The 72089-nt window shown below is 47.3% G+C and overlaps 1 protein-coding gene across 1 annotated transcript; it reads right to left on the minus strand.

Annotated features, from left to right (window-relative positions):
* Positions 1-13361: 13361 nt before the first annotated feature.
* On the minus strand, positions 13362-58298 carry LOC111866573 (probable G-protein coupled receptor B0563.6). Its single transcript, XM_033752323.1, has 5 exons — positions 58279-58298; positions 57187-58119; positions 16661-16810; positions 15898-16154; positions 13362-15020 (listed from the first exon to the last, which is right to left on the minus strand). The coding sequence occupies exons 2-5, from the start codon at positions 57425-57427 to the stop codon at positions 14382-14384; spliced, it is 1287 nt and encodes a 428-aa protein (XP_033608214.1). The 5' UTR covers positions 57428-58119; positions 58279-58298; the 3' UTR covers positions 13362-14381.
* Positions 58299-72089: the final 13791 nt, after the last annotated feature.

Consider the following 72089-nt stretch of genomic DNA (forward strand, 5'->3'; position numbering starts at 1 on the left):
GATAGAATATCATGAAAATCTGTATGAACATTACGCCACTAGAGGTTTCCACAGTACAATCTGTGATAACATGGCGGATGTGCGAATATTTAGGCTGGAAGGGACATTAGATTTACTGAAATTATTTTTTGGTAATAGACCTTCCATCAATATGGTACTTTTGTTACGGTAACTTTCCCATTTAATGTAAACTAACAACATGGCGTACATGCGAATCTTATTTAACTCTAAGTTTCATGGCTATAACCAATAAATCACTTGAGCGAGGTTCGTGAAACTTGGTGCGGAAACAGATCGTAAACACATCTACTTATTATGTATGATCAATTCCTCGTAACGCAATAATTACTAACATGGCTAAGGTGGGAAACTTTGAGGTTATATCGGCTAACGTTAACGTAGGCTCTTTAAGCGCGAGAACAGTAACAAGAGACCTCTAGGGCTAGGAGTGAGTGCAGCGGATAAGCAGGCTGTCAGTTCGGTCGGGCCTCCTCAGAGCCAAAGTTATGTTACGACCGACGGTCAGTCGGCCAGTCCGCCTTGGTATCAAGCACCCATCTGGGGCCCAAGACCAGGTGTTTATTACTGTCAGACAGTTGTGGGTTTGTTGTTATGGGGCGTACTCTTTGACGAGAGGACGAGTCTGTCGTTCACAATTGCTGCTGGGCCTCGACAGCGCAGTTATTATCGAGTCCAAATCTCACAGGGCTCATGGCCATATTTTACTCTCTCAGATTCGAGACTCCCCAATTCTGGAGGGTCAGGTTCCCGTATTTATGTCCCCAAGGAAAGGATGACCCAGTTATACCCCTAGACACTGGGTTCGGACCTCTTTAATTAAGAGCCACATCATTAAATCAGTGAAGCGGACCTGACAGAAAACACAAAAATGCTGCGAAATTATCCGTACTCTTACCAATATGTACGGTAACCACGGCAGTTAAAGAGATGTGCAAGTGTTGCGGTAGGGGCTTCGGGTGATTCCAATCCTCATTCCCAATATACAGTTTTAATTAGCTGTATAATCTTTAATATTATCATGTATGAGGGGTTAGCGTGACTAATAACAATGGGTTCTGGATTTGATGATTGGGTTCATTGGCATGTCTTTACAATTACAGTTGATTATAACAGCTCACACATTGAACTCCTCCTGAACGACGTCTCTCTCACGAATTTCTATGAAGAATGTCTCACCAATCACTGACATCTCCGTATGCACGAATCACTGCCTTTTATTTCCGTCACGCGGCCGGGATCGAAATCACCGCGCCGGACACTTCCAGTGCCTCTGTTAACATTCGTTGGCGCGGAAACAAGTTTTCACCTATGTAAGATTTTAGGTTTTCACGGCGGTGACTATGAAGAATGCCGTGTTCTGGGATGTGGCGCCGTGTAGATCATGTGTGAACCGACGTTTCGGAGGAACGTTTCTGCGAAAGTTCCGTTCGCAAAAGATCTACACGGCTCCACATCCGAGAAGACGGTAGTCTTCAAGTTTTTACCTAGCCCTTGCCTAGTGCTTGACCATATTCTGTGACAATACCTTAATTGGTTCTCTTTGATGTATCGCTCCTCCTTTAGAGTTTAAGCTACTGTATACTGTGATACTGAGCCCGGACGGAGAACGGCTACTCCTGCTTGCTTTAAATAAAAGTTCACGAAAGTCGATGCGTTTCTCACGGTTAGATTTCACGAACGCGGAGCATAATTCATAAGCAGCTATGGAGATGAATGTGTCCCGGAGTCACGTTGAGGGGTCGCGAGGTGCTGACACCAAAACTTCGTAAAGAACGCCCTGTAGCAATAAATCATCATCCCTCTGCACCTGTGCCGCGGGGCGCAGGGAGGATTCATAAATCACTTTGGAGCCGGCCCATAATCTGACAACGCAGGAGCGCTTGTACCGGAAGTAGGCTGCCAATGGCTTCCTGTTCCTCTCTGTCTGCTGTTTCACGTTCCTTCTCCTGGCACCGCGGGGCAGGTCCCACAGTGCATATTGTACTCCGCTGCATCAGTCACTGAAGTCTTGTGGTGTCGGGACAGGTCCCCGGGGGGAAAAGCAAGGAGACGCTCATGTCCCGTCAGAATGCTCTAAGTTGTCCCTGTGCTTAACTCTTTAAGCACTATGCCAGGAAGGGGAATGGGGGAGTGGATGTATAGACCCACGTTTTATTGACCTCGGCAGAGTCGTCAGCTTCACGCCCCGACCGCTTTGCCCCCCATACCCATTGCATAGGAGGCTGGGTGGGCCCCAGAACCGGTCTGGACGCTGTGGAGAGGAGAAAATTCTTGCCCCTGTCGGAACTAGAAATCAGACCCCTCGGCCGTCCAGCACGTAACCAGTCACTATACCAACTGAGCTATCCCGGCTCAGTCTCTCACTCACACTCTCTCTCTCTCCATATATATTTGTATATATTACAAATATAATGTATCGTCATGTAGGTTTCCAAGTAGTTACGAACTGGAATAGAAGATGGCACCTCTAGACAGCAGTGGCAGTATACTGCCTGTTGTCAGTCCGTCTGTAGAAATGTAGCCCTCTTCCCAGAAATTTCGAAATTCACAGCGACCATATTTAACAAAATTGTGATTTTAAAGTGACCCTCAAGGGCTATAGTGGACATCAAGATCACTGTTCTGGGATGTGATGCCGTGGGGTCTGGTACAAACATACCGACACATTTGCTGTCCTCTATCGTTACACGGATTTGCTGTGGCATGTCCAACTTTCGTCTTCACGGACAGTCAGTTTGATCACAATCACCGCATATATAATTATCGCCTTTAAATTAACGGATATTAGATTTTACTTTAACGAATTACTTCGAAGGATCGCGCTAGCATTGCTGATAAGAAGATAAGTACGTACAATATGACAATATTCATTGAGTGTGCGCCGTAACCGTCCCTTTCAAGGAAACAGCTAACTGGAAACTATGCAGTCCAAAACTGCCAAACTTTATCCTCTGTCCAATTCTGGGCATCGATTTTCAATATCCTGCAAGATTTATGCTTTCGGACATTTGTCATCTCAGTACAGTGTGGTGGGAAGGAAGTGGGTACAGACTCGCTTCAAGATTACTTGCCATTAAGAAGCGTCGCCAGCCAGCCGTCTTCGCTGTTTGCTACTGATTTCTTCAATCCTCAGTTTGTATGCTGTTTTCAGAGCGACGAAGTCTGAACTTATTCTGTTTGTGACACGGCTTCCTAACCCTTTAAAATTCTGTGGTAACTGTATGTACCACATGTCTTAACCTTCTAGATTTCTCCATTCTGCCCACACAGTGTATTTATGTGTTCCGTATGGTTCTCACAATAAACAGCGATTATTTCCCTAAACAGCATTAACCGGTTGGGCGTTGCTATGGAGACGGAGTGTGTTCCCTGTGAGGTACGGACTGAATTCTTAAATAATATGAAGATTAATTTCAGGTTTTAAATCCACGTAAATCCAAACGCAGGTGGTACTGGACAAGGAGGAAGCAGTAGAGGCTTAAACTTGGCGGCGGTCAGGCCTGCGACCGTTCAGCCGAGTAACCGCAGTTTCAGAGCAGTTGCATGAGTTAAGGCATAACCTGCCGTGCAAACCTGCATTGACAGGAAACCTCTGCATACCTTGTACAAATGTGACTTAGTACAGTGCAGTGACAGAGCCCACAGTGACCTGGATGCCGTGACAGCGCGGATAGACCCGTGCTGAAACTGCGGTGCAACGAACGTAGCGCCTACACAGAGAGGCCGACCCCTGTACAGTACAGTGCAGTGCAGTGACAGAGCCCACAGAGACCTGGACGCCGTGACAGCGCGGATAGACTCGTGCTGAAACTGCGGTGCAACAAACCTAGCGCCTACACAGAGAGGCCGACCCCTCCTTCGTCGATGAGGAGGCCCCAATTCGAAACATGAACATGTCTAGGAGAGGATAAAAATCTTGCTCATGGATCTCGAGGAGACTGAAGCGATCAGTAATTTAACCGACCGATCATGTTTCAAATGGTTACATTTGATTTTATGCATTTCACTGCTCAAAATATTCAACGGTGTAATATAATTGTGTTTTCTTGTAGTTGTCTTTCTCTGGGTCACTATTCGGACGGATAAACAAGGTGACGACAAAACGTATCTTGTCTACTGAACTACTTAACCATCAATTGCCTCCAGATGTTAATAAGGACAGGATCTGAGAGTAGTTACCTGGGGCGGTGCCGAAGTTGGCTCTGCACCCAAACCCACGAAAGCAGTCACCTGGGGCGGTGCCAAAGTTGGCTCTGCACCCAGACCCACGAAAGCAGTCCCCTGGGGCGGTGCCGAAGTTGGCTCTGCACCCAAACCCACGAAAGCAGTCCCCTGGGGCGGTGCCGAAGTTGGCTCTGCACCCAAACCTACGAAATCGGCGTCACAAATATGGCCCGTAGAGAAGGCAACCGAGCCCCAGGGTACGTAGCAGTCGAGGCGTGTATCTCCCCATCGTTACTGCAAGTTTTAGGTCCAGCGTGCGACTCATCAGCACGCAAACATTCTGGGGAGCGCTTCCGCAGAACTGCAGTCTCGGTGACCCATTTTAATCTGTGTGATTAAATTTCATTCTCATTATCACGTGACAAAGCTCTCGTTCGACGTGTTAGTGCACCAGGTCGCATTCATTTTCCTGGAAAACACCGGGACATTTTGTCGCAAAACAAATACCGCCACACTAACCTACATTCGGCTAACAATGCATGTACCTGCCGCTGGTGACACGATTTTCATAGTTCACTCAATATAATTGACATTTCGATTCCTGGGGGGGCGGGGAGACGGCTGAATTTTCTCTTCTCCACCAACTGGGGCCCACCAATTTCTTATCTATTCTACACCAACTCTGGGGTTCACCCATTTCTTATCTATTCTACACCAACTTTGGGGTCCACCCATTTCTTATATATTCTACACCAACTTTGGGGTCCACCCATTTCTTATCTATTCTACACCAACTGGGGCCCAACAATTTCTGATCTATTCTACACCAACTCTGGGGTCCACCCATTTCTTATCTATTCTACACCAACTCTGGGGTCCACCCATTTCTTATATCTTCTACACCAACTTTGGGGTCCACACATTTCTTATCTATTCTACACCAATTCTACGGCCCACCCATTTCTTATCTATTCTACACCAACTCTGGGGTCCACCCATTTCTTATCTATTATACACCAATTCTACGGCCCACCAATTTCTTATCTATTCTGCACCAACCCTGTGGTCCACCCATTTCTTATCTATTCTACACCAATTCTACGGCCCACCAATTTCTTATCTATTATACACCAATTCTACGGCCCACCAATTTCTTATCTATTCTGCACCAACCCTGGGGTCCACCAATTTCTTATCTATTGTACACCAATTCTACGGCCCACCAATTTCTTATCTATTCTACAGCAACTCTGGGGCCCACCCATTTCCGATCCATTCTAGACCAACCCTTGGCCCACACATTTCTTATCTATTCTAGACCAACCCTGGGCCCAGCCATTTCTTATCCAATGGGTACCGGGGCTTTTCCCCAATTGTGACGTGGCTAAGGCGTGAAGCTGACCACTCACTTCCATCTGGAGTACAACTCCACTCACAGATTTTCGCGGTATGCTTTTTCTTTAAGCACATGGAGAAGTTAACCTATGCCGTCATTAACGAAACTGTTTCAACTGCAAGGATACATTGAGACGCATCGGGTGACAAAGAGGCGATCGTGGCCTATTTGAAGGCCTTATCCTTGCAGAAACACTCTACTCCAATGAGAGTAGCAGAGGCGGGAACAGCAAACAGGCGCTGTAGCATGAAGAAGTCCTACCGACCGCGGCCATGCCCAACAAAGGGCTGTAAAGCCACTGATGAATGAATGGAAATCCATACAGGAAGTATGTTTAAAATAGAATTTAGTAAATTTCTACTAATAATGTAAGGTTCTGTGTCACTGGAGGACATAAACACAGAGACCTGGTTCTCCGGGCTGGGGGTTAGACGCAGGGCTGACGATCTCGCTCTGCAATTAAAGCGTTGTTCCTGATGCAATCTGGCACAATCTTCTGAGGGAGGCCATGGAACATGACATGGTGCATGCAGCATACAGCACGGGGAATCCCGAACTGGCGATAGGAGCCGGCGCGCGTTTCTTGTGAACAGGAAAACATCGATAGAATTGCAGTGCAAGGGGCACGAACCTCTGAGATGTATTGGGGGGAGAGGGGCGCTGTGGAATTCCTACATCTCGTGAAGCTACGCAGCACAGGGTGTTACCAAACCTCCTACACATGTCTGAATGCAGTGTCGCATTGAGGCAGTGTTGAGCCCTAGGGAGATCTGCTTGCTAAAACTCTCTTCTGAGTGCTTCGATATGAGAGGCAAGCCGTGAAAATATGTAAGATATTGGAGGTACAGCTCCACGTATTCTTAGCCTTGATTATTAGATAGAGGCGAATGGTGGGCTTCAGGCCCCGACCGCTTTATCCCCTGCGTAAAGCCTCCATGGTGGGAATCACAGTCCGTATGGACGCTGTGAAGGAAACAAAAATCCCTTTACTTTCAGGGAATCAAACCCGGTATCAGAACAGGGAAGAAGAAATTAAGAAAGAATAGGTGGAAAGGGAGAATACGAAGGAAGAATAGGAGGAAAGGGAGAATATGAAGAAAGAATAGGAGGAAAGGGAGAATACGAAGGAAGTAGGAGGAAAGGGAGAATATGAAGAAAGAATAGGAGGAAAAGGAGAATAAGAAGAAAGAATAGGAGGAAAGGGAGAATATGAAGAAAGAATATGAGGAAAGGGAGAATATGAAGAAAGAATAGGAGGAAAAGGAGAATACGAAGAAAGAATAGGAGGAAAGGGAGAATATGAAGAAATAATAGGAGGAAAGGGAGAATACGAAGAACAAGAAGAGAAGCAAGAGAGTTTCTGACACTTTCAGTAGCCGCACTATACAGGGGTGACTGGATGAATGGTACGTGAACTGGAAAGGACTTGGAAGGAAGTGGTTGTGGATAAACGGTCTTTCGACCGAGATTCCAACCAAGAACCTCCGGGTTACAAGTCTACGTGTTTACCGCTACAGGAAAAAATTCCGTAGAAGGGTAAAGGACCGGGAACACAGGAAGTAAGAACGAAAGTTGAAAAGAGAAATTAGAAACACAGAAGAGGGGTAAAAGAGAAACGGGGTAGAATGGAGTGGCAGGAGACATAACAAAATCTCTGTGACTTCGTGCAGTCCCTACATCTGAAGGACTGGCTCTCAAAAGGACAAACAGCAAACTTCGTGGCCTGCAATCCGCAAGTGAACTATACCGACCGAGCGACCGCCGCTTGTCGGCGAAGTTAGTGCCAACTTTTGCGGACAGAGGGTGTCACGCGGTCAGCGCAACGGATCCCCAAGGCCATTAATCTCGATTTTCTAGACCGGCTCAAAACGACATGATCCTGAAATAATGAAACATATCCTTTCGGCTGATGATGCAACAGTTCGGACGCGCCTCTCGACGCAGTCAATGCAGAGACCGTACGGCATTCGCTGCCAGGCGACTTGTGAAATGGAAAGTATTTCTTGAGTGGATGAGCAACTGCTAGGTTTCTGGAGGCCTCATTTCCACGGACTTCGTTAGTCGATCCTATCTGCTATATCTCGTTTAATTTCTGTTTCTGGAGATTGCCACTTCAATTCCCATCGTACGAACTTGTACATACATGTAAAACATCTGTCGCTGATTTTAATGAAAAGCGAAAAGTTTTCACGCGCTTAAATGTAATTACTTTTCCTGTCGCCCTACATATTCAGCGCTCAGTAACACGGATATGTTCGAAATGAGATGTAACCACATACTCAGAAATACAAGAACTTTTTGCAACTGCACGCAATACTTCAGATATCGATGTCGTGGCTCGTGGTGAAGGAAATACGAGAACAGTTTACTAGCATAAATTATCTGTCATTTGCAAGCAGATGTAATTAATTTCCGTACCGCCGTGCACACGCACAAGGATAACAGGAAATTGTACAGGGACCACACTCACTCACTCATGGAGCTGAGCCCTTCTTGAGAAGCCGCCAATTGCGCAGCTGCTCAAGAATTTCCCAGCAATTTATGAAACCCGAAGCTTCATTACCGTGTTCACAAGAGCCCTCCACTGGTCCTTATCCTGAGCTAGATCAATCCATTCCATCCCATCCTATCTCTTTAAGATCCATTTTAATATTGTCCACCCATCTAAGTCTTGGTTCTCCTAGTGGTCTCTTTCCTTCTGGTTTTCCCACCAATATCCTACATGCATTCCTCTTCTCCCCCATTCGTGCTACATGCCCTGTCCATCTCATCCTCCTTGACTTGATCATTCTAATTATACTTGGAGAAGAGTGCAAGTTATTAAGCTCCTCGTTATGCAGTTTTCTCCATTCTCCTTTCACCTCTGTTGGACCACAACTAAGAAAAAACGAAAGGCTTTTGTTTGAACGGCAACGAAGCTGTGTACCATGAATCTCTTTATAAACCTGTGATTGTAATGGCAAATATCAATGCATCTACCTACAGCTGTCAACTAAACTAATGGCAAGACTTGAAAGAAACACTAGAAGACCAAAAATAGATGGAAAAGAGAACAAACACACCGTGTTATTAGATTTGATGTTCTGACAGCGGTGAATATGAAGAGTGCTTTCTTTTGGGATGTGATGCCGTGAATTCTGGTAGAAGTTCACCGATGTTATCGGAGGACACTGACTGATATAAAACTGCCTCTACATAACGCAAGACCTGAGCTTGATACGTCCTTCATGCTGGTTTCTGGCTTGGCTTATTCGTCGACCCGGAAGATGGAGTCGACATGTTCATCCGAAACGTCGGTTAACTTTCAACTCAACATGGCGTTATATCCAAGAAGATATTACTTTTCGCTGTGAAGAACTTGAGTGTTACCTACAAGAAACGAATGTCTAGACCAGATGAGCAACTACAAACGTTTCAAAGAATATCATACGATCACCTAAACAACAGACTCATCTAAGTGGAACCAAATTGTGCTTATAGCTGTGGTCCCTCTTCTTGTGTACTTCCTGGCATCAGCCATTTTCGCCCGTCATTTGAATTGTTTGTAAAGACTGCCACTAGAGTCGCGCCTATCGAGTTGATTGTGACTTGCAACACAAACAGAGAACAGGAAGGAGGTTGTCTGATGAAATGTGACTCAAAATCGTTAGCATTGTGTTCTTTTTATTATGTTATTTGAAAATATTGTCAAAAAAATTCAATCAGCAATTGACCAAAATTAATTTAAAATCTTCTGTCCCCATTTTCAGAGTAAAATTTTTCTAGTCTCCCCCCCCCTCAAACATCGGATAAATTACGTGAGATATTCATAACTTTATTTTTGCGTATTATAATAAACCACGAATACATAAACATTTCAGTATTTTGCATTATGTTTAAGTGGCGGCTCGTCGGTTGAGAACAATGTGACCAAGTATTAGGTTACGTGCCGCCACTGACTACTTGCTGCATGCCCTATTAAAAACGTATCGATGCGAGTTTCCATTTCTTCCTGCAGTAATGTATCACTTCCCAGGGACCAGGCAACTTGCACTTCTGGGATCCTGAATTTAATTTAAGTTCAGAAATGTAAGTACACCTAATCTCACTGTTATTAGTTTCGATAAATCGAAACGCTCTCCGTCTTACCGAACTAACAATGCAATCGATTGTAAAGATCAAACCAAACACAATCTAGATGATTATGCAGCGCCATTAATCATCGCGATGCTTCCGAAATCAGGGATAGGAAGCTGTTATAAACAGGGTGTGCAAAAACACAAGATATGAAATGTCAACATGGAGTGGTAACTTACGATTTCAAATACACATCAAAATACAAAAAATAGGGGCTTATATGTCTATTTAACCGAAAAAAAACATATCAACATCAATTCAAAATTAGCATATTTGTATAACCCCAAAACATAGATAAACTTGGGAAAACCCAGAAGTCGAAACTTCTGAAACATTGAACTGGCTTCTAGCACCAACCGTCGCTTGAAGGAAGCTACATATTAAGTATATACATGGTGTACATGTACATACATTATATACCTGTGCATTAGCGAGAGATGGTATAAGAAATACATACATCGCTTTTGCCCCCCCCCCCAGAAGAAAAACTCGATGGAAGTGACAACTGGTGGCGGCAAGGCATAGTTAGCGGTCAGTGCTACATAAGAGAATTCATCTGGCTTAAGATCAGGCGAAATGGTAACCTGTTTGCCAAATAGCATTTCTACAAATATGGAAAATGTCTCGACAACACAAGAAACTGACAGCTTCCCAGAAACGCCCTGTACATGTAATTACTTTTAAATTATGCAGCTGTATACAAACTTTTGAGGCATTCGATACGTTAAGAATCTTCGCGTTCAAATTAACATTCCAAGCACTGAGCAATTAGGGAACTGGATTCTTATCCACCCGGTTGGAACTGCTCAGAAAACCAGCCTGGAATACTGCAAATGCTCGGACAGTATTTCAATTCAGGCCACAGCCGCTTCCAGGCACATCCTCTTCAGTTCAATATTCTCTAACCATGTACTTACGTCTTGTTTTATTCTCGCGTTAACGAACTGTCGTGGCCAACTCTGAGACACTATCCCGGCATTTGCATGGAGGGACTGAAGAAAACCAGTATAAACCTCTGTCAGGGCAGTCGACTTCCCGATATTCGAACCAGAGACCTCCCAAATACAAATGTAATTTGCTTGGTTGGTCACCCATTCATTTGACGATATTTAATCTAACACCCTGAAAGCATCGTTAAACAAACATCGCATAAATAAACAGACAAAACATATATGCTCTGTACATGACTTTGCCCAGTTAAACCACTCGAATCTTGTACGATATTTAAATCAACTTTATACAAAAAAATACATTAAACTGTGAGACATCGTCACAACTGTTTCTTCCTTATAATTATGGCTTTACAAACTGCAAATTTCTGAGGTGGATTGTTTCAATTTCGGCTCCGTTCCACAGGAATTGAATAAAAACTAAACTCCGTAGCTTGAGTCCGCAAGCGAACTATACCGACCGAGTTACCGCCGCTTGTTGGCGAAGTTAGTTCCAACTTTAGCGGTTAGAGGGTGTCGCGTGGTCAGCGCAACGAATCCCGACGGCCATTAATTTCGGTCTTCTAGACCGGAGCCGCTATTTCGTTGAAATTGCCCTCATGAGGCTGAGTGAACCCCGTTCCAGGAGATGAATATAAATATTTCTATTTTTTTTTCAGCTGCTGTTTGTATATTACGATTGTAAAGTTAATTACGCAAGAGAAAGAAATTAAATTTGTGTGTGTACCTTTTATGACTTTCCATTTAGTAAATAACGTTTGAAACCCACGCTACATTAATGTACTGCCCACCACTGCCATAACAAAACGGGAATTCTGCGTGTAGAGCGTGTGGAGGGAGAACAGGGGAGTTACTGCACCTAGGATCCGACTTTACGCGAATAGGCAATGCTGCTAAACTCTGTCGTCAATAATCGATTAGCTAATGACGTATGTGTATACATATGCGTATCTGAAGGTGTCGCCACCACGCGGTAGTTCCACGAAGTACCTATTCTCTGTATTAAAGAAAAAAAGACGGTGAATCCGCGGCGGCACAACAATTTTAGCGATTTAGCCCGCATATTTTTTTCCTTGGCACTACAGCCCCAGTGAGCCTAGGCCTACCTCCATGAACTTCTCCGTTCACTTCGGTTTTTGTAGATCTTACACATTCGGTAGGACTCCTTGGGCGGGTGATCAGCTCGTCGCAAACACAGAAAAACGCAAAAACACAAACTAAACATCCATGCCCTGAGTGGGATTCGAACCACGATCCCGGTTTCCAAGCGAGCGAAGACAGTACATGCCTTAGACCGCTGGGCTACCGTGACCGGCAGCCCGCCTATTTACATTAGCAAATACTAAACTTGATGATCTGTTACAGATAACTGTGGTGACGACAGCACTGCGCATGGGCAAATTACTCTAATTACACACCTCGAAAACATTTAAGACTTACGGGGGAAGAATGTACTGGGCATATAAAATGCGTGTTTTGTTTTACCCTAGGACTTCTATTCTGGGGGGGGGGATTTCGTTCCGATTGCGTCTTCAAATGTTAAATATACTTCATGTTGCTGAGCGAGTTGGCTCGTGCGGGGAAGTATTTATCGACCCGTTGCCTAGCAATGGCTATACACGTTACAATATTGTGTATTACGACACAGTGCAGTCTTGTAACTGGCTACCGGTGTTTCGGAGGAACATCTTCAGCGTGCCTGGAGGACAGTCTGTTCATCCGAAACTTTGTTAGACACAGGACTGCACGGCACCATAACTCACAAGAACACAATCTCAATTCTGCCCATTCGTACGTCACGTGATAGAGTGTGACTAGTGACGGGTTTCTGATTGATTATTGGATTTACTGGACTCTTTGGATACAGCGCGTGACTACATTTTAATTTCACTACAGGCACGCGCACACACGCACACACTGCTGCCCATAGTTACTTCACTGCCGTTGCTTGGTACCGGCTTCCAACACTGGACGTTCCACTTCGTGTGGGTTCCCGAAATATCCCCGGTCTCAGCTACCAGCTTCTAATATCAACAGCTCACAATGGCTGACCCTCAGCGTTTCTCTGGCTAACTCAACTCGACTCAACTTAACTGACTTGGGAAGAGAGGGAAGAAGAAGGAAAGTAACATTAACTCACTAAAGATCATAAAAGTAATTGCAATGGTTCTTAAATAAATTCACGAGGCAGTTACAAGTATATTCTGTGTCAAAAACATCTGTGAGGTTGCTTGTCTGCATCACAACACACAGACAAGCAACATCAACTACCGACAGACAACACACGTCAACAACATCCCGAAGCAAAAAGATTGGGCCAAGCGGGAAAGAATTCTAGGGATTTTAAGAATTCTTACTTCAAATAACGAAACATAATTTTACAGAATTAACGACGAATCAAATAAGGAAGCTACTGTGGTGTGTGAAAAACTTTTAGTGAACCGACATTCTGGGTAATTTTAACTATTTGTAATTATTTTAATTAACTGGAACGTGGCTATCTTGGACAAAGTGAAGTTTTGTGTGTTGGTGATTTCTTTTTCTACTATAAATGCCTCTGATGATGGCTCCGTGGTGAGCCGAAACATGTAAGGCAGGTGCTGACGAGGTGGAAAACTTAAAAAAGTGTCACATTTGACGGAAGGAACTTGATTGTTAATTGGTTAGTGTGACGGACCAGAATGAAAGACCTTAAACTTATATTACTAATTAATTAATTTATTTAGCTTTGTTTTTAACTTATAGGTAGATTATAAAGTTAGCATTAAAATCTATCTCATGCCAAGAATTTTGACAGCGTGGTATAGGATACAAATGTGACGCCGTGTAGTCCGGCGAAAGTTCATCGCCACAGGAAACTTGGTGATTACTTCTTGCTCTTGCTTAGCATATCTCTGACTCTGAAGACTGGTGCGCACTTTCCGAAACGTCGGCTAACTTCTACCAGACTACACGGCGTTATGTACCTGAAGACAGCACTCTACATTATTACTGAGTTTCTCGACTTTTCCCATTGTATAATATTAAAACAGAACACAGCGTTTCGGATATTGAATCTGCTTCCGTCCTCTGGTAAAAAGGTGTGTATTATTCAGTTATGTCCATCAGAAATAGTTCCCGAAACGTCGTCTAATGTTCGGATGAACGAACGAATGAGCAAAATCCAGGAACCCAACCATCCACACTCGCAGAGCTCTGCATGAAAATTACTTGAAGTTAGGTAGCTAATTCAGTACAGTGACTAGAAACAGGGTTCGATTCCCAGCAGAGTCACGGAGTTGGTCTCCTGTTCAGACCGTCCACACTGGCTGCGGGGCCCACCCATCGTTAATATACAATTGGAAATTGGGGGGGGGGACCTTCCTGGAGGGTAAAGCGGCCGGTTTTCGAGGCTGACCACTGACTCACCTTAATCTAGTGCTGGGGTTAAGAATGCATGGAACTATACCTCCACTCTGCCACAAGTCTTCATGACCCAGTGCTCAATTAAGCATATGCTAAGTTGTTTCGAAAAGAAAGACGATGCACTGTGACACAAGTTTCCTTCAGAACCGGCATATTGAGTAAGCGTCAGGATATAGCGAGGCAGTGGTTGCCGCTGCATCGCGAGAAAGAAGAAGGGCATATAACTCCCAAACACCGCACATGGGCCAATGGACCCTCTGCCAGAATAGCCGGGCCTGGCAACACGGACGGGGGGGGGGGTTCCCCGCGTTATGACGGGTAGGTTCCCGTTATACACTGGCAGTGCCACCGTCTCCGTACCCCTGAAGGGGCCGGCAACCCCTCAACCCCTTCAATAATTTTTGCGTTGTGTTGTTAGAACCCACGGACAGGCAAACTGTTGTTGCGGCGCTGTTGTTGTTCGTCGCCGACGTTGTGGTTGTTGTGGGCGGAGCGCTGGACTTGGTTCCGGTCACGTGCTTCTTGACCACGGCATTATGGGCGTCTGGGAATGCTGTCGGCGCACTTCCTTTCCAAGGCCATCTGAATGTCCTCAGGAGCGTGTTCCTAAAGTCTTCAGAAAACAAACAGTAAATGTAGAAGGTCATGGAGTAGTTGGTGACCTCCAGGAGGTTCGCCACGGCCCGGAACACCTGGTAGGAGTAGAGGCTCAGGTTCGTCTCGGAGAGCGTCACGTTCAGGATGACCATCGGGGAGACGCACACCAGGAAGAGGATCGACGTGCTGCCCAGCAGCAGGATAAGGCGCCGCTCCTCTGCGAATTTCCGGGGATCCTCGTCTGAAGAGGTCCTGCACAGGGTCATCCTGCGCCTTCGCTCGCAGGACCGGCGGTACACGATCATTATCCTCATGTTAAGGGCTGCTAGCAGGACGGTGGGCCCCACCTTGAAAACGACCTCCAGCACCACCTGTGGGGCAAACGAGACTGCTTTCAGCGTCGTGCTTATGCTCCATCTGCCACAGGAACAAGCGTGCGTCATCCTCATCATTGGAAAGTTACTGGTTCCGACATAGCGCAGTAGAGTGCGGTGAAAGTCAACAGAAGGTTAGGAGAAACACGTCGCCTCCTTCTTCGGGGCCGAAGAATAAGCCAAGCAAAAACCGTGCGTGAAAGCAAGTGGCAGGCAATGTTCCTCCGTAACGTTGGTTGACTTTCAACGGGCTACACGGTGTTAATTCCAGAAGACAGAGGTCTTCAAGACCCCAAATCCTACTTACTACGTTCTATTTTAACGTACTTCCGGTGGAAGGAAATCTGAACAGACCTACAAGGGATATTTCATCCGTAAGGTTGCCTACACAACGTATGACGTACCCTGGTTTGTGGAGCAGATGTACTTTACCTGTAAGTTACGGCATTTAAAATATTTCCTGTCAGTACATTGACTACGGTGCGGGCTGAAGACCGAGGAATCGAGGTTCGATTGTCGGGGAGGATACGGAATATCTGGACACGTTGGGGCACCATGAACAGGGCAGGCAGGGCAGCTGAACTGTACCACACATGATGTCCTCTCGGGCCATCTGCCGAGTCAACGCTGAACTAAAAACCAACGTTTCAGCGATCTCCTCTGCCTCCATCATCAAGGTGGAAATGGTGAACTGCAGCGACACGAAGAGGCACCGATTTGACAAACTGGTGTAAGTATCGGTGACGTAAGATCATTCACCACGCCGACCCTGATGATGGAGCCAAAGAAGATCTCTGAAACGTCGGTTTTTAGTTCTGTGCTGACTCGGCCGATCGCCCGAGAAGATTCTATAGCACGTTTATGCGCCACGCACCTTGTAGACAGAGTAGAACACTGAATTGAGGAACCGCTTGTTGTCCTCCCTCTGGTAGAACAGGGGCCCATCGGGGGAGGCGAAACACGGCCTCAGTTCATTGCGGAACACGTTGGGGAGGTACAGTAGGAACGTGAGTGGGGGAATGAGCGACACGATAAGGCGCGGGGGCCCCATCAGGGGCTGGCTGCTTCCGGGGTGGCACACGGATACATAGCGCTCCACAGTGAGCGCCAGCAGCATCATAACGCCGACGCCTGCAAAATAAAAGGGGGCACTGAATTTGAGATCAGTTTAAACTGCGTCTAAAACATCTTCGAGGGCGCGTCATCTCGCAACAGTGACGCAGATAGTTACGTCACCGGATTCCGTTCACAATTCCCATGCCCGAGATCTGGTTCAAGACAAAGGACTTTTCTTTCGTAAGGTTGGTTACTCAAGGTATGACGCAACCACAGAGATGTTTCAGACAGACGTTAGTCAAAACCCTCCATACTGAGGTGCTAAATCGAGTGCAGCAAATTATCACGAAGTGAACAATGTTTACTTACTTATTTACATGCTACATAATGTCCAATGAGATTTTCAATAAATAAATTACTGGACGTGACGTGAAAAGAAACTGCCATGACCTAATAAAGATACTGTCCAGGAAGCTGTCAAGGAGTGACTAAGGAAAACATAAGAAACCTCAGTCGGGATGGACGAGACAATACGTCCACATTTCTCCGAAACGTCAGTATGTATCTGCTGAAGACGTTACCCAAGCAGGCGTTTCCCAGAAAGAGCTCCATGTGTTCATGGTACAGAGCCTGGGGCAGGTTGCTCCACCGGCCCGAGTCTTTGTATATCCTGAGCCTCAGGCTGAAGGGAATGGCGAACAAGATGGCGAGCAGCGCAGCCGCAGAGTAGCCTGCAACAGACAGGAATGAAGGCTATTGGTCGGTACGTGGCCATTTATACACACGAATTGAAAATACAAGCAATTACATCACAGCTACTCTCCATAATTCACAAATCACCACAGCACCCGCTAATCCTTTTCCAGTCTGCTGTGTCTTCACTAGCCGTTCCCTGGCAAGGGCTTCTAACAGTAGAGATTCTTCAGCTTTACACGCTTAAGTCCTCTCTTCACAGAATCTCGTACAGAACTAAGCTCTAACCTTTTCCCTTGCTTATAACATCTCAGCATTCCTCTGTCGCAGGCGTATTCGTTACCGCGGGAACGTGTTTACCAAAGCTGTTGCCGAGAAAAGGCCCTGGTATATTCGCCCATCTCGCGGACGTTGCAACGGCTCTACACGCTACAATGTGTTATAAAGGGTTCTTGAGGGCTTTTCAGTATTTCATCTGCTGCTCAGCAACGTCCCCGTCATCAAAACATAATAAGAATGGATCTACAAGGCTCACCATGTCTGTCCGCATGTAACAAGAACAGCTGAAACTATTTTTGTGATTTTTAAATTTTATATTCGGGGATTTTACTAAAATGCATCGACATGTTAAGCGGTAAATGTTGGGGAGGTTTCTCAAATCAGGCCTCGACCACTTCACTTCAGTTTCATCTCATTGTTCCCAGGCATCCTACCGCACGGCGCCACAAACGAGCGAGACGACAGTCAGCTTGTTACTTCATGCTAACGTGGCAAACTGTGGGCTTTTATTTGCAAAGTTAAGCGACTTTGCGGTTGTTTTGTGTTTCGGGAAGAACAAAGCTTGACGTGTTCTCATCGCCCTGGGAGGCCTTTGTTTTGGTTTCATATGTTCGACGCGCGGGGCAGCACTAGAGCCCGCCCGGCCTGTCGCTTCCTGTCACGTGACTCATACCGAGCCCAGCGTAAGCATCAAAGCTACGCTTTCCTGTCTTGAAGGGGTGGCTAGTTTCGAGCCCTTCTGCGTATTCTGCAGGCAATGACCCGGCGAACTGGCGGACGCCGTGGCTCTTCTGACTTGAACTGAGGAGATGCCCGGTTCGAATCTCGGTAGGGAAAACCTACTATCCTGACTCACGCTCTTCGTGGCTTTCCCTAGTCCCTAGTCTTACCCTTCATCAGGAGCCTGGATAGCTCAGTCGGTACGGCCGAGGGGTCGGAGTTCGGGTCCCGGTAGAGACAAGCTCTTTCTCTGCCACACAGCGTCCAGACCGGCTCTGGGGTTCACCCAGCCTCCTGTCCAGTGGGTACCGGGAGGGAGATTAAGAGGCCGAGGGGTGAAGCTGACCACTCAACTTGAAATAGCGCCGAGGTTAAGAATACGGGGGTCCGAACATCCACTCCCCTATACGCCTTCATGGCGTAGTGCTTAATTAGTTAAGCGCAAAGCAACATTACTTTTTTTACCTATACGTTACCACATCTCAAAAGCTGATCCTCTTTATAAGACAAATGGCTTGTCTCCTGAGCTGCCCACGCAGTTCTGTCTTGATGAGGAGATACATTTCTACAAGCCCGTTCTTTCTGCAGACATGCAGGACCTTCATGCGGAGAAAAGTAGTCGAAAAAATGTGGATTATTCGCTGAAAGCACAGACTCCATGTCATGGAATGGACGCCGGAAAATGCTACGGGTTTGCCTGCGTCACATATGAAGGCTATCGAATGAGGAGCCATTTGAAACGGTTTCCGGAAAAAAAAAAGACGTTTCACCGCTTGATAGATACTACTTGCTAGAGTAAGCCATTTGATTCCTGGACCGAGAGAACTTCTGAGAAAGAAACCATTCATTTATTTTTTGGCGATGTCATCTTAGGGGCAGTGATGAGCACTTCAGCAGTCCGCTACATTTTCACGGGCTCTTCGCCGAATGTCCACAAAGTGAATTTCTGCCTTCTGCGATATAATGCCGTGTATTCTGGTGAAATTCGTCAGACGTTTCGGAGAAACACCGCTTCCATCTTCAGGGCCGAAGTTTAAGCCATGAAATAAACCATCATGAAGGGGGCACAAAGATTTCCTTGCTGCCTTTTTCATGCAAATATTTATCTCCGAAACGTCACTCGACTTTCACCGGACTACATGACAATATCTCCCAGAAGACATAACACTTCACAGACACCGCTGTGGTAACCTCAAATTCAGAAATATTGAGGTCGAGTCTGAATGTCTGAGCGTCCACAATCCCCAGTAAAGTCGACCCGCAGAGTTACTTTTGGTTCAGAATCGGTGAAATACAAAGCCCACTTTACAGGGAACGAGCTGGTTGGAGAGGCAAGGCGGGAGGTGTCCGGTCGAATACCGGCGTGGAACCTGGCTATCATCACAAAAGTTTTATGTGGTTTCGTTCAGTAACTTCCGAGTCAAATGACAGAGCAGTAGCTTAAATCAGGCCACGACAGTTTCTGTTACAAATATTTATACACCACTCGTCCTACCATTCGACGTTGCAAGTCGGACCACATAACAGCGCTCTTAAATGCGCCAAAAACCAAACGAAATACACAGGCAGCATCCTTTAATAAACAGATCAATAATAAGAAAGTACACAGGACGTACCAACAAAAAAAAAGTGACGGACATAAAATTCTTGCCTCGAGAGGGAATCGAACCCATGGTTCTAGTGCTCCAGATCCATATTATCATATAATTAGCAGCCGAGATCTTGTGCAGACATGCAGGGCCCTGTGTGGGCAGGGGCCCCCTCCAGTCACACCCACGACACTTCACATTGTGACGCAACAAAGGGAGGCACCGGCCATCCTGTTCTCCGGACCTCATTGTTTAATTTCGGCGTCTTCGGGGCGCGTCTGCAGTTGCGGATGCATGAACCGGCCTGCAGATGCAAAGCGCGGCTGAAAATATGTTAAAATGACTAGTGGCGAGCAAGCGACAAGGGGTAGTCCTCGTACAATGCTGTCATTAGATCAGACCACATTGCAGTAACAATAGGATTCAAAATCTTTAGATGGATAGCAACAATATATGGGTAATAATGAAACTGAAAGGATTTATCTTTGTGTTTCTCGTTTACTCACCGACAGTCTCTCCCTAATTTAAAGCTATCATTCACAGACGGCAGTATTGTTTTCAGTGACGTGACACCGTGCAGTCCCATACAAGTCCACCCTCGTTTCGTTCTGCCTCTGTGTCCAAGGCTGGCTGCCTTTTTCTCGCTGAATTGTTCCTTGCCTTACGAAGGCAGTACGCTCCTCCGAAACGTCCGTGTGTCTGACCACATATAGTATCCTACTTTTCGTGGCCAACTCTGTGAGAACATTTCCCAACTTGTGCACAAGAATTGCCGGTTACCCTTGCAGCACTGGACCAACCCTCAGAGGAAGGACACCAATTACGTCATCGCGTATCGTGTCTTCCTGCCGCGTGACTAAATGGAAGCCGACAGCTCGCCCTTCTGTACACGAAGAGACACACTTGCGGAAGTCAAGGGGACTGTCTATGTGCTCATTCACCGAGCCGTCCCTCCAATGGGTCGCATGTCCGTGCTAATTTGTTAACGTTCGCTTCGTATTCGGTGGTTCCGGGTTAGAACGCTCCGCAGTGACCACCCCCCCTAGGGATACGTCTAAATCCGTGGGGTGTGGGTCACAATGAGTCCACTGGTGGGCCCAATGTACCAGCCCCGGATGGTAGATGAGTGCGTAGCGGTTGGTGGAATGAAAATTGGCAGGGAAAACAGATGTACTCGGAGAAAACCTGCTCTAGTGCCAATTTGTCTACCACAAATCCCAAATGACCTGACTTGGATTCTGAGCCACCGCAGTTGGAAAGCAGTGCTACGGCACGTTCTAGAGCGTTAGTTAGAATAGGTCACGGCCGGTTTCTCCCACGTCCTCTCCAATCCATCATACACACAGCCATCGCAGTGTTCCACGGAGTCGAAATTCTCTCCTGGGAAAGAAATTCACCGACGTTTCGGAGGAACGCACTGCCTCCGTCTTGAAGTCTGAAGATTAAGCAGGGCAAGTAGTAGTCTGCGAGCAGGTAAAAAGACAAAGAAGAGCAAAGTTGTCCCTGCGCACCGCGCCATGAAGACGTATGGGGGTAGCCTTACAGCACCACCATTCTTGACCTCGTCTGTAGATGAAGGTGAGAGGTCAGTTTGAAGCTCCGCCCAATTCACACCAGGTATGGGCGGGCCCCAGAGTCGGTGTGAAAACAGTGGAGAACAGAAAATATCTCTTGACCTTCCCGGGAATCGAACCAAAGCCGTCCAGCTCGTAGGCCGATATATCGACTGAGCTACCCCGGATCCTTGGGGGCAAGAACAAAGCCAGGCAGGCTTCATGAGATCCAACCGAAATATTTTTCCTGATAAGTTCCAAAGGGTTGAAGCGATGGTACTACTGGGCTCGCAGATGTAAAGTTTCGGAGGCTACATCTGCTTCTGTTCTCAGGCAAAGATTTCGTTAGAACGTGCCTGTTCCAACCAGTGGACATCATATGAAAAGTAAATTTAACAAGATCTGCTATTATCCACAAACTTTGAACCCCGACTTTAAAATGCGTTAAATTCGCTCTGAGTTCAGGATGTCGCGGAACACACAAATTACAGTCACGGTTCACAGATTGACAAACACCGTGTCCCGTTCCCATCGTCGCAAAAGCTCTTTGTATTTCCGTTACGATAAAATCTGCAAATGGATTCGTGCTCCTCAAGCAGCGTTTTCTTCTCTTCCTGAGCCATTCAGAATCATTTCAGTGTTCAGGCAGGAGCATCTATGAAGCCGTGAATAAACGAGCTACACCTACACATAAACAGAGCGAAGAATCCAAGTGGCTGTGCGGAAAAGTGAGGAACAAACGGGGGCCAGTCCATGCAAACCGATCGCAAGATCGATACAACACATCGAGGTTTCAGAGGCGCCAGACAGATAATTTGTTTTTTCTTAAAGAAAAGTTGGCAGGTGAAAGAAATCACTGCGCATGTGTGAAGGATAGATTTCAGCGGCAGACAGACACGTCTTGAAAGCAGGATCCGTAGATTAATCGAGCAGAGGATCCGGAAGTTACTGCTCTGCAAAATGGGGTAAATGTACCCAATTTAATGGCACGACCACCTCTAGATTCGCCACAAAATTCGGAACGTGTTCCAGAGCTCCACAGATGTTCTCCATCCCTCGTGACTAGGCACACATGTTCCTCCTGTTACACAGCGACACGTGCCAGTTCTGAGCCAGTAGCAACTCTCGCTTCCTATTCAAATGTTCCCTGGTTCGAATCTGAGGATTTCCGTCAGTCCTTACACGCAAATGTCAGAATAGTACCTGAAAATAAGCCACGACCACTTCCCTACACACATTTTTTAATTCATTATTGACTAATCATCCTACCACTTGACACTATGTCGTCTGAGCTACTGACAGTACGGATAAAATAGACCACAAATGCAGAAGTTCTCGGAAGAACCAACAGACTAATTTTCTTTTGTCACGACCCGGACCGTATACAGAACGAAAAAATAGGGAGGGATATACAGTCACATAGACGCACAGACTGATATACAGACAGCAAGGTGATCTCATAAGCCTCTTTTGTTTCTTCAAAGAAAGAAAAGTAGGCTAAAAACCAAGCAAGAATTTCGCGAAGATCACCGTTTTCTTTGATGTGACGCCGTGTATAGTGTTAGATATTTCCCAAGATTTCGGAGAATGAAGATGGAGACAGTGTTCCTCCGAAACGTCGGCTATCATCTACAGTGCGTCACATCCCAGCGCCGCGAGAATCTCGCGTCTCACGGGACAAAGGTCAGCTGATCCAGCACTCGGTTACGTCATGCGCAGTTAAGCAGTCAAGTGGGGTTACTGTGTAACCATGGGAACTGTCCCCAATGAACCCATCAGGCTGCGGGCTGTAGTCCCCTTGGGACTTCAAGCGGGACAGGTACCCTGACAGCCGAACACAGAACTCCTTCACCATCTGCCTGTCCGTCCCTAACAACTCGAAATCAATCACACGGATTTTCATGAAATTTGATTCTAGGGACGCTTGCTAAGATTTGTAAGCGTGTTCAAATTCTTGTTAAAATCGAGCACTTCACATGGAGACGTACACACGTGTCTGCGCGCGCATCTCGCTGAATGTCGGAGCGGAAGCATATTTCGCACAGAAGTTGCAGAGAGAAATGAAACATTTTACGTCCATTTGTTTCCTCACGGCTTATGCGTTTCGAGATGGATACACAGAACTGGTTACTGCACTGTCTCCTGTCAATCACTCAAGAATGGCTAACACAGTGTTCTCAATGAGAGCGTGAGAATCATACGAAACATATTGTCACGTGTGTCCGTGACTAATAACGAGGTTTCTGGATTGGATGAACGGGTTGCTGGGCGTTGGAACGTTTTTACCGAGCCGTTGCCTAGCAATGCTTTGAGCAAATCCGTTACGGTATTGTTACCACTGCATTTTAGAATGTCAATATGAGGGTAATTTCAGAAGTACCTTGTATGTAATCACAGAATGTTACAGATACAACGGATGTGTAGGAAAGACAAGTCACCTACTCGACATAATCACCAGCAATGTCGGTGAACGCCTCTCATCACTGAGCAGAACGTGACTTGTAGCTCTGCAACCGTCTGCCTGCATATGGCTGAATGGTACTGGACGGCACCCGATCTCACAGAAATCATCATCATCAGACCTTCAAGTGGTCTGTCTCAAAGCCGCTGTCCTTATTTCCTTATTTTTTAAAAAATAAAAGTAGGCTTATGAGATCAAGATGCTGTCTGTGCGTGGATCCCCTCCCCATCAATTTTTCAATGTCTGAAGCAATCTTTACGAAATTTAATATGTATATTATGCCACTTGATCCCGTATCAACAGCGTACTTCATAAATCCCGCCCATCGTTGCTAGGCAACAGCTCGGTAAAAATGTTACCGCGGCCACGAATACAATGCAACAAGAGAAGAATTGTTGGGAAACACCACGTCTCCATAACAACGCCCAGCCGGTAATGCTGTTTAGGGAAATAATCGCTGTTTACTGTGAGACCCACACGGAACACATAAATACACTGTGTGGGCAGAATGCAGAGTTTTAGTATCTTGAAGTCCGTACCTCACAGAAAACACACTCCGTCTCCATAACAACGCCCAACAGGTTAATGCTGTTTAGGGAAATAATCGCTGCTTACTGTGAGAAACACACGGAACACATAAATGCACTTGTGTGTGCATTCTTTATGAATGTTAAAGCAGGTGGTACATATAGTAACCATTGTGTTTTAATAAATTCAACAGACATTATGGCTACTTAGAAGGGAAATTCATTTTCGCGAACTATGGCGTCGTCATGCACGATACTTGTTATGTTTTTGGGAAGGGTAGTAGGAGGAAGAGGTTGTCCTAGCCGGCAGGAGATGGCAGCAGCGACTGCTCTATATAGGCTGCATGAAACACTACATTCTTCAGACGGCAGTGAATTAAAGACCACGAGTTCGTTGCTTTCGCCGGTTTTATTCTGTAAGGGCTGTATGTGATTTACTGTGTGACGCATAAAACGGGTTATTTAAATTGTTAAATAAAGTCTGCGCTCACAGGGGTGTACCACAGGAGTCAAATATGGGGGAGCATCACGGCAATAAAAAACAGATATGGGTAAACCTGTCCCTGTGCTTAACTAATTAAGCACTACGGCATGAAGTTGCATGGGGGGAGTGGATGTATAGATCCACGTTTTCATAACCTCGGCAGTATTTGGAGGTGAGTGGTCAGCTTCACGGAAGGTCGCGCAAGGAACCCACAGTAACAGGCCATATGGTGGGCCCAGAATATCTCGTTTTCTTTTATTGCTAGTGGAGTGGGACTAAGGCCCTTGTACTGCGGCCACTTGCAGATAATAGGTGAGGGTGATTGTGGAATGAAGATTGGCAGGGGAAATCTGTCCCAGCGCCAGTTTGTCCACCACAAATCCCACTTGACCAGACCCGGGATCGGGAAGCCGGCGACTAACCGCTTGAGCTATGGCGCGGCCTATTCATGTTTGTTACTGAAATCATCAGTCACTGACTTACAGTTTTGTGAATCTTTCTGAGGCCCGGGCACCTCTCAGCGGCGGGTATGAAGAATTGTAACGCAGTTTCGGAGGAACATGTCACCTGCGTCATCAGGGTCGAATAGCGAAACCAAACTAGAAGAACTTGCTTGTTACCCGCTTCGACATCTGAAGATGGAGGTGACATGTTCCTTAGAAAAGTCGGTTGATCTTCGACGGACTACACGTCATTATATCAAATGACACCGTGCAATCTTGTACGTGGGTACCGACGTTTCGGAGGTGTGTGTGTGTGTGTGTGTGTGGAGGGATGCGGGCGCATTCTACGACGGTGACAGCAGCTAGACTATACAATGTCAAATGGCAAGATGACAAACGAATCTGAAAGGCCTCTGAAGGCAGTGGTCGTGGCCTACTCCATGCACTATCTACATATTTGCGATATCCAGTGTCTCGACTGAGATTCGAACTGAACATCCCCAAAATATGAATCTATCGCTTTACAGCTAGGCCTACCCGTTAACTGTTTCGTAGGAAGATACTGCCTCCATCTTCGGGATACAACAGGACCAATTCCCTGGGGCAGTTGTAAAGAAGTGGGGAAACGGGTCAGAGAGGAGGGCACGGACCCACCCCCCTCAGTCCCCCCCAGTGCTTTGGGCTGGTTTACGTAAGGCCACAAAGCCTGGGAGGGAAGATGACAGAAGGAAGAGAGGGGGAAGCCTCGAGAGCTGTTATCCCCCCCAGATGCGAGACAACTTTCCGTGGCCTCACTATATCTACGCCCAGAATTATGTATGCTGACAAACGGTTTAACCCTATCAATAGGACATGTCAATTAGAAACATTATGCTGGAATTAGGGCAGCCAGACCGTATCTGTATGAAGTGCTCAGAACTGTCAGTCGGATATTACAGCATGTGTTTACATGACTTACTGCCGCAGTGACACGAAGATAAATGCGCCCGCGCTCCGTCATCAGATGTCCAATGCTGCTAGAGACATCTGTGGGCAACACCCAAGCCACTCCTACACACGCATTCAGTTGCAAGTTGCTGCAAATGCTATTCGTACAGGATGTCGTCAGCAAATCAGGTTGACACAAACTGGCAACTGCATGTACCACCTGCACAAAAACAGAAGCTTCATTCTGCCCACACGGTGTAAGCCCGTGTGGAGGCGGGGTCGTACACCTCCACTGTAGCCCTACGAGTCGCAGGAGGCGACGAAACGGAACCTAGTGCCTGGGGGTATAGCCAGGCCACCCTTTTCCTGGAGGACCTGATCCTGTAGGTTGGGGAGGGGTCTCAAATCTGAGACAGTAAAATACGGTCATGAGTCCCGCGGGACTCGGACCTGAGACTGACTGCGCTGGCGAGGAATAGCAGCAATTGTTAATGACAGACCCATCCTCTCGTCAGAGAGGATGTTACATAACGACTATAACCTCAAGTGTTCAGTTCGTAAATAAAATTAATGGTCGTGAGTCCCAAGGGATTTGCCGCCAAGACGAACTGATTGGCGGTAAACCGCCAGTCTTAAACTAAGTCACCCATTCACACGGTGTATTTGTGTTCCTTGTAGCTCTCACAAAAAGCAGCGTTAACCGGTTGGGCTTTGCAGAGGAGACGGAGTGTGTTCCCTGTGAGGTACGGACTGGATTAATGTAAGTCATTATTTTAATGGAAATGTAACATCGCGGCAAGCAGATGAGAAATTTATGTAATTACGAACTTGTAGATATTACACTCAACATATGTGTATGTATGGGGGACTCACCGAAGATCACGTGCCTCTCTCTGTGCTATTTCAAACTCGATCGACAGTATGTCTTCCTTAGTTCTACTGTATACAATAGAAACAAATATCTGTCTTATGGAACGTGATGCCGTGTAGCCTGGTATACATTCACCAAAAACGTTGCCTTTATGTTTATGAACACGCTGGTGGATACCTACGAGACTACACGGAGTCACATTCACCAAGATATGTGTCTCGATTGTATATTAATGCAAAAACGATCTATGATTGTGTTCTTAAAAATACCGCAGTGATAAACTCAGACGTCATGTTTCTGCGTGGATATACAGCATTTCCAATGTGGACGGCCGCACATAAACGCCAATACTAAGGAAATAAGTGCTCGAAAACGCTGACAGTAGCTCATATGGCATAGCTTCCAATGGAAGGCTGTCTGGTGAATAATTAATCAAAAAGGAAGTTAAAGGAAGCGGTCGTGGCCCAATTTGAGACACTATACAGGTGTTTACTTGGAGAAGCTGAGGAAAATCACGAAACTCCCGATCTCCGAACCGAGATATGAACATCGGACATTTCGAAAACGAAGCAAGAGGATCAGCCATTCGAATGGGACACCAATTTCGTAGCTAATTGTATCCAATACAGTCCGGTCAGCTTACACTGCATTAGGAGTTCGGTTTGATACAAAAAAAAACACGATACTGGAGCCATCTATGGATACGTGTCAGACCTGCGGAACACAAATGTAATTTCGTGGCTGCTGTCGGAGTGGGGCGCGGCGAAACCCGTCACGGAACTGGGTCAGTGTGTCCCACTTATGGAAATAAATTGAAATCAAACTCGTGCTGAAGTGTGAGATCTGAGGTTATCCCATTGATAACAATTAGTGTAATTGGTGAAATTGGCGCCAATCTGCGCGTTATGGAACAAGTGAAGTGCCACACGAGAGACATAAATTATAATTAATATGTGAGGATTATACCGCATATTCATGCTAATTAATATATATATACATAAATCCGAACATATATTTTAAACAAGCAAAAATAACAGTTCTTCCGCCCACCCTCGGGACATGGTCGCTGTGTGGGCCAATATCACAATAGCTGAAACTGTACCCAAATTAAATAAATTAAATTTACTCATGTAATTAAAAGCAAGATTGGGAATGATCATTTGAATCGCACCTGGGAACTCTCCTTCAACACTTGCACATCGCTTTAACAGCCGTGGCTACCGTACATATTGGTAAGCATACGGTGTGAACATAATATATTCATAATATTCTTGGTTTTAGATGACTGCCCCCAGTTCCAGGTTAGTTCTGGTTCTCTCCCCCCCACCCAGCATAACTTAATGCTTCATGGGCACTCATCAAACTGCATACAGATAGAAATCATTTATGCTTTTACTTTCTGTACTGAACGCTCCGTGTGTCCAAGCATTATTCAAATGAAATATGTTGACATGTAGACCCCCGCCAAGTAAGAGCTGTATAAACACGTGACAGTACAACAGCCTTTGCTAGGGAACAGCTCTGTGCACACGTTTCCCCTGCAACGAGAGAACACGCAACAATGAAGAGACAACACGTTCTCCGTGCGGTTCGTGCCGCGGCCTACAAAACAAAGTTCTCCGCACCGCGGGACTTGGATCCGAGAATGACGCGCTGGCGAGGACCAGCAGCAATTGCAAAAGACCCGTCATTTCGTCAGAGAGGGCACCCCATACGAACAAACCCGCAACTCTCTGACAGCAATGAAAATGTGGTCTCTGGCCCCATATGGGGGCTTTACACTGGCCGACTGGTCGTCGGTGGTAACATAATTTTGAGTTCTTGATGAATCAGTTGAGATTTGTAGTTCTGAAAAGTGAGACGCTGGTAGCTGAGGCCGGGGACAGTTCGGGAATCCAGAGGAAATGGGATGTCCGCCGTTGGAAGCCGCTACTAAGCAACGGTTAGTAAAGACTGAGAATACTTCATGTGTGCTGTAGTTACAGTGATCTTCGGGGTGTGCGACCCAGTGAGACTGTCGTAGATATTTGTAGTTAAAAGTTATATAAGAGTTCAATACATCCTATTTCCGGTCCAAACCCCGTCTATTCTCACTCAATCACGTCACAATATCCACAATCCATTGTAAGTTAGCCTGTGTATCAATATTTTGTATATGAAACAATTTATTCTGAAAAAGAAAACCGCAGCCTTCGTTCCTTTGTGATTTAAGACGCTGTCAGTGTTTGGACGTGTATGGTGACTGACGAATTGGAAGCGGTCGTCATATAATCGACACGCCCCCCCCCCTCCCCCGGCCTATTTCCGTAGCAAGTGAGGAAACTATGGAACACGTCAGTCCGAACGGTCTGAACCGAGCACCTGTACCGCTGCGCCTGTACGTCCAATTCGAGCTACACGTAAAGCAGACAATGTCTGTGCCGACATGGGCTCGTGCCTCAACCTCACTGGTTTAAATGTTGTTCAGAATTCGTTTATTACATTCCAGGGCAGTGGCTTGCGGTGGGCTGCCACAGCTAATGTCGGGCCCTGTCTCCTCACAAATGAATGAAGCCCATCTTCGGTTGCTTAGCGACCAGAGCACGTCCGTCCCCAGGGTCTCAGCTCACAGAGCGTCGCCAAAAAGAATTCCCAGTTTCCGGGAGGCCTCATCACCAAAGGCCTTTACGAAGGCAACGAACTACATGGCAGAAACGGACTTGCTATGTGACATTTCTTCGCTGTCGTTTTCTTTCGGAGGGATATGCTACCTCCGTCTTCAGGTTAGAAGAATGAATCTTCTACTCTCAACACTGAGACAACAGGTTGCTTCGAAACATTGGTAATCATGTACCAGACTACACGGATTCAAATAACATACGGCAGTAATCTTCAGACTTCCAGTCCAACATTACGGATTAACTTTATGTACTACAAGTCTTACTTAACGACTGGCACTGAGTTGTGGGATGATTAGTTAATAACAAACTGAAAGCGATCGGGGGATTAATTTCAGGGGTTTTTTGGGGGGGGGCGTCGGAAAAGCATTTGTATTTTAATTCAAGTACCAAATTGTAAATCTCTACAAATGCTCGGAAGCCGAACTTGACAAACGTTTCAGTATGGCTGGATATTCCTCTGTGCTGCACGCCGGTGTAATTTGAAAAAAAGCGAAACATAAAAACCTGACGTCATTATAACCACAGATACAGATGTGAGGCCCAGCACTCGAGCGTAATAAAGGCACAATGTCCACGCTTTGGTGCTAGGGCCCTTCAAAGGGCAGTGATTAATGCATATGCTACCAGCTTTACATTCATTTCGAACACACACACAGTGTATTTATGTGTTCCGTACGGTTCTCACAATAAAAAGCGATTATTTCCATAACAGCATTAACCGGTTGGGCGTTGTTATGGAGACGGAGTGTGTTCCCTGTGAGGTACGGACTTCAAGATACTAAAACTCTGCATTCTGCCCACACAGTGTATTTATGTGTTCCGTATGGTTCTCACAGTAAACAGCGATTATTTCCCTAAACAGTATTAACCGGTTGGGCGTTGTTATGGAGACGGAGTGTGTTCCCTGTGAGGTACGGACTTCAAGATACTAAAACTCTGCATTCTGCCCACACAGTGTATTTATGTGTTCCGTATGGTTCTCACAGTAAACAGCGATTATTTCCCTAAACAGCATTAACCGGTTGGGCGTTGTTATGGAGACGGAGTGTGTTTCGTGTGAGGTACGGACTGAATATTTGTCCATTATTTACATTAATCTGAAGCTTCAAAGAAAATTCGCATCTTCTGACCGGCAAAGTCCCAGGGTGGACATAGAACTGACGCCTGCTGTCTCCCTCACGCTTCAGAAAGTTGAACTGACACTCAAACAATGGTCACATAAAGAATCTGCAGGTTATGGCTTGTTCTTGACTGACCCCTTCTTTATTCGAAAACGCTATATCGACTGAACGTACTTAGCAGCATTAGGTTCCCGTACATGCGAATGGAGAGACAACGAACGGATAATTGACTTTGGGGGGGAAAAGTGTCGGAAAACGTCCACGTGGAAAACCAAGAAAATGGCGGCGTAATATTAGAATGGTGGAGATAAAATGGTCACCGTGTACTTATGCAACATCACACCATGAAGAAGTATTGTGAAGTGGCGGTATGGCTCCAAGCATTAACCTCAGCACTACATGAAAATGAGTGGTGAGTTTCATGCTACGGCCATTTTTCTCCGGGGAAAGAGCCTCTGGAACCCAGTGGACAGGAGGCTGGGAGGGCTTCCCAGAACCGATCTGGACGCTGTGGAGAAGAGAATCGAACCCTATGTTGGAAGGGAAGGTGGCTTCTGCACGAGCTCTGATGAGGCTCGGGTCCAATTTAATTACTGCGCCGGTGTATGGTTATCATTAGCTTCTCTCAGTTCCCCATCTCAGAACAAGACTTTCAATTTGCAGCGGCTGCTTCCAGTCGATAGGCCTCGCAACGCGCGGACGGACGCCCACTCGCACCTCCGGCGTGCCCACGCACAGACAGGCAGGTCGGCCTGTGACCGGTGCACACCTTGGGCCCGGGGCTCACTTCCCGGCGCTGTGAGCAGCCACGGGTCAGCGACAAATCTTATGAATAAAAAGAAAGTAAAGCTATCCCTGTAACAAGCCGTGGAGGCCCATAGGGTTGTGAGACGTCGAGGCTCCACATTATCTAGACAATCGGCTCAAAGATGGCGGTGAGGTTGTCAGCCTTACGCGCCGGCCGCTCTTTACTCCCAGGAAAATTATTTACTTAATTCCTGGTACTCATTTCTGTTAGAGGCTGAGTCGACCCCAGAGCCATAGTGCGGCTCGAAGGTTAGGTCAATTGAAAAATCCAATGACCTCACTGTGAATCGAACCCGCGACCTTCCGGTTTGTAGCATAGTGCCTCAACCGCGTGGCCCCTGTGTTGAGTACATAAATGATTAACTGGAACAGATCTGAAAGGAAGGTCTCGAGGTATAATTGAGGTACTTTACCATCAATGACTGGAAGAACTGCAGAAAACCACGAACCAACTATTTCAGGAGAGCAGATTTCCCGCTTGAGTTTCGAACGGAGAGCGTCACGGATACAAGTCTACAGCGTTACCGCTACAGTTCGGGCTAAGGTGATTCGTGGTTTTCCTCAGTCCTTGTATAATACCTAAACTCTGGCCAGAAGCACTTCCATGCCACGCTTTATGCTCTGAGGTAATATCCCGCAATTTGCTTGGAAGGACTGAATAGAATCGCGAAAGACCTCGACCAGGACGTGGAGCAGGAGTTTCTGATACAGCCAAACGAAGAAAGAAGGAAATTGCATTTGACAGTAACCGATAATGGACAACCTTTAATTAGGGACACGGACAAATGTACCTTATCTACGGCGTACGGCACAGGATAACCTGCCTTGTAAGAAGAACAAATGCCTACACCGGAAACTTCAGGAATGAAGCCCTGGTTCACATAAGACCAACAGCTCCTGTACACAGCAGGTAATGCTAGTGGGGTGGGACTAAGTCCCTTGTACTATTGGACCAGCCCCGGATGATTGTGATTGTGGAGAAATTGGTAGAATGAAGATTGGCAGGGGAAACCGAAGTGCTCGGAGAAAACCTGCCCCAGCGCCACTTTGTCCACCACAAATCCCACTTGACCAGACCCCGGGATCGAACCCGGGCCGCCGCGGTGGGAAGCCAGCGACTAACCGCTTGAGCTATGGCGCGGCCCTTCACAGCAGGTAACTTGGGGTGGTTGAGTTTCTGGACTCCGTACACTGTACACAACATCGAGAAGAATACGACGTTTCGGAAATTAGCCCTGTTTACGCCATCTGGTGAAAGAGTGTATAGGATAGAAAGAGCTAAGCGCAATGACTGTAACTCTTATCTGACGACAGAAAGAGATTGGGGTTCCGAAACGTCGAGTTCCTTTAGATATGCCCGACTGGAAAGCATCGCAGTCAGGACAGGTGCGCTAATGCAATTGGTTCATACCGTTACCGCATGTATTGGCGCGGGTGGCTAGCACAACGTTCACGGCTCCAGAACACGCGATTTCAAGGACACGGAAGGAAGTTTCTATCCCAGTATTTGCCTAGAGAGACTGAGTAAAATCATGAACACCTCATAAAATCTGGTCCCGAACCGAGAATTGAACTCGAAACCTCTCGATCATTAAGGAGTGCAACCACCGGACTGCGACGCACTGTCGGACCTTAGTGAAACAATGATAACGAGGATTGGATTGAGGTGGCTCATAATAGGATCCAGGTTTAGTGTGTGGCTTCAAACCTGAAAAAGGAAGTAGAGATGAGGGAAGGAGCAGTGAGTGACGCTATGTTCTAAGGGAGGCGGGTTTGAATGTTCCTAGGCAGTGGCCGATAGTCCTATATGTGTGAGAGGGTAAAGCGTTGGGAAGTGAAATCCACGTAAATAATATTTAAAAGCTGGCTTCAGATGCACACATCACATAGTGCTTCTGCAATAGAGAGACCAACCGGTTGGTTCTTCCTCTTCTTTTTGACTTCCCGTTGCAGAGCAGAGGTCGTGAACTCTGGGCAGTAGTGGGCCGCGCGCGGGACGGGCGGCTGTCAGACACAAATCAAACGAGAACAGTTGCTGTGTACACACACCGAACCGTTACGTGGGCGCGCAGTGCAGGTGACCGCAGCATTTTTGTGGTTCGTCAAACTTCGCAGACAAGCCTCGCAGAGGGAACCACATTGCCCCAAGATTTCCCTCGCTCTTGGAGTCATTTCCGCTTCCACTGCAGAGCCGTGCTCCCCTGCATTTCCGGCTGCTGGGGGGGGGGGCAGATGAATGATTAAGCAGCTAGGATTTGAAAAGAAACTTTCAATGCCTCATCGAGGCAGTATTACAGCATATCCCTGGAGAGCCTCAGGAGAACGCCGTTAAACCTCAGTAAGCATAAGCGGTATGGCCGTGCCTTAGCTCAGGCGGTTAATCGCCGGCTTCCCATCGCGGCGGCCCGGGCTCGAGCCCAGGTCAGGTCATGTGGTGGACAAAGTGGTACTGGGGCAGGTTTTCTCTGAGTACTTCGGTTTCCCCTCCCAATTCTCATTCCACAGACTGCTCCACACTCATCATTTAGCATCCGGGGCTGGTACAGTAGGCCAGCTACTGGCCGTCGTACAAAGTGGGCTCAGTCTCACCACACCCAAGGAACTAAAAAGAAAAGGATATGCGGTCTGCCTGACGAGATTCGAACTGGGTATTGGCAGCATACAAATTTGAAAGGTTAACGGTAAGCCGGGATAGCGTAGTCAGTACAGCGACTGGCTACGGGCTGGACGACCAAGGGCTCGTAATTCGAGTCCCGGTGGGGGCAAGAATTTTCTTTTCTCCACGTCGTCCAGACTGGCTCTGGGGTTCACCAAAGATCCTATCCAATGGGTACCGGGGGGTTAAGCGGCTAGGGCGTGAAGCTGACCACTCACTTCCAGCTAGTGCCGAGGTCAAGAAAATGTGGATTTATACATCCACTCCCGCATAGGCCTTCATGACGCAGTGCTTAATTAGTTGAGCACAGGGACAGCTTTACCTTTTTACCTTACCGGTAATAACCATATTTTCTCGAAATTCCTTCTATCACATGGTTTATCCAGTTTTGTTTGCGTCCATTTATTCTGTTTGTTGTGAGAACCGTAAGTAAAAACGAAATGAAGAATTTCTTTATTGTTAGAGGAGGCGGTACGTATAATTACCACTGGCGGTCGCAGCATATGTGAAGTTACGCTGCGTGGGTTGCAGGAAATGGCGACAGTCTATAGATATGAGATCCAGGAAAGGAGATATCCCGAGATTGTTATCGAAACTGACACGACTCTTCCGGAAGAGGGTGACGCTCCCCTGGAATAACGCGACCCGGCGTGTTTCCTCTCCTTTGTGTTGGCTTTGCAGGTTATCCCAAGGAACAGCAGCGCAGATCTGGGCTTACAGATGACACAAAGCTTTGACGGAAAGCTAATATGTGGGACGTATCCACTGGCATATGTAATGTGTATAAAAATCCGCCTTCTCTCTTTCCTACTGCGGACCTGACAGAGAACACCAGTATGTACGGTAGTCACAGCTGTGACAGCGATGTGCAAGTGTTGCGGTAAAGTTTCTAGGTGCGACTCGAACCCTCATTGCTGACATTACCGTCCACTTAGTAACTGCCCCTTTACAGATTTACGCACAATGAAAGCAAACCATATCCCGGGCGGAGAACGAGTACTTCTGCTTCATAATATTAAAACGAAGCCAAATTGTAGTGTTCTAGAACATCCGAAAGAGAAATTTCTTGAGCTTAAACAAATATTAACAAAAAATATTAGACATGTATAGAGACGAAGAAATAAATGTTAAAATATTAAAATGGAAAATGAGGCAGGAAGACTCCTATGTGTGGCTCGTTCAGGATGGAGTTTAATGGCGGGGTCTTGCAAACACACAAACTCCGTGGCTTCAGTCCACAAGCGAACTATTCCGACCGAGCGACCGCCGCTTGTCGACGAAGTTAGTGCCAACTTTAGCGGATAGAGGGTGTCGCGTGGTCAGCGCAACGAATCCACACGGCCGTTAATCTCGGTTTTCTAGACCGACTTACTTACTTACTTAGTCCGTTCCTCTTATACCTTGCGGTATCGAGGTTGCTTTTCATTGCCATCATCTTACGGACGGTAGGACTCCTTGAATGAGTGATCAGCCCGTCGCAAGGCCTCTACATAAACACAGGGCAACACAAACACAGAATAAACCCATACACACACCAAACATCATGTCTTGTGTGGGATCCGAACCCACGATCCCGGCTTCCGACCGAGCTAAGACAGTTCAAGCCTCAGACTGCTGGGCTACCGTGACCGGCCATACTCTTGAAACCGGGTGTGACTGGAACGAAACGTTCACGGACGCGATATGTGAAAATCTTTGTCGAATTCGTGCGGCAGACAAGCACGGACATCAGACGCGTTAACAGCGCTGCAGTTTATTTCTGTTTACTGTGCGAGAGGACAATTATGAGAAATTGCAAGGCACATTCCGGGAATAATTAGTCTGATTCGTGCCGCTTGCCTTCATTAGCAGACAAAAGCGACAGTGTACAAAATGGCGGTCCTGTGACATCATTAAAATGTTTAATTATAAATCCGGTTCAATCAGCCGGACGGACAGACTACATCGAACTACGGCCGCAGTTACACGGAAAGAAAAGTTACAACAGTCATTTGTAATAAGTGACGTAACAACATGGCGGGCAGCGGAATGTCAGATTTGGCTCCGAGATTAAGGTCGGTAGTGGTAACAAACGACAAAATGAGAGTAATGGCCGCCATACATTAAATTTATGAGACAGGCGGTCAATTACATTTCGCCGGACCGTAAAACAAATGAAGACGTATAAAAGGTGAAGTTGTCCCGTGTTTAACTAATTAAGCACTACGCCATGAAGGTGTATGGGGGAGTGGATATATACATCCACATTTTCTTGAGCTCGGAACTAGCTGGAGGTGAGTAAACATAGTGGTAGTATTAAAAACAAAATTTCGAAATGCAAAGCCAATTTGTTTCGACACGCCAGCAGACTTCCGGAAGCAGTAAGCAACTACAAGCGACAAAGCGACGGCTGGGGTTGGGGTCAGCCAACGAGTGGCCCAACTGCCCGAGGCTGGCAGCTAATTGCAACGTGGAAGCAAGGCATTTGGAATGTACGCTGACAGGCCCTAAGAATAGCGCGGACTGGATTCAACTGGCTTAGGATAGGCACCAGTGACGGGCTCTTGTGAACGCTGTAGTGAACCATCTGGCTCCATACGAATCTGGGGATTTCTTGAGTAGCTGCGAAACTGTCAGCTTCTCACTGTATTTCCGAGGCAGGTCTCCCTTGCACTGCGCCATGCATTTGCATCTCTATCGTCACTCATATTTTCTCAACAGAGACGCTGAATCGACGCTCAAGTGGTGCAGGCGCCGCGCCAGTACAGGGCGGCACAAAAGCCGACTGCCGGGCGATCCCCTATTGATCAGCACGTGGGTAAAGTGCGCCCGCCGGGCTCCGAACCCCGACCATGTACCAGCACTCTCTTACCTCGGACATCCATCCAAAGAAGCCTTCGGGTTTATGCTGTACTGGGTACAGTGGGCCACTGAACAGCCTTCGGGTTTATGCTGTACTGGGTACAGTGGGCCACTGAACAGCCTTCGGGTTTATGCTGTACTGGGTACAGTGGGCCACTGAACAGCCTTCGGGTTTATGCTGTACTGGGTACAGTGGGCCACTGAACAGCCTTCGGGTTTATGCTGTACTGGGTACAGTGGGCCACTGAACAGCCTTCGGGTTTATGCTGTACTGGGTACAGTGGGCCACTGAACAGCCTTCGGGTTTATGCTGTACTGGGTACAGTGGGCCACTGAACAGCCTTCGGGTTTATGCTGTACTGGGTACAGTGGGCCACTGAACAGCCTTCGGGTTTATGCTGTACTGGGTACAGTGGGCCACTGAACAGCCTTCGGGTTTATGCTGTACTGGGTACAGTGGGCCACTGAACAGCCTTCGGGTTTATGCTGTACTGGGTACAGTGGGCCACTGAACAGCCTTCGGGTTTATGCTGTACTGGGTACAGTGGGCCACTGAACAGCCTTCGGGTTTATGCTGTACTGGGTACAGTGGGCCACTGAACAGCCTTCGGGTTTATGCTGTACTGGGTACAGTGGGCCACTGGACGGCCTTCGCGTTTATGCTGTACTGGGTACAGTGGGCTACTGAACGGCCTTCGGGTTTATGCTGTACTGGGTACAGTGGGCCACTGAACGGCCTTCGGGTTTATGCTGTACTGGGCCATGTGAGGTTTGAGGTTTTCACGGTGGTGAGTGTGAATATTGTCTGCTGGTATGAGGTGCCCTGCAGACGTCTAAACAGAGACAAGCGTCTGGAAGAACCCGCTGTTCCCATCTTCAGGACATGAGAGCGGCGAATAGTATTTCGCGAGAAGTCAGCCATTGTACATTGTATGCCAATGCAGTTAATTCTGTTTTCCACTACAGGCTCTGCTAATTATGATATCCGTAATCCCTCGGCACGAATCAATCAGGGAAACGGATTTGAGCCTGGCCGGAAGAGACAAGCCATGTCAGGGACACAGTGAAAATAAATTTAAATGTTTGCGGCTCGATTAGATTAGTTTTCAAAACCGCTCAGCTCTTTGGAGAGGGACCGACTTAAATGCAAATAGAACTGTAATTGGTTCACTTCCCAAACGGACTAACTTAATTAAACAGCCGATCACGTGGGCCGCGCGGTCTAAGGCATGAACCGTCTTCGCCAGCTCGAGAACTGGGATCGTGGGTTCGAATCCCTCTCAAGGCATGCACGTCTGTGTGCATTTGTTCTGTGTGTAGGGAGCGGCCTTGTGACGGGCTTATCCCCCGTCCAAGGAGTCCTACCGACCGTGTACAGGATTAAGAAAATAGCGACCAAGGTCAAAAGGGCTGTAGAGCCCTCTAACTACGGGTCAATTGCTCAATTCAGATTCATACCACGCAGCTGCAGGGCCCAAATGAACCGCGCCCGAAGCTGTTCTCTATACAGGGTGTGCAAATGGTGCGTGTGAACTGACTACAGATTTGTGTGGCTTAGATTTTACGTACTAGGCCACGTTTAATACGTGATGTTTAACATCATCTTGATAAATCTGCAGCTGCCATCTTCAGGGTAAATTACTTGGGAAAAGGGGCAGCATTACGCGCTGTATCGGAGGCGAAGACGTGATTGGTTGAAGGGAGGACCGGTATGCTAACCAACAGGGAGTGACCGTGTGATGCTCTCACAGTCTGGGCTGGATGAGACGTATCAGAAAATCAGGCCACCCTGCCCCACGTCGTTAGGTCCTCTGACTCTATTGATCGTCTGACGGTTTAGGGCAATGGTCTGTGCATTATACAGAATGTTCCGCGATTTTGTCGCAACTTTATAAGGCGACGCCCGAGGTCATTCTGAGTGAAAAGCGTCGTATAATATGGACGATGTCCATCGTACATCTCCTTTGGTGGGCCCAACTGAGTTGATCCCCCCCAATTACACCGATGACGGAAGCAGATCCAGCCTGTATGTGTGGCACAGTGTTCTGCACCAGCAGAGCGCAAACACAACGCTACACTTGGCACCACTGTATGTTCTTTGTTTCCTTGGTTCCTTCCCTCTTCTTGACTTCCTTACAAGCACCACTGCACGTGACTGGCGCACATCTCAGCCGGAACATAAACATCCTGCTCTGTGCGTATGAACGGCCCGGCCCTCGCCTCGCGTGAAGATCCTACAATTCAGCAGCTTGTAGCCATCATAAGTTATCTAATTGTTCAATTTCATTTGAGATCGCGTGAATAACCTTCACTTGTACGTCACAACTGAACACGGAACCTCTGGATTGTCGTGCTTGCTCCTCATTTATCCATCTCGCGATTTAGAGCAAACCTCCCCCCCCCTTTCCCCCCACTTTTTTTGTAAAAAATAAAAGCAGTGTTACCAAGTGTCCGTGTTCCCATGGACCGAAAGGGGAGAAGCCCGCAACTCGTGCTTTCGGATGTAATGACCCAGAGGAAATATGAATACAAATTAGTTTGAAGGGTGGAAAAGAGGGGGCCGGGAACTGTGACGTAAAGAAAAACACGATTTAATTACGACTTTATGGGTACGAAGAACTTTTTTGCTGACTGGATGAGATTCGTGTCTCCAGAAACAGCTGCACATCACAGGTTGTTTGACGAGGGACGGGGTTGCGTATAATTGCCTGATGCACGCCGGCAGAGAGAAGGGAACGTAACAAGACAAATGCAGAGAAGGCGGTGGAATCAAGTGACAAATAAGACAGGGGAAGTACCGAAACAAACACAGAACTGTTTATGGTTTACATATAGACGCAGTCAACATCTCAGAATGCACAGCCTCCAACGGCTTGACAATTCACGAATAATGAATTGGAAGGGATGTGGAAGGAAGCTGTTGCGACCCAATTTCATGTGCTATACCGACATCTTCCTGGGGGAGGCTGAGGAAAATCACGAAGAAAACTCTGGAAGCGTAGCCGCTCGGGCCAACTAGCTCAGTACAGATACACATATACATAGACATATATGCCAAATTGTCCTCTCTCCGGCGTTGCCAGATGAGGGCAGTTGCGACAGTGGGAACCGTACTGTTCATTGCGAAAACATCGGTCGCATATCGTGCAGGACAATGGACTGCTTTGCCTACATGGCACCTGAGCCCATCTCAGCGGCGCACTTCGTAAATCCCTCCAAGCAATCTGTGTGTCTGCATCTATATCGTTGCTAGGCAACGGTTCGGGTAAAAACGTTACAATTAACAACAGAATAATTGTTGCAGGCGCCGTTTCCTATGCGATCCGTGTCGTATCAAACGAAACTAAAAGATTAGTTCTTCCCAGAACTTCTTGTTTTAGTTCAATTTAATTTTTTGTAATGTATTTATTTAACGATGATATATCGCCATAATTAACTTGTACTCTTCTTCAAGTATAATTAGAATGATCAAGTCAAGGAGGATGAGGTGGGCAGGTCATGTAGCACGAATGGAGGAGACGAGGAATGCGTAGAGGATATTGGTGGGAAAGCCAGAAGGAAAGAGACCACATGAAAGACCAAGGCGTAGGTGGGTGGACACTATTAGAATGGGTCTTAGAGAGACAGGATGGGATGGTATGGATTGGATAGATCTGGCTCAGGATAGGGACCAGTGGAGGGCTCTTGTGAACACGGTAATGAACCTTTGGGTTCCATGAAATGCTGGGAAATTCTTGAGTAGCTGCAGAATTGGCGGCTCCTCCAGAAGGGCTCAGCTCCATGAGTAAGTAAGTAAGTAATATCACCATAACTGGCTCACTGGTCATTTAATGAAGGGAAGTAGAGTGAGGCAGGCTACATGCGCCTGTGACGTCACAACATGCCTAGCATACCTGCAGCCGAACACACAGGTAGAGAGATGGGGTGACGAGCGGACGCTGGAATCGGGGGCTGTGTGGATGCAAAGAAAGAAAGAAAGAAAGAAAGAAAGAAAGAAGAAGGAAAAATGGGAATACGAAAAGAGAGATAAAGGAAGCAGCAAAATTAATTAAACAGGAAGCAGAGGAAAGCAAAAGGACACGTAAGAAACAGACACGTGAAGGAGGGCATCAGCGGGGGGCGGATTTGTGTAAGCCCGGATTAGGCTCACAGCCGGGACAGCGCTGTGCTAATTGGGGGCAGTTTGCTCAGCGACTCTGCACCCGGAAACCCGCTCCTTCGGCTCGTACTCGTCCGCTTCCTTCCTCAGGGTTCCATTTCCTGCCGCTCGACGCTACTGACTAACTGCATGCAGCTGAGGCCTTCTTGAGAAGCCGCCAACTCTGCAGCTACTCAGCAATTTCCCAGCATTTTATGGAAACGCAGGTTCATTACCGTGGTCACAACAGCCCTTCGTTGGTCCCTATCCTGAGCCAGATCATACCACTCCATCCTATCCCACCAAGATATATTTTAATATTACCCACCCACCTACGTCTTGATCTTCCTAGTGGTCTCTTTCCTTCTGGCTTCTCCACCACTATCATATATTCTTCTTCTCTCCATTCGTGCTACATGCCCTTCTCATCTCATCCTCCTTGACTTGGTCATTCTCATTATACTTGGAGAAGCGCACAAATTAAAAGCACAGGGAACGCGATATTAAACTGTTCAGTTCTCCACAGATGGTTCCATCCTGACACTGTCTGACTCGCCCTGTTTCATGGCGGATTTAAGTCATGTTATCTTCTGGGATGTGGCGCCGTGTAGTTTTGTACAAGTCTACTGAAACGTAGAGCCTCCATTTTCAGGACCGAATATGAGCCAACCAATAAACCAACTAGAAGCAAATATCAGGCTTCTTAGCTTATTCTACGATGCTGAAGATAAAGATGATATGTTCCTTCCGAAACGTCGGAAAACTTCTGCAGGACTAGGCCTTACATCCCAGAAGACAAGACTGTTGGCAGTTGCCGCTGAGAGGACGTCAAGCTCAACATAGCACGTTACCCTGAAGGTGAAGTCAAAATTGTCCCTATACTTACGTAAGCACCATGCCATGCAAACGTATGGGGGAGTGGAGGCATAGCTCCAAGCATTCTTAGCATCGGCACTAGGCGGAGGTGAGCGGTCAGCTTCAGGCCCCACGCAGACGAAGCCCCTGGAGGGTGAGGCTTGCCTCTGCCGGCACTCGAACGCAGATGCCCCTGTCACTACACTGACTGAGCTAAGACGACAGCAGTGTTTCGCAACTTGAGCTGCCCTATCTCGCCACAGCGGACATATCCGTGTCAGTGGGACACACACACACACACACACACACACAACTGAGGACAACATAATTAACATTCTGCTCGAGGGGGTTGGGAAGGGAGGCATGGCGACGTACAGGGCGCCCCACAAAGTAGGCACCAGTCTCCCGGAGCCCATTCTACAGACAGCACCGAGCTAAGGAGTGTGGGTGCCATTCCACGCATTGTCCTCGGCAACAGATGAATGTAAGTGGTCAGCTTCACGCTCCGGTAGCTTTATCCCCGATAGGTTAGCCCACAATTCTTGCCTGTGCCGGGAACTGAATCCCGGTTCTAAGATTATCAACCCCGCAGCTTGGTCACCGTACCAACTGAGCTATCCCGTACCCGTACAGGTAATTTGAGCCAAAACTTCTTGCAAAGAACAGATTGAACCGTACAATCTTCTGGGACATGGCCACGTGTATTAAGGTAGAAGTTTACTGATGTTTCGGATTAATGTACTGCCTTAATCTTCAGGTTAAAAGACTAAGGGAAGCAAAAAACAAGAATGAATTGCACGGCGTCACAAGCAGGAGGTGGGACTTCACAGTGATCGCTGTGAGCATCTCTGACTCAGTGGTTCGAATCATCACAGTCACCGAGCTAGGCGCTAGTGTGACGCGCCTGCGTACAACGTTTTCGTTAGAAACCCCGAAGGAAAGCATCACTAGATAGACGTAGGCGTAGATAACAGAAAAATATTAAAACTGTTCTTACAGTTATAGGATAGGAGGATGTGGACTGGATTCATCTGGCTCAAGATGGCGGGCTCTTACGAACCTTCGGATTCTACAAAATGTCAGAAATTTCTTGAGCAGCTGAGCAACTACTGGTTTGCAAGGACTAGGCTTCATTAAATTAGTCACTCGGGTCCTCTGTAGAGAGATAAGGCGGAGTTTTTGAGACTCTACAAGTACTGGGATAGTACTTGAAATAAGTCACGACCGCTTCCTTTCACGTCCACTCCACCCTTCATTAATCATCCTGTGCTTCGATGATATATAGTCAACGATACTGGCACCGTCGTGAAATAGTGAACCAGGAAATCAAAGACACACCGAAACATTTTGCGAACTTCTGAGTTGATAAAAGGAATAGTCCAGAGGAAAGTTAAGTAACGGTGACGAGCTGAGAAGAAGAGAGTTTTGCGGTGGGACACCCTGTATCTGCTGGGTGGAGACTGCCTTTCCTCACTCCGCATGATGAAGCAATGCCTGGGCTTGATGCCGCACAATGTCCACATATTCACTATCTGTCTCTCTCCACCGCCCACAGCCTCTCACGTGACTTTCACCAAATGCTCATGTCCCGTGAACTTTATGCAGCCCTCTGTACCCTCACTCGTATCCCTGCCCACGAACAAGTGTCCTTTCGAAACTGTTCCTTAGGGTAAAGCCAGGGCCGCGCCATAGCTCAAGCGGTTAGTCGCTGGCTTCCCGGGTTCGATCCCGGGATTTGTGGTGGACAAAGTGGCGCTGGGGCAGGTTTTCTCCGAGTGCTTCGGTTTCCCCTGCCAATCTTCATTCCCCCAGTTGCTCCACAATCACCCTCACCTATCATCTGGGGCTGGTACAACAGGCCAGAAGTGGCCGCAGTATAAGGGACTTAGCCCAACCCCACTAGGAATAAAAAGAAATTAGGGTAAAGCTGTCACTGTGCTGAATCACTCAAGGACCACGCCACGAAGGCGTATGGCGGAGTGGAGATATACTTCCATCATTCTTGACCTGCTACTAGATGGAGGTGAGTGGCCAGCTTTTCCCACTGGGTGGGTCCCAGAGCCGTCTGGACGCTGTGGAGCAGAGAGGAATCCCCAGCCCGTAGCTACATGGAAACACCTGGGCGCGTTACGCATGCGCGTTGAGCTGTGGCTGCGAATCGCTCTCTCTCGTTTTCATATTCGGACGAGCAGTTCTGACGGGTGCTTAAGTAGCAGATAATTAAGTGCAGGGGGAGAGAATATTTTCCAGCTGAATTTGACATTCGGATTGGGCTTTGTCACGGCCCCACGTCCCAGCTGGACCCCCACCCCCACGGCTTCGTCAGCTTTAAAATAAGCGTACAAACGCGCCTGCAATCTTGCAACGGATGACTCAGAGCCTTGCAGCTATAGGTCCGTTACAGGAGGCACAGTTCACTTCTGGGTAGATCCCGTAAAGTCTGATTTCCTGTGTCAGATATGGGGTTCTCACTGTGATGACTAAGGAGATAACTGTCTCCTGGGATATGACGCCGTGTAGTCTGCTTTTAGGAGAGAACTTACTGTCACCATCTTCAGGTTAAAGTGTCCTCCAAATTACACACCGTCGCACACTAGCAAACTGTTATACTCAGGCCACTGTGCACTGAAGCCAATTCTTCACCAATTTGTTTCTTCCGCGGACGCTCTCACTATCCAGCCTGTGAAGCTCTAGAGGGACGCGACTGTGACCCTAAGCGAAGAAATGTCTCATGAATTTGGCTGGAGACACTGGGAGGAAACCACGAGACATGTTACGACAGCGTATGCTGTGGTTTAAACGAGTGTCTCCAGAATCGAACTCTCTACCGTTACTGCTACACTGACTTCTTGGTTTTATTCAGTACCATCATCCGACGCCATATGCTCTGAGTTACTGAATGGCGCCGTTGCGAGGGACGCCACAGTGAGACGCGTTGCCCGCTCCCGGCAGCGGCACAAGTTCGCTTCTAGGAAACTCGCCCTACATACGCCCCTCTCTGCCCGCTGAATCCTATCCGCATCCTATTGTTACTGTCGCCGGTCGCGGACTCCGCAGAGGGTGACTGGAATTGTTATGCTGGTGACGTCACATCACGGAGCACTGCCAAGCACTTGTTACTTCTGCTGACGCAACCTACCGAACGCTTGCGACTAGTCAATTCAGAATCTCACATCTAAAAACTGTCTGGACCCTTGGTCACGGCCTTCCGCACTGACACCGTCCCTGAAGACTGAGACAGTATTGGTACGGCGCTGGGGGGCGTGTTCGGGTGCGTAGGGGGGATGAAGATCTGCACCGAGCACTGTCAGGATTCTGGATTTTAGGGGAGGAGGTGAGAGGGATGCAGAGTAAATGGCTGAGATTCTCCTGGAAAACCTCTCGGGAGACCTAAGTGTAGATGGGAGGACAATTGTGAGAATCTTTGGCCCGAGTTGTGGGACTGTCTTTTAAACTTAGGCAACCTTAAAGAAGAAGAGATCTCCGGTTTGGGGATTTGTGTGCCCTTCGTCTGTAGGAAACAGAATCTAGAAATTTGCTAATGACGTAACGCCTTACGTCACCATCTCACGAGGTCCCCTAGTGTTTCTCGCGCTGCAGTTACGACTGTCCTGAGATTAGCGTGTCCCCACGTGGGGGTAGCGGTCCCCCAGTCCTCCGATTTGAAGACAAGTTAGACACTTTTTATCAGAACTGGACGCTATACGGGCGGACCGGGGTGGGGGTGGGCGGGAACTGCAAAGTTGATCTGTTTTCCTGACCGCAGCTGATCCCCCCCCCCNTCGGCGCTACCTCTGCAGTTACGAACTGCCGACTATAAGATATAGTTCAACTATCCCTGGTCATTAACCGTTTGCTACGACGTCAAGAATCAGTTAAAGAGTTACAGAACCAGAACTAACTCTCACAGCTGTTTCTACGGAAGCTAATACTGTACTAGCTCAGCCATTCAAGAAATTCCCCTTCTTATGAACGTGGAAGTTCATTACCGCGTTCACAAGAGCCAGAGAGTGAACCCCATCCTCAGACAGTCCACAAACTGCCATCCAATTTCATTAAGACACATTTTAATACTAATCTCCCATCTACGCCTAGGTTTTTCGACTACTCTCTTTCCTCCAGGTGTACTGACAGATTCGCAACCCTCACATATACACGCCCCGTGCTTCTCAGTCTCCAGTCTATCGGCACTTAACTTCCTGAGAAGCCGCCAGTTGTGCAGCTACTCAAGAACTTCCCAACATTTTATGGAACCCGAAGGTTCATTACTGTGTTCACAAGAGCACTCCACTGGTACCTATCCCTAGCCACATCAATCCAGTCCATAGCACCCCACCTCTCTAAGATCCATTTTAATATTATCTACCCATCTATGTCCTGGTCTTCCTAGTAGTATCTTTCTTTCCCTCTATTGGGTCCAAATATTCTACTCGTCACCGTGTTCCCGAATTCTCTTAATACGTTCTTCCCTCCATATATAAGACTAAGTTTCCACCAATATACAACAAGAGGTAAAATTACAGTTTCCCGTATTTTAAGCTTTGCGTGTCTGGACAGGAGTGGGGAAGACAAACGGCTCTGAAATGAATGGCATTACCGGAATTTCATTTGCTCTTCATTTCTCCTTGAGCCAACGGAATGCTGGGAAAGTCGCGGCCTATCGCAGATATGCGAGATGGGAATTAATCAATCAGCAGACTGCAAGAAGTCGGGGCCGGCGGGGTCAGTTCGTACAGAGGATGGCGTATTGGGCTCACCGCAACTCGGTGAGCAGTCACTTCGAAAATACTGGGCAACAGACAGCGGCAGTTGTCAGTGCAGCTGCGATGAGGCATCAGGACTGGGTCCAGCATGAACAGCTTCTCCGGGGGCGGGGGGATCTGCCAGTCAAAAGATGGGAATTTGTGTCGCAGTGGAAGCCCCCCCCCCACCCGTATCACGTCACGCATGTGGAAACTGTGTCTTCTTTCAATCCTGTTTATTTATTTATCTTTTCTCTTACACCTTCCCCATGTTCATTTCTTCTTTATGTCCTCTCTATGCCTTACATCCTCACTTCATTGCGGTTTCTTACGCACTTCAGTAGGGTGCACCCAGTTTTGGCTCAGAAATCCGCGAGTAACGCGTTAGCAGTTGCAGTTGCTGTTCTCACATACGTGTACATTGCAACCAGGCTCCAGCGACTGCTTTTACTGTCTGGAATTGTTTATTGTTCATAAAACGTGTGAGCAGAATGCAGAGACGTTACCCTTAACCCCTTAAAGACTCAAACTCTAAGTCAAAGTTATGCCAGACCGATGGGCATTAGGCCAGTCTGTCTTGGTGTCAAGCACCCATCTGGGGCCCGAGACAAATTTTTATTACTGCCAGTCAGTTGTGGGTTTGCGGTTGTGGGGCGCCCTCTCTGACGAGAGGACGGGTCTGCGGTTTACAATTGCTTCCAGCCCTAGCCAGCGCAGTCAGTCTCGGGTCCGAGTCCCGCGGGACTCATGACCATATTTTACTGTCTCAGAATCGAGACTCCCTCAACCTGAAGGGCCTGGTCCCCTTATTTATATCTCCCAGGAAAAGGGTGGCTCTGTTATACTCCCAGGCACTGGTTTCACTTTTCGTCGGCCCCCACGTCTCGCAGGTTTATGGCGGAGGTATTCGAACCCACCTCCACGGAGGGATCAAATTAGTCCGTACCCACAGGGAACACACTCCGTCCCCATAACAACGCCCAACCGGTTAATGCTGTTTAGGGAATCAATCGCTGTTTATTGTGAAAACCGTAGGGAACATATAAATACACTGTGTGGGCAGAATGCAGAGTTTTATTACATTAAAGCAGGAGGTACATATAGTGACCACGGGACTTTGAAGAGTTAAAATACGTGCTACATATAGCTACCACTGCGCTTTAATAGCGTAAATCTGAACTTGTTGAGAGCCCGAACTGTACCTGCTGTGAGACGGGCGCGTTGCCTGCCACCCAGGCATGTAACCAACACAAGATCACGCCTATCGGCAAATGCTAAACAAATTAGGTGTTCCGTTTACTGGCCAGATCTGAGCTCATTCAATTACAAGCTCCAGGCTTCAGTTCAAGCAACACGCGCTGTACCCCTCCCCAACCCCCATTCATACAAATCTCGGCAAACAAAACAGCCAGCCACGCATGCGCGCCAGTCTCCCGGGATGTGATGCAGAGCGCTGCCCACGTTTCTGCCTCCATCTTCAGGGTACAGGAATCCTAACCTGATGAAGACAGACTGTTCCTCCGAAACGTCTGTAACGATCTACTAGATAACACGACGTCACTACTCGTTAGATAGTAATCTTCATAGTGCCCTTCTTCAGAACTTCAAATCCCGTAGCGGTAGCTCCGCTGCTGAAGATTTCACGGGGGGACTGAGGAAAGCCAAGAACCTCACTCACAATAGCCGATGTCTCGACACCGACGCGTTACAGCGGCAGTTACCGTGCCTGCCGATGTGTTGCTGTAGCCAATTAAACAGATTTGTTAACATGTGGCTCTGTTCCCGCTGAAACGTTTCAATCCCAAGCAAAATATCATACCCCGGAGTGATACAGCAGCCCGGCATACAAATGCAGTAATAACATGTAAAGTGTAACTAAACCCGGAAACAAAGCCATTTTATTGCGCGTTCGTGTCGCGCGCACAATAATAAAGGAGGACATTAATGTCGGTCCTTCCATCTGGTCTGAAATGTCGAACAAGAGAGCATGTACCGTGCTGAAGCTTACCGAGCACCCGGAAGTGAGCACGGACTTCCGGTCATCGTCAAGTATAAAGCAGCGTAACGTATTTGTCTCGTTGCCTTATTGTGGTTGTTTCATTTGTTTTCCGAAACAAACCGCCCCTCAATCAATTTATTTTACCATTGTTGCATCACTCATCATTTATATGTATTAACTCATTAAAGAGTAGTGTTTGATATGCGTACCACATGTTTAACACACAAAATCTCTGCATTCTGCCCACGCAGTGTATTTATGTGTTCCGTATGGTTCTCACAGTAAACAGCGATTATTTCCCTAAACAGCATTAACCGGTTGGGCGTTGTTATGGAGACGGAGTGTGTTCCCTGTGAGGTACGGACTTCAAGATACTAAAACTCTGCATTCTGCCCACACAGTGTATTTATGTGTTCCGTATGGTTCTCAAATGTGGATAAATTGAAGGGACAAACAAAGCCACAGGCTGGTACGTCAGTTTCCGACATGGAACTTTCTCAGGACCAAAGCAATGTTCAGTAGCCTGGGTGTTTACCTGTGCTCGCATAGGGCAGGGACCTCGTGGAAAACGCTGAAATAATTTAGTACGTATAACCGCTTATATTTGCATTGATCTCACCCTGTAACTCATGTTCTGAGGCACGGTAAATGTAAAGCTGTTCATGTGCTTAATTAATTAAGCACTATGCCATGAAGACGTACGGAGGAGTCGAGTTATGGCTCCACCATTCTCGACTTCGGCACTAGATGGAGTTTCGTGCTCCTGTCGCTCTAGCTCTGGGGAAACAGCCTCGGGTATTCAACGGAGAGAAGGCTGGGTGGGCCCCAGAACTGGTTGAACGCTGTGGAGAATGCCCCTGCCGGGAGTCAAATGCTGGCCGTCCAGCCCGTCCCTGTAATGTAACTGAGTTATCCCGGCTCTTATGTACAGGAGAGGGAGAAGGAAGGGTGAGAGGTAGAAGGAAAGGGAAATAAATGAGGGAGGAAGCGTGAAATGGATAAAGAAAAGGGGCGGGAAGATGAGACAAGAAACGAATTTCGCCCAGAGGGTGAGAGGTTGAAAATCCACGAGCCAGTGTCGGATTCTTTTGTGGTTATTTCGAGTCCACGCCGCAAAATGCCCCAATAATAGCACGGAATAGACCACGACCGCTTCCCTCTAAAATGGTCATAATAATAAGAGATAAAGTTATCTCTGTTACGGGCTGGGGAGGCCCATAGGGTTGTGAGACGTCGAGGCTCCCACATTTTCTGAACAATCGGCTCACAGATGGTGGTGAGGTTGCCAGCCTTACGCGCCGGCTGTCCTTATCCCTAAGCAGATTCCTGGTACTCATTCCTGTCAGAGGCTGAGTCGACCCCAGGGCCATGGTTCAGCTGGAAGGATTAGGTCAACTGAAAAAATCCGCCTCATCGGGATTCGAATCCACAACCTTTCGGCTTGTAGTACAGTGCACTCGTCATAATAGTAGTAGAAGTACTTGTGGTAGTGATAGTAATAGTAATACAGTTAGCAATCGTTTGCAGTTGATACAGTGTACCTAAAAACTCCATATTCACAAAATGTCTGTGTATGTTTGCCCGGGAGTCTGATCTGCGCACGCGCTTAAAGGTCACTGCCACACTAAGCAAGTACGAATTATTGCACTCTGACCTTTGTGTTGGCGCTTATAAGCTTAATATCATAACTGAACCGCATTTAATCCCTCGACAACAATAACAGAGTTTGTGTAACAAACAAGGGACTTCAAGTTGAATTCTCGCCGATTAATATGAATTCCATAATGGGAAGCATTAGTACTGAGTGCGGAAGGAGGGCCCACGGAATTGGGTAGCTTTCTCCTCCGCAAAGCGTCTTGTGCAGTGTTGCCTGACCTCCTACTGTCAGTCACGAAGTGGACTTCCCAGCAGGACTTCCAGCCGGAGTGGAGCCGGCCACAATATCTGAGTGCCCAGTCGGCTGAGACGTCTTCAGCTTGCTCCGTGTCGTTCAACAGCTCGAAGCCTGACATTCACATGAATAACATGCTATATAGAAGTTAAGTCCGTACCTCACAGGAAACACACTCCGTCTCCATAACAACCCCTATTCGGTTAATGCTGCTTAGGGAAATAATCGCTGTTTATTGCGAGAACCATAGGGAACACAAGTTGGTTACGTTGTGTAACTGTATATAAATGTATGTCCACTTAACAGGGGTACATAACCACTGCACCAGCTGCTTCAGCAATCTTTTCTGTCCTTTCAGTTAAGTTTCTATTCATCTGTAACTGCTAGTGGGAACTGCGCTAATTTTGTTCTCCTGTACAGGGCGCATGCTCCGTCCTCACTTTCATTTAGTATCAGAACACATTAACAGTATGTGCTCCGAGGCAAGGGGCAGGGAAAATCCCCTCGTGATTCCCGCTGGCATCCAGACATGTGTTTCCAGGGAAGCTCTGCATTTGTCAACGAAATGCTCATTAATCCACTTTTGCTTTCATTCGCATTATACGAAACACATAAATAAACTGTGTGGGTAAAGATCAGAGTTATTAGCTTTAAATCAGACAGTACCTACTGTGGAGTACAGACCCATTTCTAGGCAACGGCTCGGTAAACCCGTTCCGCGGCAGATTCTTAATAAACCGCAATAGGCGATCGTTGCTAGGGAACGACTCAGTAAACACGTTCCCGGAGCAATGGATACGTGAGCACGAATATAGGTATTGTTGCGAAACGGTGTTTTCTACGTGGTTCGAGCCAGATGTTAACAAAGTAAGTTAAAAAATTCAGCACTCTCGTGTGGAGGAGGGGTCGAATACCTCCACCGTAACCCTGCGAGTCGTAGGAGGCGACGAAAAGAGAACAAAGTGCCTGGGGGTATAATTGGGTCAACCTGTTCCTGGGGGATATAAATACTTGGGACCTGTCCCTCCAGGTTGGGGGCTTCTGGAATCTGAGACAGTAAAAGAACATGAGACACTAAAATACGACTGCTCTGGGGTCACGTGACACAGCAAGATTACTCACGCGGTATACCTTATGACTTGTATCTGGGAAGTACTCGGTTCGAATCTCGGCTGGGACACGGATCACCCTTCACGGATCTTCGTTTTCTTCAATACCATGTAACCTCCTAAAACTATAGGCATATATAATTGTTTACCTACATATTTCGATCCGTTAATTGGGCTAGTAGTAAGCGAGTATGACCGCCTCTGTGGTCTAGTGGTCAGAGTCCCTGGCTACAGATCCAGGGGTCCGGGTACGATTCCCGGCGCTACCAGATTTCCTGAGTAGTAGTGGGTCTCGAACGGGATCCACTCAGCCTTGTGATGATAATTGAGGAGCTATTTCAAGGAAATGGCGGCTCCGGTCTAGAGAACCGAAATTAACGGCCGTGGGGATTCGTTGCGCTGACCACGTGACATCCTCTATCCGCTAAAGTTGGCACTAACTTCGCCGACAAGCGGCGGTCGCTCGGTCGGTATGGTTCGCTTGCGCACTGAAAGCACGGGGTTTGCTTGTTTGTAAGCGAGCATGCGCGGAGCTGGAAGTTCCTTTGTGGGGTCTGGAAACAGGAAACATGAGCACAAGGCAATTTCTGCCTCTGTAAGCCAAGTTGAGAGCAGGACCAGTAGATCCTGGTGCTGATGGCTTCCAGAAGTGAAATGCATTACATATGATCATTGGTTTTAACCAATAGGAATGCCTTCATTCTATGTAGGGGTGAGAAACTCGGTTCGAATCCAGCCAACTGGCAAAGAGGGACTGGTGTTAGCGTCGGACGCCACTGCTCGGAGGTGATGCGTCGATGGTACGAATCATTTCGGGGGTGGGGGGGTGGAGATTTTTGAGTCAACTTAACCGTTCGACGGACGTGTCTCGCGACTTGGGAATTGACGCGCGGCAGAAACAGAGCCTGTCATTACGCCTGGTCGCCTCTGCGAACTAAGTAACTCACTGTTAAGGGTGTAAACTGAGGAAGTAGCATAAACGCAGTGAATCACTGTGACCTGCCGTACGGTGCACGAGCGGTGCGTTTCCCCGTTAATGCGACCTTTCAGACAGAGTGAAGCCTTTACCCGCTGAGCTGCCTATCCTTACCCAACGCCGCCCAGGCTGGAGGTCGGGTTAACTTGGAAGGTTATGAACTTCAGGCAAATGACAGGATACTACCTCATATTATGGAACGGCCGCTTCCTTCCACATCCCCTCCACTTCATTACTTACTGAGAACTAGTGACACGAATTGCAGGAGCACATGTTACCACGGCCTGGCCGCGCAGCGCTCTCTGCCATTGAGGGATGTGAGGAGGGGGGGGGGCTTACAGGGATCTATCCAAAGGATGAACGTCACGAGAAATGGGAAACAGGACACCGAACTGATCTCTAAGGTTTCTCTCTTTTCAGAAGCAGCAACAGAAACACTGAAACCACTTTCGGCGTTGTCAAGTTCGTTTCATGTAACACAAATGACTTCATTTTGTTCACGGTTGCGACGGGACCAGCTCTACCACTCAGAAACTCTGCATTCTGTCCGTATGGTTCTCACAGTAAACAGCGATTATTTTCCCTAAACAGCATTAACCGGTTGGGCGTTGTTATGGAGACGGAGTGTGTTTCCTCTGAGGTACGGACTTCAAGATACTAAAACTCTGCAATCTGCCCACACAGTCTGTTTATGGGTTCCGTATGGTTCTCACAGTAAACAGCCATTATTTCCCTAAACAGCATTAACCGGTTGGGTGTTGTTATGGAGACGGAGTGTGTTTCCTGTGAGGTACGGACTTCAAGATACTAAAACTCTGCAATCTGCCCACACAGTCTGTTTATGGGTTCCGTATGGTTCTCACAGTAAACAGCCATTATTTCCCTAAACAGCATTAACCGGTTGGGCGTTGTTATGGAGATGCAGTGTGTCTCCTGTGAGGTACGGACTTCAAGATACTAAAACTCTGCATGCTGCCTATACAATGTATTTATGTGTTCCGTGTGGTTCTCACAGTAAACAGCGACTGTTTCCCTAAACAGCATTAACCGGTTTGAGAGAGAGAGAGAGAAGAAGAAGAAGTGGTGGTCGTAGTGAGAGACACTACATTGGGGGGGGGGAGAAACTATATCTCCGATTTTGAAGGTTCCCAGGCAGTGCCCGCTTGTCCTTCTGGTAAAGATAGAGCATATGATCGGATTTTTGTTTGTTTGTTTTTGCTAACGTTGGGAGGGGTATATTAAGGCGAAATTTTGATGTTAACAATGGGAGGGCTGCATGTGAGGCATGCAGTGCAACGTGGAATTGGGTACCAACTCAGCATTTGCTCTAGTACCGAAGAAAACCACGGAAAACCTTGGTCGAGCTGGCCAATAACCGGTTGGACGTTGTTATGGAGACGGAGTGTGTTTCCTGTGAGGTACGGACTTCAAGATACTAAAACTCTGCAGTCTGCCCACACAGTGTATTTGTGTGTTCCGTATGGTTCTCACAATAAACAGCCATTATTTCCCTAAACAGCATTAACCGGTTGGGCTTTGTTATGGAGACGGAGTGTGTTTCGTGTGAGGTACGGACTTCAAGTTACTAAAACTCTGCATTCTGCCCACGCAGTGTACTTATGTGTTCCGTACGGTTCTCACAATAAACAGCGATTATTTCCTTAAACAGCATTAACCGGTTGATGATGGGATGTTTCCTGCGAGGTACGAACCGAAACTTTATATGCTACGTCGCGAGGTGTGGCTTGTTCTTGCGCGACAATAAAGTAAAGGGCCGATACTTGACGTCACAGGAAGTTTAGCCAAGTTTCGGAAATGTAATACAAACTGACATCTCTCATAGTTGTGAGGACTCGATAAGACGGAGCGCGTTTCATGTCGGCTTTGTCTGTCTCTGACAGCGATAATATCTCACGAAAGAATATAGCACTGACGTAGGCGTCTTTAACTCCCATCTCCTCTAAGTTAATTTTGCAAAATTTAGATGCATTTTCTGAGTGACATAAAGCGCTACACACCGAGCAAGTTAGCTTCCGCGGCAATGCCTCAGACTTGTACTCGGGAAGTGTCGGGTTCGAATCTTAGCTGTGACACCAGCTATCTTCCCTTAGGGTTTTCGAGGTTCTTCCTCTTCCCCCCCCCACCCTAAAGTGAAAGACGGGCTACTCCTACAAGATATACCAATTAGTCGCTTCTTAATCATCGCATTATTCGACGCTATATAATCTGAACCACTGTCAGCGTCTCTAGATAAACCGCAAGCAATAGGATCCACATTCAGCTGTATCGTCCGACTATTTTTACAATTAGTCACTTGTACAAATCTTGTTAATAATTTTTTTTCCCCAGAAAACCTATAAATACGAGTGTGTCGGAAGATAAGTTAAATAAACAACAAATTTTACATAGGAAGGAGGGATACCTCAGTCGGCATAGATATTAGACTGTGTTCCATCTCCCACACGGTCAAGAAACTGTCTCTTCTCCACGTCGTCCAGACCGGTTGTGGGGCCGGGTGCTCCATCCCCTCGCGGTACAGCTGACCACCCACCTCCATCTTGCGCTGAGGTGTAGAATGGTGGAGCTACACCTCCACTCCCACATGTATCGCAATGCTGCGCCGGAGCGGTACATCCCGGTATTGGTGAAGCTGCACCACTCGGTTCGGGTGGCAGGGCCATAGCTCAGGCGGGTCAGGTCATGTGGCATTTGTTCTGTTTTCTCCGAGTACTTAGGTTTCCCTTGTCAATTCTTATTCTACCGACTGCTCCACACTCACCATCTATCATCCAGGGCCAATCAGTGACCGGTATACCAAATGGACTCACTCTCATCCCACTCCAAGAAAAATAATATGCCATGTCTTGTCGACGGATTGCTGACGCCCGATCTGCTACTTTCGTCGCGTACTAGATGTCGAACCCATCCCACGGCTCGGGTAGTTACTTATTCCTTCGCTAACTGCAGCGAACGTAAGCGCAGAGGCTGCTAATTAGCGAGAGGCAGGGGTGCTAAGCACATGACAACGACGTTTCGGCTGAATCACATAGAGCGAAAACAAAGTGATAATCACCCTCAAGTGTCCTATACAAGATTACTATGACTGCAGCAGGCGCACAACATAAAATACAAATAACAAACGAGATGTGTGGGAGCGGGCATTTCAGTTGCCATCTTCAGGGCGAATGAACTGGCAACATACATAGTTCTCGCATCAGGCACAAAAGTGTCGTGGCCTTGCAATGACTGCATGAACAGAGAGGCGCACGATGCTAGCCACTAGGGGGCGACTACACTTGTGTGGCAAGTATATCTGTTGCTAGGCAACGACGGCAAAAGAAAACAAGCATGTCTGCACGGAAACAATTGGAAACAGCAACAGAAGAACGGTGTTTTCTGTGTGGTCAGTGCCGAAATGTTGCTATAAAGAGGGCACTTAGTTAAGAGTGGACAGCTGAAGCAATGACTTACCAACCGGCAAGAACGTGAGCACGGAAGCAAAGGAAGACACGGCAGGCTGAACGTTCTAGTGTGTTCTATAGCGATTTGTGAAGTGGAGTAACGATTACCAATCCAAACCCCGTCTATATTCACTCGAAAATCGTGACAAAATTCAGGAATGTCAGAACCGCCCTTAAAATCATTAATCCTGGAGATGACAGCTGAAAAGTCCGTCGAAACGTCGGAAGACCGTGAACACGCGGAGCGGCTCACTAGGAGCGAGAGCAGACACGATTGTTGTTAGTTCAGACATTCTCCATCGTCTGGTGCTCTTCAAGCATAATGCTTCCTTCGTCAGGTTCAGATGGGAAGTCCGTATTCGGTGCTCCCGTTATAAAGCTCTAGTCTCCATCACTCGACATCGACAGAGGTTCCAGGCGTGATGCCTTTTCTGTTGGTGTCACGTATCATCAGCTGGACCGCTATTCTATGAAAACGTATCATCACCTTCACGCTCCAGCTTCTTTAGCCCAGGGAAAAAGCGACCGGTGCACACTGGATATGCCCCAGAGCCGGTACTAACGCTGTAAAGAAGGGAACAATCTCGTGCCTTAACCAGGAATAGAACCCCGATTCCTTGGTTATCCACCTTGTAGTTCAGTGCCAATCATTAAATGCGGACATAGAAACTACGGAATTTCCAGTTACACAACAAAAGAGGAAACCAAACGAATAATACGAGGGAGAGTCAGTAGATAGGCCACAAATGGCTGTAGAACGTAAAACGTGTGATATTCGAACCTGGGGAAAACATTTATTTCTCGACATATCCTCCACGAACACTGGCACACCTGTCCCACCGCTTTAACAGTGCGTCGAAACCCGCAGCACAGAAGTCTTTTGGCTGTTGTCTCAGCCACTCCCGCGCCTGGTCGGGCATCAGCTGCGGCTCTCGGAAGCCATTCAGGCAATTTCTCTGTTCAGCTGTGAGCCGCTCTAAGCGACAAACATTTCTTTATGAATATCATTTGTATTAAGTTCTTTTGCTCATAAAAAATGCAGAGCAGAATGCTGCTTTTCGGTAATACATTCCTCAAGCACGGTTTCCATTTTGACTACTGAAACCAGCCTCTGATCAAGGGCATGCGCGTCTGCTACCCAGACTGTCATGAAGCTGGACTGTGCTGCTACCTAGTGACACACATACAAAACCTGTTACTTCCATTACAATTGTTTTACTTCCATTTTCGACCTATTTGCTGACTCTCCCTAGCATAATGAAAACGAAGAAATGCACAGAACTACATTCAGTACAGCGTGTTACCCCTCATGTAGATGTAAGCTATGCCCTTCATGTTGCGCCTCGTCAGTACCACCAGGTTGAGCACGTTTCCCAGGATGCCGAGGAAGCAGATAGCCGGCATGGCCACTCCGTAGGAGTAGCGGCGCAAGGTCTCGTCCCTCGGATCCTCAGGCTTCTGCAGAACCAGGGACGTCGAGTTGGGTGACACTGAACACGGAGGGGCGTCCTCTTGATCCGGAAGTAGGGACGCCAGGCTGCCCATTTCGGCGGGGATAAACTCAGCCGTGTTAGAACGGACGTGTCATTTGGTGCACACACTCACTTCGCGACTAACCGTATGTCAGCAAGACAGGAACATATGTTCACGGCCATTTCTTCAGAAAGACGAACACAATAAACTGTCACACGCTTCCAAGGCCTTATTTTAGGTTTACTTAACACGACATTTCATCTGCACAGGACTCGCTTGGGTTTGAGAGCAAACGGCAACTGTTGCGCAAGCATCACTAACCGCCTGGCCTCTATAAATGAGAAAGCACAGTGTTCCCTGTGAGGTACGAACCCACACTTAAAATGTTCTTCGGCAGATGAGCTTCGCCTTAGGAGTCGTTAAGAGCCGTTTCTAATACGTGTGTAACTGTAACGTCATCTAGCATCTAGACTACACAGCGTCAAGTTAAGAGTGATTAATGACAGTTTCAAAAGGATTTGGTAGGAAGCGGCAGTCGCCTAATTCACAATCTACCCCCGAATTTGTGAGCAGGATCTGAGGAAAATCATGAAAAGTATCAGTCCGAATAGCGATCTCCCGGGCGAGTTTCGAACCAAGCGCTGTGCAAGAGTGAGACCTGAATTCATCATGGCGGTAACTATAAAGATTAATGTCTCCTGGGGCCTAAAGCAGTATAGTCTCGTAGATCGTTACCGATGTTTCGGAGGGTTTTTCTACCTCCACTGTCAGGATAAAAGAGAGAGTTAGTGGGTTCTCTGGAACATTTATGACAATGAATCAGATTGCACGGCCTCACGTCCCCCAACACAGAACGCTTAACGACATTTCATGTTTATACTCGTAGTTTCCTTGGCAGCCTTCCCGTACGAAACTTCACTTACTCGTAAGATTCAAAGAACCGAATCTGATAGAAGTCGGAACAGGCCATTGGTCCAGTTTTTGAATTGGAGGAGAAAAAATGAGACATTCCTTTACGCTTCGTTGCTCAAAATTTTAACGCATTTTCTTAATTTCATAAACAGCGAGGACCGAGGGTCTGACCCCTTGCAGTGTGGTGGTAGCTTCCGTAAGTTTCGGTGGGAAATACTGTCTCCATCTTCGGGGGGCGAGGAGCAAGCAATCGGCAGGGTCTTCGATGCCCAAATGGAAATGGTAAGTATATGCACCATTCGTTTAAGTATAGAAATATCTGTATTCTGCCCTCACAGTGTATTTAGGTGTTCCGTATGGTTCTCACAATAAACAGCGATTATTTCCCTAAATAGCATTAACCGGTGGGCGTTGTTATGGAGACGGAGTGTGTTCCTGTGAGGTAGGGACTTCAAGATACTAAAACTCTGCATTCTGCCAACACAGTGCATTTATGTGTTCCGCATGGTTCTCACAGTAAACAGCGATTGTTTCCCTAAACAGCATTAACCAGTTGGGCGTTGCTATGGAGACGGAGTGTGTTCCCTGTAAGGTACGGACTGAAGTCATATTACTTACATGAACATCATCCTAATGAGCCCTCTCAATGTTAAATAAAACTTTAATCAATTCCTCCAAAAGCTAAATTTAAAATTTCGATTGAAGGTAGCAAACGCCATGCTCAAATTCCTTTTACTACTCATAGTAAAGTAAATTTCCTATCGCTTTACCTAGTTCACTTCCCAACGCTTTACCTTCTTTACAATATATCTTTACCTGAAAGGCGAGCGGGCACTGCTTGGAAATCTTCAAAGCCGAAAAATCTTGCCCCCCATACAGTACATTGTTTCTCAATACTGTTCGTCTCCAATATATCTCTCTCTCTTCATGCTAAAAAGCGAATAAACGTATCTCTTGTCTCCGGTACTCACGTGTCCGTGTGCACACAATTCCAATTCGGCGCTGAGAGGCTAAGCAAAACCGAGACCTGCAACCTCACTTGTTTTGGCAAAGGGAAAGCGAAATCAGATCGAGTTCCATGTAAATCCACACGAAACTAGCAGAGCCAGCAGAACACAGAAACATGGCAACATAATTAGAACATAACGTATTCATCTGCTCAGACACGCAGCTTCCGGTTACGTCCTGCAGCATAACTAAGCGGTCGTCTGGCATAACCAACCGACGCGATGGCTTACCGTTGGTGGTGCTCTGTTTCAAAGCAGTTCTCTTTCTGTCAGATAAGTTCGTCAAGGACTGAACTAAATTACAACCCTCTAAAACCATATACTTCAGCGTTGTGTCCACTCGGTACCTTCGTGTTCCGTACGGCGACAATTTCCCCTTAGGGTTTGAAATGGAGACGAAGTGCATTTTCTGTGAGGTGGATATGGGATTTTTTTAAAAATCTACACGAATTTCAAATGTCAAAGAGTTCCTGACAAAGAGCTATCTCCATTACTTATATCGCAGCCTTCCAGTGATTTCCAACACACCTCCATCTTGCGAATACCCCGAAGAATGAGGCAGTATGCTCCTTCGAAACGTTCACACACTTCTACAGAACTAGTTTCGTGAGGTGTGGGTGAGACTGAGCCCACTTGGTACTGCGGCCACTACTGGCCTATTGTACCAGCCCCGGATGTTAGATGATCAATGTGGAGCAGTCGGTGAAATGAGAATTGGCAGCGGAAACCGAAGTACTCGGACAAAACCTGCTCCAGTGCCACCTTGTCCACTACAAATCCAACATGATCTGACTTGGGATCGAGCACAAGCCGCCGCGGTGGGAAGCCGGCGACTAACCGCACGGCCTCTACATGACTACATCACATACCAGAAGACAGATCCTCAAATGCAAAAGTCCCTTTGCTACAACGCGACCGGATGTCCTTCAGCGGCTCGTTTCGTGTGAAGTTGCTGTGACGTCGTGCGGTTGTCCGTACCACGGAAGACCCAACCAAAAATAAAAGCGTACACACTTACCGACATGTTTCGTAACGGAGAGCGAAAACTCTAAATTTACGTAATTTCGCGTTACCATAGCAACGACTTGCATGGATGTAAGCGTCACGAACGAGAGAGTGAGCGAAAGCAGCTTACGTTTAAGTGTATCGTGTCTATTCCGCGAACACTGACAATATTTTGAAGTGGTTATGTAGAGTTTAGTATTACTAGCTACTACTAGTAAAGCAGAAGGTGAATGTTATTCGTGGGAGATAGAGTAAAACGTCGGCCTCGACGTATCATTCGATAACATGTAGCATTAGAAAGGAATACGGGAGAAATCAAGGGAATTTAATAGTACGAAAGTTTGTAAAAGGAATGGTGGGACTTCCTGCTGGACTCTTAATGGGTGTTACACTGATTCATTAAAATTATGTAAAGGGTCCGGAAATCTTGCGAAACCCCTTCCCATAGATTTGGGAGTTTTATGAATCGTTTTCCATACCGGCAGACATTTGGACTGTCAGTTTCTCATATATATATGGTGCGATAAATGGTAAAGAATGAACTGAAAAGGATCTGGAAGGAAGCGACAGTGAACTGATCTGAGGAAGTAGCCCCATCACTGTGCTCGCAGAAGAAAGCTCCTGCAGATCCATCCCCACGGACTGTGCAAGCCAGCAACACGCCTTGCCTGCACGGCAAAACAGTCTCGTGGGACTTGAGGTCTCATGGCGATGAGTATGAAGACACTATCTTCTGGGATGCAAAGCCGCTTAATATGATATATATTTACCAACGTTTCGGAAGAATCTGCTGCATCCATCTTCAGGATAGACGGGTTAGCCGCAAGAATAAAGGCCAGTGACATACGGGAGGCAGTACAAAGACCGGTATTGAAGGCTGCGAGATTAAACTGTCTAGTACTGACCGCTATCAGATACCTTTTCTAGCCTGAAGAAGGAGGTGGTGGGCTCCTCCGAAACGATTCTATGTATCAGACTACATGACGCCACATCCAAAAAGGCATCAATCTTCGGAAATAATTTCATATACATAAATCTTTTGTAACGATATAGAAACGTGAAATTAAGTGTGCCAGACAAAGCGACTCTCAACCTTAAACAAATCCATTCACTCCTCACTTCCTCTCCCTCGCTGTTCGCCTACAGCATCAGTAGTGCCTAACTAACCGTTTAAGGAACAGTGGCAATTATATGTACCACCTGCTTTAGCATTAATTAACTGCATTCTGCCCACGGAGTGTGTTTGTGTGTTGCATATGATTCTCACAATAAACAGCGATTATTTTCCTAAACAGCATTAACCGGTTGGGCGTTGCTATGGAGACGGAATGTGTTCCCTCTGAGGTACGGACTTCAAGATACTAAAACTCTGCATTCTGCCCACGCAGTGTATTTATGTGTTCCGTATGGTTCTCACAGTAAACAGCGATTGTTTCCCTAAACAGCATTAACCGGGTGGGCATTGTTATGGAGACGGACTGTGTTTTCTGTGAGGTACGGACTTCAAGATACTAAAACTCTGCATTCTGCCCACGCAGTGTATTTATGTGTTCCGTATGGTTCTCACAGTAAACAGCGATTATTTCCGTAAACAGCTTTAACCGGTTGGGCGTTGTTATGGAGGCGGAGTGTGTTCCCTGTGAGGTATGGCCTATTCCTTTTTATATATTACTACTGACTATGAACGCGACAAATAACACCCGACCTCTCGTCAGAGAGGCCGCCCAACATCGACAAAACCACAACTGTCTAACAGTAACATAAATCTGGTGTTGAGCCCCAGATGGGTGCTTGACACCAGAACTGATTGGCTGACTGAACGTAGGTAGAAACGTGACTTCGACTTTGACTCAGACGTAAAAACCGAAACATATAAACGGTTGGAACGAACAAAAATTAGGTCATGGACCCCGATAGGGCCCAAACAAAGAACTACTGTGCTGGCGAGGGCCGGCACAATCTATTACTATGCTATGCATCAAAAAATGAAGTTTTGCACTTGTTTTAGCATCTCCCCGCCACTGCTTATACAGAACGGAGCGCTAGAGGGGAGTGTAAGTTTCCTTCACCGATCATAAGAAAAATATAATCCAGTTACTGGAAGAGCTACGTTTTCAATGTGAAGACGGGAGATAGAAAAGGCGTGATCCAGAAGTTAAATGAACCCACTTCACTGAGGTGTCCGTACCGCCCGCCCTACATCTCTGCTGTGTTACTGCTGCACATGGCGAACCGACACTGCTTCCGAGTCACTGTTTCACAGACGAGACCACCTTGTTTGCTTACAAGAAGACCCGAGTTCGACATCGAGAATGAGGGCGGACTGGTGTGGCCCGCCGCAGGCAGGGCTTTATATATATCATGGTTGTGTCCGCGACCTGCCGACGGGCGATCGATATGCACTCGGTGGCCCGTGCTCGCAAAGGCACGCACTGTGCCGGACTGCCTGTCAACAGGTGATCGCGGCGAGACCAACCCCCGCGCGCCTGCGCCCTTATTCACAATCGATCGTGACGACACTACACTTATCTTAACAGGCTTCAACACTTCGAAGCACTACAGAACGACTGACACTATTGCTATGCGGCAGTGAAGTGAGAGAGTAGTAAGCAAAAAAATAAAAAGAATAGTAGAAGAGTAGGTGAAAGGAAAAGTCGTTTGATAAATCAGAGGCTGAAGCCGGACACATATAAACAAAAAAACTCAGTGGTTTTAGTCCGCAAGCTAACTATACCATCCGACCGAGCGACCGAGCGACCGCCGCTTGTGGGAGCAGTTAGTGCCAACTTTAGCGGATAGAGGGTGTTATGTGGTCAGCGCAACGAATCCCCACGACCCTTAATTTCGGTTTTCTAGACCGGGGCCGCTATTTCCTTGAAATAGCTCCTCAGTTATCATCACAAGGCTGAGTGGACCCCGTTCCAGAACCACTACTTCTCAGAAAACGTTTGGTAGCGCCGGGAATCGAACCCGGACCTCTGAATCTGTAGCCAGGAACTCTAACCACTAGATCACAAANCACTCGGTGACCCGGAACCTCCTAATTGGGTCACACAGAGAGGACCTAACTGGGGATATCAGAATCCAGCTTCTCCTCCGGCTCTCTCTGACTTCAGTCACGTGACCGGACGAATAGTAGGCGGGGGCGACGCTACGTCTCTGCCTTCTTGCGGAAACTTGGCGTCGATCTCTGGTCCAGAGCGTCCACCCAGTCCGCTTTCCTCTGGGGTAAAACGGACGGACGTGAAGCTGATAACTCGTCCCTCATACTCACAGGGTTCAGAATGCACTGCTCGAGCGGGTGGGCGTAGCGGTAACACTCAAGGTGTTCGGTTCGAATCCCGGCTACCGTCACTGAAGCTTCCTGATGTTTTTCCTGAGGCCCTGTACGAACAAGAGGACATCAACTCGATTCGGCCATGATCGCTTCTTTCCAGATCTCTTCTAATCACGCTACACAGACCTCCAGTCTCCCATACGCTGTCAAAACATGGCGATTAATTACGTGCAAAGGACAACTTTGCCTTTCTATATAGACTTGTAAAACAAATTTCACTTCCTGTTTCGGGGTAGACATCTGTTAGAACACGGTGCAAGCTTTATTTGGCAGTTTATGGCCCGCGGTTAGCCAATGAATTACAATTTTGGTTCGCTTCAGCGGTAGACCGCTGTCAGTTTCTGGCAGTGGGGACGCAGGTGTGTGTGATTGGGTCGCACTCACTCCCGAGCCACATTCATCACCGCGACCAGCGCAATGGCTGCGCGCGCAGCTTCGCAGTACACAAACGAACGTGACCGGATTCTTCCAGCTCCAGAAACGAAATTTAACTCCGTATATCCCAGTGGTAATTATGTACACCATCTGATTTACAAACCACACGTTCAGGAGTAATCTGGTTTCCATAAAGATATATACTTGGACATTCTTAAAAATATTGAAATTTGTAATGGTTTGACATTGCGTTTTCTTGGAAGCATGAACAGTATATTAGGAGATTTCTAACCTATAAATTGTGAATTCTAGTAACTGTTCAAATTTCAACGGAATTTGTGTCAGTGAGGACTACAGCGTAATGTCACACCCGTCGAGAATTCAACGGACAGTCTCGTAAGTTGTTATATAAACTTCTGTACTATTAACGTCGTCCATTTTATTTCCTCTTCTATATTCCTACGTGTTATTTTGTGATGTGTCGAGGCCGACATTTGACGCCATATCCCACGAATAACACGCACAAACAGTAAGTCGTAAACCGCCTCCTTTATATGTATAGAACACTATACTTCACAGAACCACATTAAAATACTACGAATACTCACAGAATAGACACGATACACTACAACAAAAACCGATCGTTCATGACCCACTAAAACGTGTTAACCTTCTACAATTCATTACTATGGAAACCCGAAACGGCCCAGTGATAAACCCCGAGCTTTCAAAGCACCTTTATATAGAGACGGAGATTATAAGTCGTCATGGAACTAAACTAACTTCATGGAGCTGAGCACTTCTTGAGAAGCCGCCAGTAGCTCAGCCACTCAGACTTTCCCAAAATGTTTTGGAGCCCGAAAGCTCATTACCGTGTTAACAAGAGCTCTCCACTGGCCTCTATCCTGAGATAGATCAATCCAGTCCATAACACCATCCTATCTCTCTAAAATTTATTTTAATATTATCCACCTACCTACGTCTTGGTCTTCCTAGTGGCCTCTTTCCAACTGGCTTTACGAATCCAAATCATATAGACATAATTTTGAAATACTGGAACTTAAAATGGTTACCAGAATAAGAAATGGGATCCTGTTCGTTAAGTGCGTCTCGCCCCCGCTCGAAATAAAGCAGAGAGAAGCCTCAACACAAATTTGTTTTGGTTTTCCTCTCATTAATGACCTGCAAGCACCCGAATTCCTTCAGAGCCGTGCGAGTCACCGGACGCAACAAAAACCAAAGCCCTCAGCTTTAATTTAAGTTCGCGGACGAGTTTACGCCTCTCAGAGCCGGCCGCGGTACGCCAAAGTTATCAAACAATTCCGCCAAGGGGGGCGGGGGGGGCGAAGTGTTAGAAGCTACTGTATTTCAGTTCGACTGCACACGTATCGATTGCAAGAGTCTCGAGATTTCCTGTTTAATCTTATTGTACGTGTGTTGTATGGGTGTGAAACTCGGTCTTCATTGCCTCAGGCCCTAGCAGATAGTGAGGGTGATGCGGGGAACGTATGCATTTCAGACAAGGAAATAACGACAGCATGGAGCCGCTCGCCAAGTATGATTAGAGAGATGAGATTTGGCATGTAGCACGCATGATACGCTTTGATCGGTAAATCTGAAAGGAGGAGACCACTTGGAAGTCCTACTTGTAGATGGAAGGACAATAATAAAACGTATCTTAAAGTTGTAGAGTATTCACATTTGAAATTGATTTGTCTGGCTCAATATAGGGACCAGTGGTGCGATTTTGTGAGCAAGGTAATGAACTTCAGTAGAATGTAGAGTTTCAGAGTCTTGAAGCCAGTACCTCACAGGGAACACACTCCGTCTCCATAGCAACGCCCAACCGGTTAATGCAGTTTAGGGAAATAATCGCTGTTTACTGTGAGAACCATACGGAACACATAAATACACTGTGTGGGCAGAATGCAGAGTTTTAGTATCTTGAAGTCCGTACCTCACAGGAAACACACTCCGTCTCCATAGCAACGACCAACCGGTTAATGCTGTTTAGGGAAATAATCGCTGTTTACTGTGAGAACCATATGGAACACATAAATAGCGGAGTTTCAAGACGTTAACGCAAGTGGTACCTATAGATACCACCGTGATTTAGAGGGCTAAACTTGTGAAGTGGGACTACTTCTCACACTACCGTACCGTCGTATGGCGTAGTTTTGAACTACACTTAGAAGCTGCAAAGAGGCACCTGAGCTGTGAGATACGTATATGGGTCAACATTTAGGGCAGTTTACATTCTCTGTGGGTCGAGAGAACACGTTTCTTATGCAGGGTACATTCTTTGCCTCCTACACGTATTTTATATCGTGGGAAAAGTTTTGGCCATTCAGTAGATCATTCGCGAAAAGAAAGGTAACCCCGTGCTGTAGCGGCAACATCTCCGACAACATAGCGTGACGGGTTAGTCTACACACAATACTGAAGGCGTTACGTGTTACCAAGACGCACGCAAACGCGGTAGAAAAAGGAACTATATCCCTATCGAAGCCGAAATCAAGACACTTAACCAGTGCGTCTGTCTGTATTTGAGCTTGCCCGTAAAGAGATTCTTGTGGAATTCAGGTTCGGGATACATATATCTTGAGAAGCTAACAGTTGCTCTACTACCGCCTTTTACGGAACGTAAAATTTCATTACGGTTTTCACAAGAATCAGTCACTGATGAAAAAATTGGTTAATCCAAGGAAGCAGCATTACACACACAAAACGCGCTGAATATCATTAAGGCTATACGGCATTGACGAGGGCCACTGCGGAACTGCGCAACTGCGCAACCCGACGGTTCAGCTGCAGAGATGATTACGGCTGCGGCTCCTCCAATGACGAGCTGAGCTCTCTCTAACGTACATAAACATGCGACAGACGAAGACAGAGACAGAATGATGGGGTAGGCAGTGAGGGGCACTACAATTTAGGGGGAGGGGGACCATCAAACTTCTCTGCTTTTAAGGTTCCCAGGCAGTGCCCGCTAATCCTTCTGGGAGAGGTACGTTTCCGAGAGGTTAGAGTGTTAGGAAGAGAAGAATGGGTGAGGATGCTGACTGTTACGAGCAGAGGAACGAACTTGAGCAAGGGCTTTACTGTCTTGTTTCTCTTTTTAGGCCGCGCCATAGCTCAAGCAGTTAGTCGCTGGCTTCCCACCGCGGCGGCCCGGGTCTGGTCAAGTGGGATTTGTGGTGGACAAAGTGGCGCTGAGGCAGGTTTTCTCCTAGTACTTCTGTTTCCCCTGCCAATCTTCATTCCACTAATTGCTCCACAATCACCCTCACTTATCATCTGGTGCTGGTACAATAGGCCAGAAGTGGCCGCAGTACAAGGGGCTTAGTCCCACCCCACTAGCATTAAAAAGGTGGCTTAGCTTCGTAAGATCGGAATTGATTTTTGTATCAAAATTTGAAGGGGGCTGCATTACACTGAAACCTTGATTTCAAATTAGAAGGGATATGTATTGTCTGGTTCCTTATCCTAACAGTGAATATACAAAGATATAATGAAATGTTCCCCGTGCTCTTAATAATATGTACGGTGGCCACGGTAGAGTTTTTGGGAGCGATTAGAACCATCATTCCCAGTTTTTTTTCTCTTTAATTAAAAGAGTACTCTCAATTACTTAATTTGAACGTCACTGACAACCCGGGCGAACACCGAATGCCGCTGCCTGTCTTCTGCATATATTCTAATGGAGTTGGATCCTTCTTGTTCTGAGCTGAGTGTCCGTGTATCGAAACCGAGCCGCTGCAGCCGGTAAATCACAGAGACACGCACTGTGCTTGAGGGGTGAACATGACAGAAGAAGTTACGGATTAGCCTAGACCCCCGCACGCATCCAGGAAAGTCTTGCGCTTCAAATTGCAAAGGAAGCACATAAGAACATCCATTAACCCTTTAAAGTGCCGCCTGCTGTAACGTCAATAAATTCTACATTTTTCCCCATACAACGCATGTATTGTGTTTCGTATGATTCTCGCAAAAAAAGAAGGAAAGGAGTCCATAAACGTCATCAACCGGCTGGCCTTCGTATTTTGCACTGACGCGGGCAACAAGCTGAAGACGGTGGGAGGGGCAATGCGAGCTGCAATGACCGCCGGGCACACGATATGGACCTGGCTCAGAGTGTCCGAGCGTGTTGTTTTGTTGTTGTGTGAGTGGCACACATCATCTTACTCACTACTTCCGTTCTTCCACCCTGAAGATGGAAGCGGTATGTTATGTACATAATATAGCGCAAGGACCAGCCATGGCCGCGCCATAGCTCAAGCGGTTAGTCGCTGGCTTCCCACCGCGGCGGCCCGGGTTCGATCTCGGGTTTGGTTTAGTGGGATTTGTGGTGGACAAAGTGGCGCTGGGGCAGGTTTTCTCCGAGTACTTCGGTTTCCCCTGCCAATCTTCATTCCACCAATTGCTCCACAATCACCCTCACCTATCATCTGGGGCTGGTACAATAGTGCAAGAGACTCAGTCCCAAGGACCAGCCTTACCAACAATGGTATGGAGATGACTTCTCAACCAGCCACTACGGCATACTGCTTGCTATACATTTTTGTGGCGCTATGCACCCAGACTTACCCTTGCGGTGATAGGGCAGAAGCCCACTGACACAATGTTGGAATTAACGGTGTCGGCGGATGGTAGGAGGACAGCTGAATGATGATTTGGAGCGCTTCATTCGTTGCCTAATTAAGTTAATGCGCAGGAATTTCGCTGGAGTGAATGAGAACAACCGCGATAGTCCCAGAAGAGATCCAGACTCAGTGTAACTGCAGTCGGCTGACACGGAATGGGGGAGAAATTAACCAGTTTGTGGGCGCCGGAAAGGCAAGACAGGGCCAGGCCGACGTCCTGTAAGCATCACAGGCTGAGTGGTGGCGCCCGTTTGTCTCCAATTTGTACAGACACAGGGGGGGCGGGGCGAGTCCCATCGCTTTACGGGGCACTGAACCCTGGGGAGTGCCTGCCAGTCAAGTCCGTCTGAATTTTAAGTAACTTCCATTGCGTGTCCATTTGGTCCTTCAAGCAACAGAGGCGACGCTGTGACATTAACAAAACTCTGCATTCTGCCCATTCCGTATGGATCTCACAATAAACAGCGATTATTTCCCTAAACAGCATTAACCGGTTGGGCGTTGTTATGGAGACGGAGTGTATTCCTGTGAGGTACGGACTGAATTATTAAATATTATTGAGATGAGCCCACCCCCTTCTTGTGAAATAGCAGACCCCGGTCTCTGAAGTACAGTCATGAGCCCACTGGGACTCGAAGCAGAGCGCTACTGTGTTATGTTGGAAGGCCAGCAGTAAACTGATGCTCTGCTAAGCCATGGGCTGGGAAGCCACTCATCTGCCCCACCCCACTGGTAAAGGAAAAAAATGTACCGAATATTAATACCTACAATTAAAATCTTGTTACCCTAAATATTGAAGGACGAACAGCAAACGAAATTTTAAAATGCTTAACCGCGATTCTGTGGGGAACTTTTTTAGCTCCACCCCACCCTCCGGAAAAAGTCTTGGCGGTGCCTATGACGTCAGCCTTCAAATTTAGAAACTTCAGTGATTCAATTCCCAGTTGATTAGGAACGGTTCAGTGCTGCCATCTCTTGTGAGTAAGGCTCAAGTAAATGAGATAAGTAAGTAAGTAAGTAAGTAAGTAGGAACAAAAGTGGGAAGAAGGGGCGCAGAGAAACCATATAAGTAATTCCATTCAATACAATCCTCCTGGAGAAGCTAAAAGTGGCTCAGCTGATCAATAACCCCCCCCCCCCTTCACAGAATAACGTTCATCACCGTGTTGGCGACAGCCTGAGTATGGGTTGGGCTGTCTGAGTGATATGAGCCAAATTATTTCCACATATCTGTTACTACGAAATTTAATCGAAATCGGGCTCGTATTTTCGGAAACACAAGATATGCATTTACGTTGCTGACGTCGTGTATAGAACACATAAATAATTACCACTGTACAATTTGCCCTAGGAACACATCCAATCGGCTACAGGCTAGAAGAACAGAGTTCGATTTCTGGCTTGAATGTCTCTTCTCCTTCCTATCTGGACAGGCTGTAGGACCCACCGACCGGGGCGTGAAGCTCACCTCTAAACGATATCAAGCGCCGGGGTTAAGAACGCGTCAATCTACACCTCCCCCATAAGTTTCCATGACGTTGTGCTTAAACAAATCCCGGGAGGGCTTTCTCTTCACGAATCCGCTGTGGGGGGAACTTCACCTTACAGTACTTCACAGACGCTGAAGTCCAATGGAATCTGCTATGCGTCACTTCCTGTCATTAGCCCAGTTAAATGCCATGGGGCAAACTGCCCTGACTCGTCGGGGGATAACAAACATTGCGGGTGCTTGTCATGGTTGAGCCCTCAGTTAACTGTCGCCGGGACGGCCTCCCCCCCATCCCCGCCACCCGCATTCGGCTCCCTTGTTCGAGCCCCTCAAGTGCATTCCTGTGTGTGTACAGCTGTCTCCCTTTCAAGCATGAGTAGGTGAAAGTGAACAGTCACGGGAGAAGTGAGAAGGTTCCCAGGCTGTGCCCGTTCGCCCTTCTCATAAAACCGTATTGAAGACGTTAGAATTGTTATAAGCAGCGGCTTGAGACAGGGGCTTCACGGCTTTGATTTTCTGAATTAATGGAGAATTGCATAATTTTGTAAAAATATTTTAGTGACTTTGACAGTAGCGGGGACTTAACTTGTATGAATTTAAACCGGGAGGGCTGCTTGAGAAGCACGCAGTAGCGGCCTGTGAACCATCTCAACATTTGAAGTCACAGGGAAACCAACAAAACGCAAACAGACATCCATGCCTTGAGTGGGATTCGAACCCACGATCCCAGTATTCAAAAGTGAGCGAAGATAGTTCATGTTTTAGACCGCGCGACCAACGAAATTTCACTGGACAGATATATTTAAAGCGTTTCTTCGTGTTTCCCCTGCTAATCATCACTCCACCATCTTCGCGCCATGGAGGGTGCGACAGCAGTGAACAGGCACCACATTATCATATCTGGTCGTGCGATAACTCAGTGGGTTAGCAGCAGTTTACAACAGCGGCGGCCCGGGTTCGATCCCAGATCAGGTAGTGTGGGATTTGTGGTGGACAAGGACACTGAGTCGGGTATTCTCCAAACACTTCCCTTTCTCCTTTCACTTCACTCTTCGCAAACTCAGTGCGATTATTTAATTTTGTGCTCATGAAGAGAACAATGTATAAACCGTATTGAATATTTTATTTCAGGTTAATCGCGTTTCCATGGATACGATGTTCCCAAACAACTGGAAGCTTACACATTTATCTGACACAAAATCATCGGCAACAGACAGCAATTTGAGATCTCACGCTCGAGCCATGCCTCGCACGAGTGTCCACTCCGCCTTGTCTCCTCTGCACTGCGCTTCGGTATTCTTCGGGTTGGCGCCAGTCTCATGGTACACTGAGAAGAAAGGCTGTCTCCACGCAGCGCTCCGACACCTTAAGCAGTTCTGGGCTGTCTCCACGCAGCGCTCCGGCACCTAAAGCAGTTCTGGGCGGTCTCCACGCAGCGCTTCGGCACCTTAAGCAGTTCTGGGCTGTCTCCACGCAGCGCTCCGGCACCTAAAGCAGTTCTGGGCTGTCTCCACGCAGCGCTCCGGCACCTAAAGCAGTTCTGGGCTGTCTCCACGCAGCGCTCCGGCACCTAAAGCAGTTCTGGGCGGTCTCCACGCAGCGCTCCGGCACCTAAAGCAGTTCTGGGCGGTCTCCACGCAGCGCTCCGGCACCTAAAGCAGTTCTGGGCTGTCTCCATGACTTCGGCGCTACTTCCTCTTATGATTTACAGCATGTCCGTCGGATATCCGAGAAATGCTAACATAGGATTCGCAGCGTCTCATGTACCGCTGTATTCATCTGGCTTCATCACGCTGCTGGAGAGACAAACGGTGAACAGGCGGAAAGTTCGACGGTTGGTCCACGAAATTTCACGAGTTGATCGTGTGATGGTGGGGCGAGGAATCGGGCTGTCTATGTACAGAGACATGAGTTCGCGCATCGTCCTGCAGTTGTTTCTTGTGTTTGTGATTGGTGTTTCTCTGTG

Source organism: Cryptotermes secundus, unplaced genomic scaffold, assembly GCF_002891405.2.
Source record: "Cryptotermes secundus unplaced genomic scaffold, Csec_1.0 scaffold575, whole genome shotgun sequence".
NCBI classification, from domain to species: domain Eukaryota; kingdom Metazoa; phylum Arthropoda; class Insecta; order Blattodea; family Kalotermitidae; genus Cryptotermes; species Cryptotermes secundus.

Excerpts from the sequence above, each read along its gene's own strand:
- LOC111866573 (XM_033752323.1), bottom strand. The coding sequence starts at position 57,427 with ATGGGCAGCCTGGCGTCCCTACTTCCGGATCAAGAGGACGCCCCTCCG. Across the intron at positions 16,155-16,660 it reads TCTGGGAAACGCCTGCTTGG|GCGTCGGCGTTATGATGCTG; the intron begins GTAACGTCTTCA and ends TTTATTTTGCAG. Across the intron at positions 15,021-15,897 it reads TGTTCTACTCTGTCTACAAG|GTGGTGCTGGAGGTCGTTTT; the intron begins GTGCGTGGCGCA and ends TTTGCCCCACAG.